We start from the raw sequence: 72089 nt of genomic DNA on the forward strand, positions 1-72089 counted from the left end.
TATATTTAAAAATATTTTAGTATAAATGAGTTGATATAATACCTACATATTGTATTGCAATCAAAGATGTAAATGCTATTATTGGCTTTTGTGGAAGTACTTCCTTAAGTTGGTCACCTTGGTCTTTTGCATAATCTCCCCATAAAGTCAACATCACAAAAGTTGAACTATAAAAAATGTTTAAAGAATATTAGTTAGTGATTTATTTTTTTTAAATGATAATATGATTTAAAACTTTTTTAAATGGTACAAAACATTGGCTATAGTGATTTCTCACTTCATAGAAACAAAAAAAATATGAGGTTAATAAGAAGGTATATTTTTATTTAGTTTCTTTGATAATATTATGATGATATTAATGTTGACTTTCCAATTGATTCCTTAGTATTAATGTACTTATTTATGTCCTTAAGCTCATTGAATTTATAATTTATCTTGGATATACTCACTTTAACTTCTGCTTCTATAATTGTTGACTTATTAATGCAAAGTTCATAACTTTTATGTACATTTTTGTACAACGGATTGATGATTTTCAATTGACCATTACTAATGAAATATGTTCTTTGAGGGAGTAGCTTGTCTATAAACTTATCTACCACTGAGTAGAATAATACTTCTAGAATTTGTGTTCCCTGCAATATAAAATAATAATTATTGGTTGAAAATATGTTATATTCAAGATAACAGAGGAGTAATGATTTTTGCATACCTCATCATCAAGTAGTATAAAATTTAGTCTTTTTCCACTTCCCCAATGGTTATTTTAAGTTTCAATGTTCCCTCGATGTAATACTAATACGTTTATAGTCCATTCAACTTCTTCTGTGTTTAAGCAATTGATGTACACAAATTTTTCTTTTTCTTGCATGTTAGATAATTACTTAAATTCTGTAAGATCGTAATAAAAGAAATTAGTATGCACTGGTTTTATGAAATAAATTAAATACAATTTAAGAAATGGTATTAATCTAAATATAACATCTATAGTAATTTTTTTTTGTAAGATGTGTCTTGGTTAAATTAATTTCATGAAACAAATTGTAATGATGAGTTTATAATTCGACCATGTTAGAAGACATGTTTTAAAATATATATCCCCACATGTAGAATGGTTTGCCCTTGAGGTTTATTTATTGTCATTGCAAAGATCAAATGAATAGGAAATTGCTTACGCTTAAGGTTGAATGGATAACCTTCATCTTCTAATGGTAAGAGTGGTATTCATTGAAGTAGAACCTTCTTCCCGACATGTTGTCTAGCAACAATTTCTGCAAGTATGACATTGTTTTCGAAACCTTTACAAATCATTCTGCTTCCATTGCATAGTCCATTAGATGGATAAATTTCACAATATGATAGGAAAATTGATCTTGAGAATGAGCCTATGTAGTGGGAGACCATTAGGTGTCAAGGAGTTTAAAAACTATATTGGATAATAATTTTCCATGTCATTGATTGCAGAACCATAACTATAATAAGTCACTAATTTTCTTGGAAAGCGTGTAATCAACTTCTCATTAAATGCATCAACAAATTCATTCTTCGTAGTTAAGATTGCACACTTTGTTATATAATCAGGTAAAGAAAAAATTTCTTCCAATGATGTAAAAAGGTTGATTAATTCATTCTGTGATTGTTCATTGTCTTCATATTTGATGAGCATTGTTTATGGGATTGCAACCATGTCTCCTTGGATTGTAGGTTCTGTTCCGTTTCCAACTCTCATATGAAAATCACTGAATGGTGAATCAGATATGACCCTCATATTGATAGTGAGTATAAATAGCTCTAGTTTTGGTTAAAGATATGATTTAACCAGGCTTGTCGGAGATCTCCTTCGGAAACAATAACTTTTCCACCAAATGGCAATTTATTGCCCATGATATCTTTAAGAGTTTTATCCAATGTTTCAATTGTTGTTCACTTTGCCATTGGTGCTTCACCCCAAATGATTAGTCATGCCTGTCATAGGAGTGGTGCAGTTTCACTTTATTTGGATATGTTACACATATTTGACTCATTTGCATTAATGGGAATTTTGAGTCTTGAATATGTAATTCGTCCACCTGTCATTATTGTTGCAACAACACATGAGTTGTAGCGGCTAAAGCAATCCAGTTCCTTGATCTGATTGTAGCAAGTAAAGCACGATATAAAAATGTTTTTTCTATCCCCCCGAGCCATCAATAAAGAATGCACCTGAAGTTTTCATATCTATACGTTATAATATTGTTCTATATGCAATTTCATGTTATAGGTTTAGACAATTTGGTGCAAGGAAATCTTCTTCAGGTGTTATTATTGTCATTTCTTCATCAATTTCCTTTGTAGAAGGACTATTCATATGATTTTGGGGATTATAAATTTTTTGTAGGTCATAATCATTGATATTTTTCCCCATATTTTCCAAAAAGTAATTTATATTGTTCAATGTACTTGTAACTTGATATTCAAGGGAGTGTTCATTGATTTTCCTAAAATCATCAGACAACGAATCATAGTAGTTGGCCCATAACTTCTTTACATCAGTTGGTTCACAAAAAACTATTATTGTAGTAAACAACCATTGCATAGCTGTCGTCATGTGGAACATTGATGCTTCTTGCAAACATTCTGATAAGTTTTGATCTGACTCCAACAACCGTCGTTTTTCAGTAGCCTCCTTAAATGTAGGGCACATGATTCCATCTTCACATAATAAGTCTTCAAAAGATGTTGGCCCTGGTAGATTGTTTAACAAGAGTCTCAAGTAATATCTGTCTCCTTTTGAAGGGTTTGTTGCAATTACACGACCAATGACTTCTCTTTTCTTTTGTGGTATCCACTTCTTTGCTTGCTTGTTCCATATGTAATTGATGTGTGGCTCATTGTGACACTAGCAAGTGCACTAACCGTTCAAGTAATAGAGTAATTAGTAGAGTATCGTTCCCACGATGACTTATGTAGCAACTATTAGTAATAAATCAGTCTACTGTTATCTGATCAGCCGAAATGTAAAACTAATGAAAATCTGAAATTCTAACTACAAAGTTATTTCTAACACATTGGACCAAACACCTTGTATGCAAGTGAGGAGACAAACTAAAGATGCATAGAAAAATAAATTCAGCAACTAGTTCTCTCTCGAGCGCATGTTCAGTCTATGCATGAGTGATGGTCCTTATATCTCTATCAAGGATCTAATCACCATGCATGCATTCAGATCTAGTAATTCTAGTACTTCATTTCAGCTGGATGATCATCAACTCAGCTGAATGAACACCAACTGAATTGTGCAAGTTATCTCTAACATTGCACTCAATTCGGCTCTTGATTGGCAGATCTGAAATCTTAGAGTCTTTCTCAAGCACTCTAGGAATTCCAAGAAGGAAGAACAATTCGGCCAGACTGAATTAAAGCTACCTGAATTCTTTCTCAAGTAATTCAGGTATTACAAGTTCATGATCTGAAATCACAGACCTGATTTTATAGAATAGCAGTTCGAACCTCACTATTTCATGATCTAAATTTACAGATCTGAGATTGGAAAATAGCAATTCAGACCTTGTAAATTCATGATCTGAAATTTCAGATATGAGATTTCAGAATAGCAGTTCAGCCAACAATCCACAATTGATATTCCAATCAAGAAACTTCAAGATTGAATCTACTTTATTCGAATGAACTTAGAAAACAAATTACAGAATTGAATTTGCATAATACATGCTTTGATTATAGCAAGAAAGGAAAATTTGATGGAGAAATTACATAAATTTTAGCTGAATTCGATTACCAATTTGTGTAGAAATCAAGTGAGGATGAAACCTTGATCTCCAATTGCTTTCTCCCCCTTCGAATTTAGCTTCTTCTTCTCTTGAAGTTGCTTGTTCCTCCTCTCTTCTCCTCTCTTGTGCCTATCTCTCTCTCTCTTTTTTTCTCTTAGAACAAGAGCTCAAGGAGAGTTTGAAATCAGATGTTGGACCCTTTTTCCCCCTCTAGAGGCCTCCTTATATAGGCTTTCAAGGAAGCTCTTGCCTCTTCTTGAAGTCTCTAGAATTGGGTGTATTACACCCCTCATGAACCTTCTAGAGTGCTCCCTCCTTCTCTTCAAGAAACTTCTAGGAGTTGCCGCCCCTAGCTCCCTTTGGGCTGCTATTTGGGCTGCAACTTAGCTTGCTTTTGAGCACATGTAGGCTGCACTTTAGGCTATTCTTTGGGTTGAAACTGGGCTGGGCCGAAATTTCCTTCTTGCTAGGCTCATTCCCTTGAGTTTTCCAAAGAGTTAGCTTGTACAAATTGGGCCGAATGAAAACTCCCTTGCTCTCAAGGCTGGGCTGGGCTGAACTTGATAAATTTTGGGCTTTATTTTCTTGCTTTTGCCTTCTTTTTCTCGAATTGGCTGCCTCTGAAATCTTTATTGCAATTAAGCTAAAACTAGGGCAAAATTTAATTAAACCGGCATAAAATTTCATGCAGAGACCTCATAAAATATAGATAAATTGTAGGTTCATCAAATACCCCCACACTTAAGCTTTTGGTTGTCCTAAAGCAAAGACATCAGCCATAAACTGAACATTCCCCCCTTCTGTTCTTACTATTTACCCGGTGAACTTTTTAAGATAGAAATGCATTGAGTAGTCGGGGAACTTTTGTAAGTGCTCAACTCTTATTCTTGTAAATTATTATTCAACATATATAAGATCCAAGGAAAGGAGAATACGAATTTCATCAAAGTCCAGCCTTCACCCCCAATCAATATATAATTCAGCTCCTTAATTGTCAAAGTTAATAATCATACACTAAGTTTCACATCTGTAACTTTATCTTCATGAGAGTTCAACTTAGTATGCCCGCTTGGACCTCAACTGTCACCATCATTACTTATTTCTAGGGGTGAGTGCATTTTATGCTCCATCTCACCCTTTTCTTTTTTTTCTGTGTGAGTGCATTTTATGCTCCATCTCACACACTTTTTTTTTTCTGTGTGAGTGCATTTTATGCTCCATCTCACACTGGTCACATGCTTGAAAAAGACTCGTGTTCTGAGTTGCTAGTTTTACTATTCAAATCAAAATAGCGGAGTCATTTTGGGTTGAATCTCATGTATCAGTAATTCAGATGTGCACTGGCTTTCTTGACCATTAGCAATGAAATCAAGTGATTTCATACACATGAAGGTAGTTAGGGCTAGTCATGCTGAAAGACATATTCAACTCCCCTTTTCTCATGCATATATCAAATTGGGTTATTCACAAAAATAAAAACTTAACAAGTACATCAGTCTCCCTCAACTCATTGTATTCCTTCTTAAAATTCACCTAATAAATAACAATGAACTTGGGCGGTTCCAGTTTACTTGGATATGTCATTGCCTGCAAATGTGTGTTGGGGTGAATGAGGTGCATGGCTTCAACCCCCAAATTCTATTTTTCAGTCTCACTCCCCCACACTTAAGATGAACATTGTCCTCAATGTTCGTAGTGTTAGGGAGTAACAATAAAACTAGCAAGAGCATCATCAAGTAATAGGAGGTGTTTAGAGGACTTCCCTGAAGATCATTCTTAAATTCTGCAATATGTTGTCAGTGGAAAACTTCTTCTACTAGAAATCACTTGCAAACTAGAAGAGGAGATCAGTATCTTTATTCAATTAAATTCTAAGAAAAACTAACTAAACATAAATGCTATGAAAAATAAAAACAGAAAGCAAGTAAGACAGTTTATGACTAAGTATCTGAATTGGGAATTCTCCCAACAGCCTCTTGTTCCCTTGGGTTTACCACGGTGTTACTAGGTAAGGTACCCGGAACCCTTTCTGAAATCATTTGTGCCAACTGCCCAACCTGAGTTTCCAAGTTCCTTATCGATGTTTCATTATTCTGAAATCTAGTTTCCGTACTAGCTATGAACTTGGTCATCAGCTCCTTCAAGTTAGATTTCGGTTCCGACTGATGGAATTTTGGTGGAAAGGCTTAGGTGCATGCTGATTCTGCCATGGCTGATACAGGTGGCCTCTCCATCCGGGGTTATGGGCATGATGGTACTGATTTCCTAGCTGTCTTGTAAAGTTGCCAACAAAGTCTACTTGTTCTGTGGACTGAAAAGACTGATTGCCAACTTGGCATTCAGTGCTATTATGGCCTCCCCTACACTTATCATACTATACATGCATAGCTGCCATCTGCATCTCATCAAATTTTTTGCTAAGTGCTCCTATTTGTGCAGAGAGAGCTGTGTATGTATCCACATTATGAAGGCCATGCTGCTTTCTAACTGGTGTCCTTTCTCAATGCCATTGGTAGTTATTGGCTGCCATCTCCTCGATGAGTGCATGGGCAACATCGGGAGTCTTATTGTTTATGGAGCCCCTAACTGCTGCATCTAAGATGGTCTTGTTTGAATCGATCAGACCATTATAAAATGTTTGCACCTGCAGCCAAATCGAAAGGCCATGGTGAGGAACCCTCCTTAGTAGCTCATTGTAATGTTCCCAGGACTCATAAAGAGATTTCCCCTCTTGCTGGAAAAATGTAGTAATATCATTCCTCATTTTTGCAGTTTTAGAGGGGGGAAAATACTTAGAGAGGAATCGACTAGCCATTTCATCCCACGTGGCTATAGATCCTGCCGGTAATGAATTCAACCAAGCCTTGGCTTTATCATTCAAAGAAAATGGGAATAACCTCAGTCGGATGGCATCATCACTTACCCTATTCTGTTTGAAGGTGTCACGGATTTCCAAGAAGTTAGCAATATGGCATTCGGATCCTCATGGGCCATACCACAGAATTGGACCGTATTTTGTATCATTTGGATTATGGTCAGTTTAATTTCGAAGTTATTGGCAGCAATAGTTGGCCTGATAATGCTAGAGGCAGTCCCGGTGATGGTGGGTTTAGCATAATCCATCATAGTTCTTTGTTCAGCCATTTCTTGTGCTTCTTGTCTGACTTGCCTAGCAGCTCTCAAACGGACACGGAGAGTCCGTTCAATCTCCGGGTCGTAAAGGATCTCCTCTAGTTCAGGTCTGCTTGTCATAAACTATAAAGGTCAAAGCAATAAAAAGGCCAATATTCACAAAAGAAAATAAATAACTAATCTTATTACAACTGAAAATGTATAGTGAATTATTGGAATACAAAAACCTAGATCCTAAAATAAATAAATGTAGCTAACTAAAAGCAGATCTGAACCAACATCTTATTCAATATACAGAATTCATTAGCAATTTACAAATTCTTAATCAGCTAGCTACTGTAATTTACAAAAAAAAAAAAAAAAAATTTCTTAGTAGATAGGTCTGAAATCAGTAACCTCTGAGAGTAGAACAACAGTTTACAAATTCCTTCTCTTCACATTGCTGAAATCAGTACATAGATCTGAACTGTTGAGACCTGAAATCTCAGTAGCTACTGAGAACAGTAATATACAGATCTGAAATCAGATCTGAAATCTTAGCAGCTACTGAGGACAGTCATATGCGGATCAGCAGTGATTGTGTTCAGGTCTAAGCTTCAAATAGAAAGGCTACTGTGTGCTACTGAAGGTCAATACATAGAGATGAAATCAGTGTAAATAGGAATGTGATATAGCAATTCAGACATCAGTTCTACACAAAATTGAGATCAGATCTGAAATCTCAGAAGCTATTGAAAACAGCAATAACTAACAGCAGCTACTGATACTTAGAACAGTTGTGACTGCTATTGAGATTAGATCTGAATTCGGTAGCCATTGAGAATAGTACAGTTGTGTTCAGATCTGATTGCAGAAGTGATAGGTAAGGTAATCAGATCTAAAGTCTCATTATTTTCATAAGAAAAAATAGACCAAAAAAAGTAGAAGCTATAGCAACTATAATGAGGTCAGAACTACAATCTGAGTTCACACCACTAACCTTATTGAGTACAAATGCTATGCATGGTTTTTACACATTCAAATCTGAAATTTATGAGGGTACAAGCATAAATCATTTACACATTCAGATCTGCAATCTTAGATTTCAGTAGCTTGAATGGCTGCCATCTACTGTGATCAAGGCTGATATGAGAATTCAGCAAGGAGAATTGGTGTATACAGATCCGAAATCAGTGGTTATGAATGGTAGCATAGTTTCAAGTCTGTATATCAGGTCTGTTCTAACTTGCTTCCCATAAGACCTGCTAAATCTCCGAATTGATGTGGGTTTCAGATCTGAAATCATGGTGAATACAGGTTTGATTTCAGATCTGAAACTCTGAATTGAAAGCACTAAGTTAGAACAAAAATGCTTCATTAAGTGTTCAGATCTGATTGCAAAAGTGATAAGCTGTGTGATCAGATCTGAACCACAAAATATGCAAGCAATTATAGCAATAAGTTCAGGTCTGAATTTTATAAATCACAGTTAATGCAATCAGAACTATACTAGCCACCTATGCATCATTCAACCATACATTGATAATTTTTTTTTTTAGATGAAATAGAACTAGAACACAGAATTAATGCAACTATACTACTGAACTATAACAAAATCTTTTGTGAATTCAGATCTGATTGCTGAATTCAAAATTGACAAATATAAGTAATCAAATCTGCACTCTTTTGATGTTTATACATTTTTTTTTGAGACAATAGAACCAGAAATTTACTACATTAACTAAATTGAAATTGATATAGAAATTCAGCAATGGGTGCAAGTGTATTCAGATATGAAATCAGTGGATCAGGTCTGAAATCATGCATAACCTGAGATCAGATCAATGTATCAGGTCTAAATCCATGCATATCCACTGATTCCAAATCAGGTCTGTTCTAGCTTGCTTCCCATATATTGCAACCAGATCTGATGTAAGGCTGGAATCAAGAGCTTTAAGCTTCTTATTATTTGTATAACTCGTATATATCAATTAGTTGCAGAGACCTGAAATCAGGTCTGCAACCTTTGCTACTGATAGCAGCTGAATTCAGATCTGAGTTAGATGAGTTCAGGTCTAAGTTCAGATGAACTCTGAATTCAGATGGCTTCAGATTTGTAATCTGAGTTCACACCACCACCCTAAAAGGGTACAGATGTTGTACATGATTTCTACACCTTGGGATCTGAAGTTTATGAGGGTATATGCAAGAATCCTTTACACCTTCAGATCTGTAATTTTTCATTTCAGCAGCTACTGATGCTAAGTTCAGTAGCTAGAACCACAGTTATCAGGGCTGATATGAGAATTCAGCAAGGTGTATTGGTGTATACAGACCTGAAATCAGGTCTGCAACCTTTGCTACTGATAGCAGCTGAATTCAGATCTGAGTTAGATGAGTTCAGGTCTGAGTTCAGATGAACTCAGAATTCAGATGGTTTCAGATCTGTAATCTGAGTTCACACCACCATCCTAAAAGGGTACAGATGTTGTACATGATTTCTACACCTTGGGATCTGAAGTTTATGAGGGTATATGCAAGAATCCTTTATACCTTCAGATCTGTAATTTTTCATTTCAGCAGCTACTAATGCTAAGTTTAGTAGCTATAACCACAGTTATTATGGCTGATATGAGAATTCAGCAAGGTGTATTGGTGTATACAGATCTGAGATCAGTATATCAGGTCTGGAATCATGCAATACCACTGATCTTAGATCTGTACTATAGTTGTTCTAGCTTGCTTTTCATCAGTCCTGATGTATCTTCGAATGGGGGTGAGTTACAGATCTGAAATCAGACCTATACACACACCATTTCAGGTCTGAATTTCAAATATGATCTCAGATCTGAAGCTCAGATTTGAAAGCAGACATACCATTTTTTTTTCTTTTTTTTTTCATTTAAGATGGAAGAAAACTAAAAGAAAAGAAAGTAAACTAACCAAAATCTTTTTATGTGAGTGCAGATCTGATTGTTGAATTCAAGAAACAATAAGTAATGCAATCAGATCTGTACTCTTTTGAGATAATGAAGCTAAAAAAAAAAAGTGATCAGATCTACATAAACTCAACTAAAACTGAAATTAAAGATGGAGCAATCAAGTATTAAGAGACGAAACCGGCTCCATCAATGAAGCCATTGCATTCAAATCTGAAATCTAAGATGCACAATTGGAAACCAGCAATGAATGCAAAGCTACAAGTCAGAATGCAAAATCTTGATGTGTGGCTCATTGTGACACTAGCAAGTGCACTAGCCGCTTAAGTAATAGAGTAATGAGTAGAGTATCGTTCCCACGATGACTTATGTAGCAACTATTAGTAATAAATCAGTCTACTGTTATCTGATCAGCCGAAATGTAAAACTAATGAAAATCTGAAATTCTAACTACAAAGTTATTTCTAACACATTGGACCAAACACCTTGTATGCAAGTGAGGAGACAAACTAAAGATGCATAGAAAAATAAATTCAACGACTAGTTCTCTCTCGAGCGCATGTTCAGTCTATGCATGAGTGATGGTCCTTATATCTCTATCAAGGATCTAATCACCATGCATGCATTCAGATCTAGCAATTCTAGGACTTCATTTCAGCTGGATGATCATCAACTCAGCTGAATGAACACCAACTGAATTGTGCAAGTTATCTCTAACATTGCACTCAATTCGGCTCTTGATTGGCAGATCTGAAATCTTAGAGTCTTTCTCAAGCACTCTAGGAATTCCAAGAAGGAAGAACAATTCGGCCAGACTGAATTAAAGCTACCTGAATTCTTTCTCAAGTAATTCAGGTATTACAAGTTCATGATCTGAAATCACAGACCTGATTTTATAGAATAGCAGTTCGAATCTCACTATTTCATGATCTGAATTTACAGATCTGAGATTGGAAAATAGCAATTCAAACCTTGTAAATTCATGATCTGAAATTTCAGATCTGAGATTTCAGAATAGCAGTTCGGCCAACAATCCACAATTGATATTCCAAACAAGAAACTTCAAGATTGAATCTACTTTATTCGAATGAACTTAGAAAACAAATTACAGAATTGAATTTGCATAATACATGCTTTGATTATAGCAAGAAAGGAAAATTTGATGGAGAAATTACATAAATCTTAGCTAAATTCGATTACCAATTTGTGTAGAAATCAAGTGAGGATGAAACCTTGATCTCCAATTGCTTTCTCCCCCTTCGAATTCAGCTTCTTCTTCTCTTGAAGTTGCTTGTTCCTCCTCTCTTCTCCTCTCTTGCGCCTATCTCTCTCTCTCTTTTTTTCTCTTAGAACAAGAGCTCAATGAGAGTTTGAAATCAGATGTTGGACCCTTTTTCCCCCTCTAGAGGCCTCGTTATATAGGCTTTCAAAGAAGCTCTTGTCTCTTCTTGAAGTCTCTAGAATTGGGTGTATTACACCCCTCATAAACCTTATAGAGTGTTCCCTCCTTCTCTTCAAGAAACTTCTAGGAGTTGCCGCCCCTAGCTCCCTTTGGGCTGCAACTTAGCTTGCTTTTGAGCACATGTAGGCTGCACTCTAGGCTATTCTTTGGGCTGAAACTAGACTGGGCCGAAATTTCCTTCTTGCTAGGCTTCTTCCCTTGAGTTTTTTAAAGAGTTAATTTGCACTGCTTGGGCCGAATGAAAACTCCCTTGCTCTCAAGGCTGGGCTAGGCTGAACTTGATAAATTTTGGGCTTTATTTTCTTGCTTTTGCCTTCTTTTTCTCGAATTGGCTGCCCCTGAAATCTTTATTACAATTAAGCTAAAACTAGGGCAAAATTTAATTAAACCGGCATAAAATTTCATGCAAAGACCTCATAAAATATAGATAAATTGTAGGTTCATCAGTAATGTTCTAGGAACTATCTATATGAGTATTTTCATGCATTTTCATCTGTAAAGTATGTCGCAAAATACTCTGTTAGCATTGTCTTGCTTGTGTTTTCTAAATTAATCAAATGATTTAAATTCTGATTTTCCCAATAACATACACATTGTTGATTTGGAAGGTGCAATTGCATGTTTATGACGATTAGGTATATTTCATTAAGTTCAAATTGAAAAATTCTCCATAATTCTTCTCGAGTTGAAACCCAGCGTGCATCCTAAAATTGTTGAATCTCATCAATTACATTGCCCCCTTCATTATGTGCTATAAAGATAGCAACTCGATCATGCCCCTTGTATATGTACTTGTATAGATACTTAACTGATTTAATTCCTAAGCATATTTCAACATTGATATGACAATTACATCTTGTCAACAAATACGGATTGTAAGGAATGACCCATTGGTTGTTTAAATGATGGTTTCGAACAAATACTCTACGTCCATCATTTCTTTTATATATGTGTTATGAGTCTTTTTCTTGCATGGTATGCTCACAAAACTTTCAGGAGTAATGATATTTGCATTCATTATCAATCGTGCATGAATTTTTCTGATTATATACTCCAAAAAGCCCATGCATCATATGTTTTCTAACCAATTCATAGAGTATTGGTTGTCTTTCTTGGTCAGGTATTTCTACAAAACAAATTTGTCATATATGGAAGTCCTCTCTTCTAAAACTCTAAGACATGCACATGTGCTGCCACTTTTCCGAAAACATGTTTCTTAAAAAGTTGGTCTTTTAGGTCCTGCAATTTTGCTCTAAATACCCTTGTTGTCGAATCTGGCCTATCTTGTGGAACTTGTCATGGGAGCATTCATCTTGAATCTTCTTCCATTTAGGGTTACATGGCATTGTGTGAAAAAATCAGGTTTTCCAAACCGCCTAACTAATTCCATTAAATCATTATATCTACACCGCATGTTTTGTGGTCCTCCAATAAATGATGTAGGTAGTACTATTCTTCTTCCAATTCTACTACCATTTGTCTCACCAGATAACACACTATCTACTATTCCTTGGTTCAATTTTGTATGAATTTTTTATTGCTTTTGACGATAGTAGTCAAGCATTGTACTTTCAAGCTTAATGTACATATCAACAACAAATCGATGCAGAAACCTCTAAGCTAACAAGATTATTGAGCGATCATTTATCTTAATTTGTAGGAGATTACTATAAAATTGTCGACATGACATAGTTGTCCCTTTATCTCCTATGATAGTATCAGTGCATAAAAATTGTACATATTGTTGTTAGGAATTTTTTTTTTGGAATTTATTGTAAATGTTCTTTCATTTCAATAGAAATAGTTTGTGACCTTCTTGATTGAAAATATCTTCGATAGATGTAAAATTCTGTATTGTGGAATTTTGTAATGGGTGTACCCCAAATCTTGTAACGGGATCTTTTTTGAGATATTTGGGTGCCATCCAACTTCTCCCCTTGGGAATAATAAAGGATATTGTAGGGGATCATAACATCCATAGTAATGCTTCACTCTATGTCTACTTCATAAACGTGCATGAACAACAATGTCTTTTTCTTCTTGACCACTTGGATTGCTTCCCTTAATCCATATTATTGCAATTTGATCTGTTGATGGTACATTATAAACCCTTTGATCTAGCTTAACATCGCTTTTGATGCAAATATGATACTCTTCTAAAGAATTAGATCTTTGAGATTTCGAAAGAACTGAGAATATGGATTAATAGAAAGAATTTTGATGAGGCTCTTCACAATTCCTCGGTTTAATTCCTTGTCACCCACTTTACTCATTCTATTTTGGACTTCATTTTCTATGTCATAAAAGTATAATTGCAAGAAGCATAGTCCATTATCTGAAGGTGTAAGTGATGGAAGATCATGGTATTTTTAACCTTAAGCTCGAAGTGTAAAAATACCTTTATTGAAAGTGGCCAATTCTTTATCAAGCTTTACACTAAATGATTTAAAGGAAAACATGTTATTGTAAGCTTTGATATTTGATCGGAATTTAACAGCATCATCATCATCTAAGGTGTATAACCTATATAATTCATCTGGCACTGGATTGGATACTAGAATAAGTTGTCCATTGTAGCAGCAAAAAGTGGAAGGCTCATATTGGAATCTTTTGGCACCACAAAACTGACATGAAAGGACTTTCTTTAATTCATGTATGGAAGATGTAGTTGAGAGATGATTAATTTCACCTACATATCATTTTTTAAACATGAACATGCTTGTTGTATGTGTAAAAGTTTTAATGGAATATAAGATCATGAGTATTAGAACCATCAACAATGCTACCTTCGTCATTTTCTTCCATTATTTCAGCAGGGAGGTGTTGTTTCACATTGTTGCTTTGTTTTTTTTTTTTTTATAAGCACTCATACCTTTTTCATTCATATTCGCATTTTCTTGCACATTTTTCTTCTGAAATGTTACTTTAGCTAAAATTGTATTCTATATGAACAACTATTAAATACCAACAAACATAAATATCATATAAATGTAGGCAATAACAGGTCTGTGATGCCCTTAGATGTTCTGGGCCGCACGCGCGCTACACTGATGTATTCAACGAGTCTATAGCCTTGGCCGACAGGCCCGGGTAATCTTTGAAAATTTCATCGTGATGGAGATAGATCATTGCAATTGTTGGGTAGGATGTACACCTTCTGTTAATACCATTGATACTTAATATAATATCTTCAACAAAATTATCCTCTTTGCATATATAAGATATGAAAGATAAATAGAAGATTATAATTCTTGCAAACAGGTGACAAAGTGCAAAAGAAGTTAAACATTTGTATAGAAAGGGTTTTAAGAACTGGAAGCTCGTTCACATGGCCTAGAAACTCATAGATAGAAGCTTATTTGGTTGACAGAGAAAGTCTTGGTCCCAACACTAACCAAGCTAGTTTGGGCCTCTAATGCTAGGCTAGCTAGGGATGAGCTCAATGTCTCTTGCAATTTGCTTAGTTTGGACCTTTCATGTTCAGATGATGATTCCCATAAGACACTTTGTCAAGTATGCAACTAATCAGTAGTCATGCAAATAAACTTGATGCAATGCTTTAGTCACTTGCATCATATTACTGGTAGGGGTTGCTGTTGGTATTTGGACTAAATAATGATAGGCAATACAGCCTTGAAAACAGCTATGTTGCTTAATGTTGAGCAATTTATGATAGCCTAGTGAGCAATTTATGGTTTGTAGTTCTAGAATTCCTAGTTAGGATAGTACTTGTTTAGCTAAGACAGGGTAATACATGAACTCCCATGATATGTGTAGCACATACTCCTATGAATTCCTTGTTTAGCTAAGGCATCAACTAGCTTAGAGGGGAGGTGTATGGGAAGGAAATTATATACAATTTGGAGTACAAAGTTTATTTTTTTATGTAAATACACACCTACATATAATTTATTATAGTTAATAAGTTTTTAATTACCTATAAAAAAAGGCCTATGTGAGACATGGGCCTATTTGGAGTTCAATTAAAATATCTTTTGATATTTTAATCATGACCTTGAAAAGTATGCAAAAAACCACAAAGAGATGTCTAGAGCTTCAAAGTCTTGCTGACCGGATCATTGTGGCAATAGCAAGTGCACTAGCCATTCAAGTAATAAAGAGGTGAATAGAATATCGTTCCCACGAGGATTTAGGAAACAACTACTAATACTAAATTGGCCAAATCTTATTTGATCAACAAAACATCATAACTTTATTCAAAAATTAAAATTCCTAAGCTACAATCTAACTAAAAAGCATTGGCTCAAATACCTTCTGTTCAAGTTAAAAGAGTAAGCAAGAAAATCCAATTTCATGATTCAACAAACAAACTACTTAACTCATTCGAATAAGCCATGATTTAGCCTTGGTTTGGTGAAACCCCAAGGTCATGAACAACCTTTTTCAAGAGCATGTTCATCCTATGCATGAATGATGATCCTTATATCTCTATCAAGTATCTAATCATTCATGCATGCATTAATTCAAACACATCAAGGGCAGCAATTCAAATCCGAATTGATCACCAACTGAATTGTGCAAGTTATCTCTAACCTTGCATGCAATTCAGTTCTTGAATAGTAGATCAGAATTCCTAGAGTCTCTCTCAAGCACTTTAGAAATTCCAAGTATTAAATCAAATTGGCCAACCTGAGAATTGAAGATCTGAATTCTTTCTCAAGCAATTCAGATCTTACAAATCTCAGATCTGAGATTTCAGATTTGAGTTTGTGAGAGATAAAATCGGCCAATCTGATCTAGAATTCACACTCTATTCAAGAAACAACAAGAAGAGATCTGATATACTCGAATGAAAAAGAAATTTGATTACTCAATATGAAATTTTACAACATTGATTACAACAAGAATGAATGAAAAAGAGGAAGAGAAAATTACATAGATAGAAGCTGAATTCGAACTCAAGAAAAAAAAAAACTAAGTAGAAATAGAACAAAGGAACTCTCTATCAAATTTTCCCCAAATTCGTACTCACCTTCTCTTCTTCCTTGCTTGGATCTCTTCAGCCCTTCTCCTTCTTGCACCTAGCTCCTTCTCTCTTCTTCTCTTCAAGGAATTCGAACCCCAAAGGAATGGAGAGCCTTGAACTTGGGCAAATGAACACTCTCCCCCTTCTAGAGGCCTCCTTATATAGGCTTTCAAGGAAGTTCTTTCCTCTTCTTGAAGCCTCTAAAATTGGGTGTATTACACTTCTCTTGAACCTTCTAGAGTGCTCCCTCCTTCTCTTCAAGAAACTTCTAGGAGTTGCCGCCCCTAGATCCCTTTGGGCTGCAACTTAGCTTGCTTTTGAGCACATGTTGGCTGCATTCTAGGCTGTTCTTTGGGCTAAAAATGGGCCTCCCCTTTGCTGGGCCAAAATTTCCTTCTTGCTAGGCTTATTTCCTTGGGTTTTTCCAAAGATTTAGCTTGCACTACTTGGACCGAATGATACTCCCTTTCTCTTATGGTTGGGTTGGGCTGAATTTGATAAAATTTTGGTTTTCTTTTCTTGCTTTTTGCCTTCTTTTCCTCGAGTTGGTTGCCCCTGAAATCTTTCTTGCAATCAATGTAAAATAGGGCGAAATTTAATTAAACCGGCATCAAACACTATGCAAAGACCTCATAAATTATAGGTAAATTGTGTTCATCACTTGCCTTAAGTTTTCCTACTTAGTCTTAGTATGTTGAAACAGTGTTCCATGGACTCTTTCATGGGTTGGAACTTTACAACACGGATGGAGGAATTTAGTGGCATCTAAATACAACACGAATAAAGGAGACTAGATTACCACTTCTTCTCTCCCCTCTTTAGGCTGCTCCATATGGAGGAAAATAATGCACATTCTTCCTAGTTTTAGTGGAGGTTTAAGTCCCAACCTAGGGAAGGGTGATAGCCTGTCCTTTTAGAAAGATCGTTGGTGTGAAAACACTCCTTTATCAGAGTTATTTCGACAGTTATTTCAGTTAGCTGATCATCAAGATGCAGTTATTGTTAATTCTTTCGAGGCTATTTGGAATTTTGTGGTATGGTGTCCTTTCAAAAGGTACTTTCAGGATTGGGAAATTGCAAACCTAGCTGATCTACTTGAGCTGATCTCCCTCCAACGGTCCAGTCCCTGGATCTACTCAAAGAAGGCAGTTGGACCTGGACATGGAGCATAGATGGTCTTTTCTCAGTCAAGTCCTTTGCCACTCACCTGCAGCAAGCAACTTGGAAGACATGCCTGCTTCCAGAATCTGGAACCCAACCTCTCCCTCAAAAAATAATGCTCCAGTGTGGGATGCATCTTTAGACAGGTGTTTAACTAAAGCCCACCTATTTAAGAGAGGGATTCAACTCTAGGATCAGAGTTGTGTGTTGTGTGGTCAAGAAGTGGAAGATAACTGCCATCTGTTTCTGCACTACCCTATCTCAACTAGAATGTGGAATCATTATCTCTCTTTGTTGGGTCTTGCTTGGGCTATGCCAGCCTCAATGAAGGAGATGTTGTGGAGCTGGGTGTTACAAGGGCTGTCAAAGCTTGCTTCTGCTGCGCGGATGTCCATTCCAGCTGTAGTTATTAGCACCATTTGGGCAGAAAGGAACAAAAGGCTTCTCCAAAACATCCACAATGACTCAAAGGATCTTATATCCATTTCTTTTGGAAAGTTGATTTCTTGGGTCTCAACTTCAAAGGGGCTTCAGGCTTCTTAGTTGGGGGCTAGTTTGAATTCTAGGAGCTTATGGCATTTGCAACCTTGTTTTGAATGGGTTGTTTCTCCTACTAAAGAGATTTTCCTTGGGGTCCCTTTGTACTACTATTTATATCTAAATAAATTTTACCTTGCCTTTTCTGAAAAAAAAAAAAAAAAAGGAAAAGAAAAGGTATGCCTTTTGGGCTCTTACCTTTGTGGCTCTGTTATGTGGTTTTTGCATGAAAGGAAGGTCAAGGGAGTGGAGAAACTTCTTCTCATGCAATCTTAGTCAATAGGATCTTCAGATTGCTCTCAAGTACTCGCTGATATTAGATCAATACCTACCTAGTGGAATGATTTCTGAGGCTTCCCAAATTTTGCATACCTTGATTGAATAGTAGACTTAAATAACCAAGAAACTAATAAATATGAAATGAATGCTATCAAGATCTAGCAATTTAAGGAGAATGAGTAAAATGTGAATTGTCCTATCTAGTCCCTTTAGAATCTTCGGCTAACCTAACCCTAGAACTCACAAGATGGGCAAGCTATAGTAGAAAGATCAATCCTTTGCTTTTGTGATGTACTTGGGTTGGACTTAATCCACTGGATGCAAGATTGTAACCCTTCAGGGGATGCATTGTTCTGATTAAAAGCTGAAAATGTATTGATTAAAAATATCAAAATCTGAAAAATAAAAGATAATTTGTTTTTTCAGTTGAAAATGAATAATGATTAATTTATTAATTAGTGATTAATATAATTGATGTTTCTGCAAGTGGGCTGATGTTAATGGTTGAAGTAAATCAATAACTCCTATAAGTATAATTAGCTATAACTTGCAACTTACATAAGTAGTCAATTTTGTTTCATGAGGCAGAGGACAAAGTAATCATGTATAATTAAGGGGTTTCTTAGTAGTTTTACATGAGGATCACTGTAAACTAGTGTTGGTCTACTACTTGTCTCTCTGAACTGCCTCCATAAGTTTTGTGCAATCACCATCAACTGTAAAATAGTGTTGTTCACACCACTTGTTTAAAGCATCAGCCCTATCATTTACAAGTACTTCTTTCCACAAGTACTTGTTTAGCTAAGGCAGGGTAGTACTTGAACTCCCGTGGTATGTGTAGCTTATACTCCTACGAACTCCTTGTTTAGCTAAGGCATAAGCTAAGTCAGGGTAGTACTTAAACTCAGAAATTCTAGTTTATAAGGGAGAAGGTGTATGGGAAGGACTATTATATAAAATTTGGAGTTCAAAGTTTATTTTTTATGTAAATACACATCTACATATAATTTATTTTAGTTATTAAAGTTTTTAGTTACCTATAAAAAAAGGCCTATGTGGGTCTTGGAAAATAAAGGCTAAACCCTTCTTTCTAATAACATGAAACTCTAAACAATTAAATCAAGAAGTTATTAATTTAAACACCCCCTACACATCTGCAATTTGCTTATCTTTCTGTCTGTTTTGATATTAACTTCAATGGTTTCTTTTCAATGCTTGGGCTATCTTTTTTGTCCATGTTGTCCAAAGCTTTCGTATAGATACAATGTTCCCTATTTTTGAGATAAAACTTTGGCTTCAATTGATGCTAGAAGGATCATAAAGTTATAATATCTTTTCATATTTTAGTCATGGCCTTGGACAGTATGCACAAAATCACAAATAGATGTCTAGAACTTCAACATCTTGCCTTATGTTTTCCAGCCTCTTAGTTTTAGTATGTTGAAACAGTGTTCCATGGACTCTTTCATGGGTTGGAACTTTATAGTGGGGGCATGTGTTAGAATTTAATAGTTTGATAATTTTTCTAAAAACAAATCTGATAAGGTGGGCTACTAAAGCTTTATCCTATCAATATTGTACAGAACATTTTTATGTTGTTATTGAACACTGATTGGTTCTTCACCAAGTTAGGACCCTTAATAAATAAATAAAGTAATGATTAATTCGTAGCAACTTAATGTCTTATTTTCCAATCCATATAATTGTCTGTTTCTGAATTTTGGAAGCTACCGCTTTTGTCATTATAGGTGGTCCTCAAACCTAGCACTTGTTAATTGAATTTCATACTTTCTTCATAAAACTTGTTAAATATAAGTAATAATTATCACATATACTCTATGATTATTGTGAAGTAACATAATATAATTGCTTCAAGCAGTTTGGTAGTCTGATGTTAAACATCTTGCATTCATGATCATAGGAAATTGGTCTTCAGCCTTCAGAAGGCTCCTTGAAGCAAGTCCAAATACAAACAAGTGCATGCAGGGCAGGGGTTTGGGGTAGCTCGTTCACATGGCCTGAAAACTCATAGATAGAAGCTTATTTGATTGGTATAGAAAGTCTTGGTTCCAACACTAATCAAGCTAGCCTGGGCCTCTAATGCTTGTTTCCCTTTCCTTTCCCTACCTTTTCTTTCAAATGAAACACAGCCTAAAGGGGGCAATCCTTGGATTTTCTTGCAAGCCTACACTTAACTGAACCCACCAATGTTTGTTTTGCCTTAATTAAAATTTGACATGGTTTATAGTTGAGTCATGCCTAAAAATTAAATTATATATGTTAACTTGGTAGATTATCAAACAGGAGGCTTGCTCTGCTATGCATGAAAAGTAGTAGTCTTTTCTTCTTACTACCTCAGTAGTTATTAAGTGATAATGAAGTAACCCCAAATTCATATAAGATCACTGAACTGATTGAGTTGTCTGAAGCTAAAGAGGTTCACATTCATCCATCTTAAATTAAAAATAAATCAGTTATATATGCAAAGCTCTAACTAATTTATCCAATAGGTATGTTTTTATTTGGAATGTTGCAAGGAGAGATTTGGTAGTTTAATAGTTGAAAGTTTTGGAAACTACAAAGTTCTATAGCAAAATTCAATTGACCTTATGAAGCTCATAGTGATACTTGTTCTATATGGTTTTGTTAACAGTAGGATGAACAATGGATGAGGATAATTCAGTTTAAGCATGGTGTGAGAAATATGGGTTGGGAGCCTAGAGCTGCTTTTCAAACTTATGGCTGTTCCATTTGGAAGTGAATATAATTGGTGTATAACATGTTTAGTAAAGGTTTGAGGGAGTTTTGATGTTGGGAATGGGGAAAAGATAAGGTCTTGGATGGATTGTTGGTGTGCTTCAAAATGGGAGCATTGTATGGAAACCTTAGTTTAGATGGAATGTTAATGATTGGGAATTAGATCCTATGACAGAATTATTGTAGCTCCTTTATGGCAGCCAGGTTAACATAGCAGACCCAAATGAGTATGGTTTTGGGAAAAGACTAACAAATACTCAATTAGCTCTGTATGCAGCTATCTGGCTAAATCCAATAATCAAGAAGTTCCTAGCAAAATAATCTGGAATAAGAGAATCCATTCCAAAGTTGCATTCTTTGTGTGTGGACTTCATTCTTAAACAAAATTCTAACTAGAGAAAATCTAAAGGCATCCAACTCCAATTAACATGAAAAAAAAACAAATCCCCTCAGAAGACTTAAATAGCCATAATAGCCTACACATCTAAGTCCAAGTCACTTCCAGTTCTCAATGTTTCTAAAAACATAAATGCATTGATAGATATACCAACATGATGCACATATGGATGAGCTGCAAAAGTAGGTAACAAGTTAATGGGGAGTCATCAGCTTATCATGTGCTTTGAAAATGAATTCCTGAATTTGTTGGAAAGGTCTGGTTTTGCAAGTTGAAAGCTCTAAAAGGCCCAAGGTTGAAAAATATGTTGTATATTCAAGTTTAACTTTCAAAGTTATGTATTGTTCTTTTTTTTTATGTATATGAATAGCTTGGGCCTCTAATGCTGGCCTAGATAAGCCTATCTACACCCTGAACTAGGTTTCCTTACCTTTCCCCTTCCTATTCTTTCAAACCAAACAAAGCCTAAAGGTGACAAATCTTGGCTTTAGATGCCTGCCTGCACCTAATGTATCCCTTGGCTGGCTGAAATTTTCACCTACTCTACTTCTCCTTGGGAGGTGTTCTTAAAGCTTATAATGCTCTTGATATTCATGCTGCAAGTTTGAGGATTTTAGTAATGAAGCCAAAATTTCTTCATTGATTGTAGTGATCTCTTCTCAGATAGTATTTGTACTGACATGTCAGTAGCACCCAAAGTAGAAGCACATAGTAGGAAGGAAGGTCCAAGGTTGAAGATGATGGTAAGGTGGTGGGTTAGGTCACAAGTGGAGGTAGGAGAGAAGATAGTAGAAGACACATGTAGAAGAATTTAAATAAGGAAGCTGAATAGTCAAAGGATGAATAAGATATTACTGGAACCAAAAATCAAAAGGTATACAATAGGCACTTTTTGACCAATAACATATTACTTGAACTATGTGCATGTAAAACATAAACTAATGAAGGTCAATAGGATGAATAGGTCATAAACACAAAAAATTGTAGAGAAATATTAATATGTCAATAAAAATTTAATTTCTTTCCTCTTAAAATAAATAAATTAAACTTGGAAAGAAGGTTAGTAAGAATATGAAGTAAATGAAGTTCTCTGGAACACAGTTTAAGGACATCAACATTCATCTCGAGAGTAGATATTCTCAATTTTGTGGAGTAGAAATAAAAACGGAAAAGTCATGAGCACTCCACCTCTTAGTAATTATCAGCAATGAAGGCAGAAGTGTTTGTCAGTGATATTCTGTGGAAATAAGAATATAATTTAATGAAGAAATGATCATTCCAAGATGATAAAACTTAAAATTGAATAATTGGGAGATGAATGCAAAATATGATTAAAGATCCATAAGAATAAGATGAAAAAGAAAACTGGAAAGATAATATATGTAAAATACAAAATGCCATTAAACATTTAAGAAGAAACAATATTAGTCTACTATACTTTCATCATCATGCTTTGATCATCATTATCTAAGTACTCTCTCACCATTTGAAAGGTCAAGGACCTTTTTGTGGTATGGTGTCCTTCATTCAAAAGGAACTTTCAGGATTAGGAAATTGCAAACATTGCTGATCTACTTGAGCTGATCTCCCTCCAACGGTCCAGCCCCTGGATCTGCTCAAAGAAGACAGTTGGAGTAGGACTTGGAGCACAAATGGTCTTTTCTCAGTCAAGTCCGTTGCTACTCACCTAGCAACAAGCAACTTGGAAGACATGCTTGCTTCCAGAATCTGGAACCCAATCTCTCCCTCAAAAATTAATGCTCCAGTAAAGGCTGTAGCTTTAAATAGGTGTTTAACTAAAGCCCACCGATTTAAGAGAGGGATTCAACTTCAGGATCAGAGCTGTGTATTTTGTGGTCAAGAAGTGGAAGATAACAGCCATCTATCTCTGCCCCTATCTCAGCTAGAATTTGGAATCATTCTCTCTTTGTTGGGTCTTGCTTGGGCTATGCCATCCTCAGTGAAGGAGATGTTGGGGAGTTAGGTGTTACAAGAGCTGTCAAAGCTTGCTTTTGCTGTGTGGATGTCCATTCCAGCTGCAGTTATCAGCACCATTTGGGCAGAAAGGAACAAAAGGCTTTTCCAAAACATCCACAATGACTCAGAGGATCTTATATCCATTTCTTTTGGAAAGCTGATTTCTTGGGTCTTGACTTCGAAGGGGCTTCATGCTTCTTAGGTGGGGGCTAGTTTGAATACTAGGAGCTTATGGCATTTGCAACCTTGTTTTGAATGGGTTGTTTCTCCTACTAAGGAGTTTTTCCTTGGAGTCCCTTTGTACTACTATTTATATCTGAATAAATTTTACCTTGCCTTTTCTCGAAAAGGAAAAGGAAAAGAAAAGGTATGCCTTTTGGACTCTTACCTCTGTGACTCTGTTATGTGGTTTTTTCATGGAAGGAAGGTCAAGGGAGTGGAGAAACTTCTTCTCATGCAATCTTAGTCAATAAGATCTTCAGATTGCTCTCAAGTACTCGCTGATATTAGATCAGTACCTACCTAGTGGAATGATTTCTGAGGCTTCCCAAATTTTGCATACCTTGATTGAATAGTAGACTTGAATAACCAAGAAACTAATAGGAATAAAATGAATGTTATCAAGATCTAGCAATTTAAGGGGAATGAGTAAGATACCTTTAGAATCTTATGCTAACCTAACCCTAGAACTCCAAAATGGGCAAGCTACAATAGAAAGATCAATCCTTTTCTTTTGTGATGTACTTGGGTTGGACTTAATCCACTGGATGCAAGATTGTAACCCTTCAGGGGATACATTGTTCTTATTAAAAGCTGAAAATGTATTGATTAAAAATATCAAAATCTGAAAAAGAAAAGATAATTTGTTTTTTCAATTGAAGCCTGTGTTAATTGCCATAAATTTTTCTATGAAATCATACATCATAGTAAACAAAAATAGTAACTTATTTCCTGTAATTTATTGAAAATGAATAATGAATAATGACTAATTTATTAATTTGTGATTAATATAATTGATGTTTCTGGAAGTGGGCAGATGTTAATAGTTGAAGTAAATCAACAACTCCTAGAAGTATAGTTAGTTATAACCTGCAACTTACATAAGTAGTCAATTTTGTTTCATGAGATAGACGACAAAGTAATCATGTATAATTAAGGTGTTTCTTAGCAGTTTTACATGAGGATCATTGTAAAATAGTGTTGGTCTACTACTTGTCTCTCTGAACTACCTCCATAAGGTTTGTGCAATCACCATCAATTATTCCATAGGGAAGTAATTCAACTCCCTTTGAGGTTTGAAGCTCATTTGCAGATAATTTGATGCTTATCAAATATCGAGTACAATTTTCACAAACTATTTTCACAAACTGTAGGAATCCCATCTCATGAAGATATGGATTTGATGCTTACCAAGTACCTTTCTCACTATGTTCATATAATGAACAATGTACTTGTATATTCATTTATGGAGACTGAACTGCTTATTACTGTTATACCTTATTTTGATTTTGATCTTAATAAATCCTTAATGAGACCTTTAATGTTGATGATCAGTTCTATTCTTCATATAGATGCATGTAATACGAAAACAAACTTCAGCAGTGCTACAAATGGAGGTTCCACATGATTGGTCAATAATTTTACTTGAAACACATGTAACTGCTTAGTAGATCAATAATAGGAATAAGACAATTCCCGGGCCCAATAACAGATCTATTATTTGGTAAATTCGGATTCAAGAACTGTTAAAATGTGGGCTTTTGATCTCCAGAAAAGAGGGAAGGCAAGCGATGAAATAGAGGTATTCTGATCAGGGTGTACTTTTGTTGAAGGAGAAGTGGATTTACATTGTGAGGGCTTTTGATTGATGAAATGGTTAAAAAAAAATGGATTTAAATTGCTGATCTGATGACAATCAAGGAAGGCTTGGTCAATAACTTAAAAGGGAGGGAGGGAAAGAGAGAAAACTAAAAGGGTCTGCCAAGTAGAAGAAATGGTTGGGCATTCAAATAAGATTATTGGAAAGAAGGAATGAAGGAGACCAGAGCATCAGTTTTCATTTTGGCTCTTCGTTGAAGTGCTAACCTTGAATATCATTTGTTTCCTCAAAATGGAAAGCTTCATAGAAAATCAAGAGGCTTACATCTTTTGTAAGAGTTAACCATCACAATTTTAGGTTGACCAATTGATATGGGTCCAAACTAGGAGTTTCTAAAGCTTTATCCTATCAATATTGTAAAGAATATTTTTATGGTATTATTGAACATTGATTGGTCCTTCACCAATTTAGGATGCATAGTAAATAAATAAAGTAATGGTTAATCTGTAGCAACTTAATGCCTTATTTTCCAATCCATATAATTGTCTATTTCTGATTTTTGGAAGCTACCGCTTTTGTCATTATAGGCGATCCTCAAACCTAGCACTTGTTAATTGAATTTCATACTTGCTCCATAAAACTTGTTAAATATAAGTAATAATTATCACATATATTCTATGATTATTGAGTTATTTTCACATTCCTTCTTAGGAGTTTCATTTAAAGACATTAGAAAGGGCTATGCAGAATTCTTCTGCTATTGCATCCTCACTTTCTAAAAACAAATCTGATAAGGTGGGCTACTAAAGTTTTTCAACTGCCAAGAGGCTTCAGCATCATCCCCCGATTGAACTACTCGGCAAGGTAAAATTTAAACGGTACAAAACCAGATCTACTGTAATCATCTTTTTAATTTATTTATCTTGATTTCTTTGTTCTCATGAATTATAGCTGTCCCTGGCATCTAAGCTGTAACAGAATACTATACCACAACAGAAATTCCCTCAGAATACTTCGATACCTACCAAGATTTTCTGTATGCTTCTAAATAACTTTCGGAAAGTAAGCAACTTCTGGATTCCATTAAGTGCATAGTCACTCTAAGTTTTTCTTGCCATATTGACATCTTTCTCTTATTTGATTTAAGGGCCTGAAAGAGAATATAGTGGGCCTTTCCCAAAAAGAACATGGGGTAAGCCAGTATGGAAGTTGATGCATGTGCTAAAAGACTTCAGAGCATATAATCTAACAGATTGTATGGTCCTTGTAGCTCATCCCAGATGGGTTTTGATTAACTTAGTTGAACTCAGTTCATACAATGGTGTCTCTCTAATAAAAGCATTTTTTGTTATGGTTTGACTTTAACATGGTAGAGAGCATCCCTTTCAAAATTGTATTCATTGTGTGTGGACTTCATTCTTACACAAAATCCTCACCAGAGAAAATCTAATGAAGATAGGAATGTATGTATCTAAATAGCACAAACAGTGTGTTTTGCAATGGATACTCAGAAACTGTGAATTGTTTACTTACACATTGTAATTTTGCATAAGGGACTACACAGAAAGCAGAATACAATCTTTTGGGTACTGATTACATTGTGTGCTCAATAACAAAAAGACTAATAAAATCAAAGAAAGCAGAGACCAAATCACTACTCATCTCATTAATCACATATTTATGGAACAAAAAGAAGAAAAAGAGAAAGAGAACAAAAATTGCAAATCCTTCCTACTAAATGTATTTATTCTTCATGGTCATCAGACAAAAAATCTAATTTTCTCCAACGGAGCAGTTTTCCTCTTCGAGATCTTCATCTTCATCGCTCACATTTGTTGGGACAACCTTATTCAGCTTCTTCTCTATTTTAGAAATTTCATTCTGCAAAATTTGATTTTCAGTTTCAAGACTTTTACACTTCCAACGTAAATATTCCAAGTCTTCAAAGTTGGCATCCTTTATTGTTATACTGAATTAATCTGCATCTTGTTCGGTCTCTTTCTTTGAACTTGCTAATTTTCCAAAATAACTTCCAAGTGTCTCCACCAATACTAAGAGTAATTACGGCTCTAAATTCCCGCTATACAAACTCAACTACAACTCTTGCAGGTAGCAAGCCCATTCTCAAACTCAATTCATTAAGGACATTTTAAAAGGAAACTGAATATTCATTCCTTCCTACCATAATTTCTACAACAAATAAATAAACAAGTAATCAAAGTTGAACTTTTTTATATGATAATAGTTACAAAGAAATTAGTGCAACCCTGAAATGGGTGAAATTAAAATCTCTATCCCTTTAATCCTGATGGAGGTAGGAGTCCAGGTCTCTGCTACAACCAGCTGGCAAGCTGGCACCTCTAACATAGGCTTAAGTTCAAAACCGCATTATCATGTTAATCTCCAAATCAGGAAGTTGTATAAAAGAAAAGGGACCTATGACATGACAATAACATGAGGAAGCCCTAAGACCATAGAAACTACATAGTAAACTCCATCTATCAGAGCATAAATAATTTTCAATCTCTCTCTAACATTTTGTGTTATGGGTTGGAATTGTTGTAAGACCACTACCTAAGCCAAGGTTGCAGTGAAGAGATATTCAACTATGTAGACCAAGTCAAGCATTCAAGAAGGCCTACATTTATGGAAAACAAGTAAACCAAATCAAGCATTCAAGAAGGCCTACGTTTATGGCAAACAAGTAAACCAAATCAAGCATTCAAGAAGGCCTATGTACCACAAAAAATATGCAACCAAAACACATAAGTTGAAAAAATATGCAACCACAAAAACGTACTCATAAGTAGAAAATCTATCCACCAAGAGCTCTCACCTCAGAAGAGACAAAGATAGCTTAGATGCGTAGACAAAGACACCTTAGATGCGTAGTAAGTACTACAAGCAGGAAAGCCATCAACTCTATCTTCTTCCAATCGTTGTTCTTGTTGTGAATTCAATCTTGTAGTCGACAAATGATTTATAGGGGCATTTGCTAGACAAGTCTTCTGGAACGGTTTCAGTTCAACAGTCAAGCACAAACACCTCTAGACTCTCTTCTTGAAGATAGTAAATTTTGGCATGCTCTGATGGAAACTTTTCCGACTGTTCTTCCATATTAAAGTACTCTTATACCTCCACAATGTACAGACAAACCTGATGGTATCAATGATAGAATGGAACAGTTCCTCTCTTGAAAAATTTTCAGTTTTGCAAGAACGTAGGAACCCTACTTCACATATTGTCAATAGTCTGGCATCCAAGCAAACTAAAATAAAATCAAAATCATCAAGGTTGAACATTGCTCTTTTTCGAAATATCGCAGCAAAATCTTCTCTTCAACGGTTGTAATAATGGAATGGCTGCAGAATCTTCCCTTCAATGCATTCTCTTTAATGATTGCTCTCTTTGAATGCTACAAAATCTTCTGCTTCGGTTACAACAAAATGATTATTTGATTTTACTGCAGCTCAAGAATGCAAGAACCTGCTCCAAAATTTTGGTTTTGCAATAACCCAGGAAAGCTCTCTGTATAAACCTGTCTCTTCTCTTCATAAAGAAGATATTGGAAAAAGACATCTTCGCCCTTTATATCATTTCCCCTCAAAGTTTAAATTAGGGGTATTCTTAGTCCAATGAAAATTCCAGAAGTCATTGTGCCCTCATTCATTCTTTTATAGATAGTATAGACGTAGCATGGTGGAAAATCAGAAAGAATTAGCGGTAGTCACAATTGCCATTGAAGATGTTCAAGACTTCCGCTAAAAAAATGCGCCAAGGAAAGCACACCAACCTTATAACCACAGTCGCTTGGAAGTTGTCCTTTAGTGAACTACCCAATGGTTCTAGATTTTAGCTACGGAATTTTGGGGACCTTTGTATTAGTACCCGATTTTTGCTCATCCCATCACCTAAACATCCAATTCACCTCAAACACCTGATCAAGCCTTTTTATTTCCTCCAAACCATCTAAAATCCCAATAAACCCAACTTTCAGCCCAAAAAACCAAAAATCCATTGTTAAACACATATAATACCAATCCAATGGCCCTAATCAACCCCCATTTACACCTCAATCCACATATCAAATGCCACCATTAAACTCAAGACCTCCCAAAATACCTACCTAGCAAATTTTAACTCACAATTCCTCTGTTTACCCTTCCATCAAACCAATATTCCATTCTGACATCTCTAGTTAGTCTGAACACTCAGAACTTAGATTCCATTGATCTTAACACATCCGAACCAATCATACCACACCATTAAACTCTAGATACACCAAAACACTTACCCATAAAGTTTTAACCCCATTTTCCCTTTCATCAAATCAAGATTTTGTTTTAGATCATCTCGTTGACCCAAATTCCTACAATCTTTACCCCCCAAGACTAATCAGACATCACCATCAAATCCTAGACACCTCCAAATATCCACCTGTAAAACTGTAGCCCAAAACATCTTTGTTTACCCCTTCATCGCACCTAGATTCCATTTTGAGACTCCAGATTGATTGGATTCTAAGTCCTTTCTATCTGGGCCTAGATGGCCCAATCTAACCTTACCAATCACCTCAGATTATCCAAAAACCCTACCTTGTGAAATTTCACCCAAAACTACTTATGTTTACCCCTCCATCTGACTAAGGTTCCATTTTGAAGCCCAAGATTGACCAAACCAGTGCTTTTCTAGATTTGTCTAATTCAGGCCTATTTGTCCCAGTCCAACCTCACTAATCAACGCAGAACGTTCAAAAACCACCCAACCAAATTTCAGTAAAAAATACCCCCATTTACCCCTTAATCAGAAAAGATTTTATTTCGACAAATTTTGTGGGTCCACACACACAAATTCACTCTTTGTGGTCAGACCTATCTCAACCCTCCATTTTTTGACCCAAAACCATCCATCATTGAAACAAACCCCCAGTCTGACCCCCCTGGACCAAGGGAACTGGTGAATCAACTCCTATAAGTTTTCCTTTCCTCCGTAACCTTATCATCCTTCTTTAATGTTTTGCTTTCTTCTTTCGTTTTCTTTCTTTATATTCTTTTTTTTTTTTTTAATGTTTTCTAAGTGGTCGTGATCTGAAAGGGATTAATCTTGTTGGTGGTGAGGCTACCGCTGAGCCAGCTCCTAACCCTCCAACACCAACTTAATCTTGTTCTAATGCCTTCTTATTGACCCAACCATTGATTTCTTCTTGTTATGATAAGGATTTAGAATTTGTGCTATTTTCCTTCTCTTGTTATTAGATATGGATTTTTGTTACTCCTATTCTTGTGATCAATTTGAATGGTTGTTTGGATTTGTCATTTGTAATGAAAGATGCTAGGTTTGGAGAAACTCGATCCATCAAGGGAAATCTGAAATAAATGAAATAAGAAATGATAAGGTGGTAACAAGGGGTAAATGCTTACAAGGAAAAGGGAAAAGTGAGTGAACTAGCAGAGGGTATTCGAATTGATGTTTCTGAGTGTGGATCAGGGGAGAGATAGAGTAAGCTACCAATTTGGAATGTTGGTTGAAAAAGAAAAATAAATACTAAACAAAATAAAATTATAATAAGCATAAGAAATAATGAGGGGGTAGAGGAGAGAAAGGTGAGTGAGTCATCAATGAACAAATAAACAAATAGGATCCCTTAAGAAAATAACACAAAAAAAACTAAATAAAATGAAATAGATAAAAATAAAAATAAAAAGAGATACGTAAAAAAAGCTAAATAATAATAACAATAAAAACTAATAACTAATAAATATAGATAATAACATAAATAGGTAGTTTTTTTCTTTTTCTTTGGTGTTGGTATATTCTTGGATTTGCTTTCTTTATTATTATTCTGCTTGAATAATTGCTTTTTTGTGATACCATGTGGGCTCCACCTATTGGACCCGGGAGAGGGGTGCCTAACCCCTTCCCTCTCCCATCTGGGTCTGACCCGAACTAGTTAGCCGGTGCCTCGGGCTACTAGAGTCACTATTAAACCAAAATGATTTTGATACCATTCTTGGAGGTCTCATCACCTCCATTTCCTACTTTGATGGATGGAAACTCCAAATCCAACCCAAGTAAGCCGTTTCCCGATGCTCACAATCTAGCGGCTCCACTAGGAAGTTCTTGGACCATAGGTGGGGCCCACATAGGGCCCATTTGACTTTATTGCTATTTTTTTATATTTGGCATGCTTATCTCTGTTAGAATAATAACTATTATCTCCTTATGCTTGTTAGATAGTTCTTTATTGCTCTATTTCTATTAATTCTCTATCTGCTTATGCACATTCTATACATCATCCTACATTAGATCTAGGATTCTATCGTCCTATAGGAGAAGGCCAAAAGCCTAAGACACGGGATCTAAGTACCTATTGACCGAGCTGATGGTTTTCAACAAGCCACCAACCTGAGAAGCCCATCTGTCTGATGGGTGAAGGTTTGAACGCTAACAACCTTGTTGGAGTCGTTTAAGTCTAAGTGTTAACCCTCCCCTCATGCATCACACTCCACGTATCAACTTAGTCATTTAGGATATCAGCCACCCAAATTAGTTTGCTTGCATACCCTTGTGGGGCCCACATTAAAATAATAACATAAAATAAAAAAATATAAAAGCAAAACGAAAAATAGATAAAATGTCAAGAGTCAAATAAAACAAAAGTAGAAATAGAATAATAGGATAAAATATATATAGATAAAAACTAAACTAAATAAATAAATAATAAAAAATAAAAAATAAAGAAAAAAAAATAAAAAAATAAAAAGAAGGGTAGGAAGGTTAGGCACAAGTACACATACAATAAAATAAAAAAATTAATTAAAAAATAATAAAAATTCAAAAGAAAAATCAAAAGAATGAAAATAAAAAATATAAAAACATTAAAAAAATAAATGAAGATAAATAATATATCAAACATATAAAATAATAAAAATTCCTAAAAAAAATTAAATCCAATAGAAAGCCAAGAAAATATAAAAAATAAATCCAAAAAATCAAAAGCGAGAAAAAATTAAAGATGAAGTTTTTATTAAAGTAGTAGTAGTAGTAGTAATAATAATAATAATAATAATAATAATAATAATAATAATAATAATAATAATAATAATAATAATAATAATAATTTAAAGAAAAAAGGGTAAAAAATAAAAATAATAATAAGATAACAAATTTCTAAAAAAAGTAAAGTGTCAACAAGAAGTTAACAAAACAAAATGAAAAGCAAAAAAGTTATAATAAAACAATTGAAATTAAAAATTACAAATATATGAAAAATGAAAATAAAAAAAAATATATAATAAAATAAGAAATTAAAAAATCAAAAAAAATAGAAATACAAGAATAAAAAGAAAAAGAAAAAGAAAAAGAAAAAGGAATAGGAATGAAGAAAAAGAAAAAGAAAAATATAATGAAATCTAAAAATGTAAATAAAACAAAAGATGAAAAGGTAAAAAGAATAATAATAGAAAAATTAAAAAAATTAAAAGTCCAAACAATAAAGTGTCAAGAAATAATACACAAAACCAAACAAAAGCATATATATATATATATAATGGGAAATAAAAAATATAATATGTGAAAATCAAAATAATAAAATGGAAATTAAAAAAATAGAAATAAACATGAAAAAGAGAAAATTAGAAAAGAAAAATAAAAATAGGAAAAGAAGAAAAAGTAATGTAAAGTAAAAAGAAAGAAAAAATAAAACATAAATTAAAAGATGAAATAACCAAAATTCCCAAAAAAATAAAAATAAATCAAAAATAAAAAATATTGATAAAAAAAGATAAAAGGTAAACAAAAAAGCCAAAAAGATATAACAATTAAAAAAATAATAATATATACAAATATATGAAAAATAAAAATAATAAATAATAAAATAAGAAAGTCATAATGAAAATTCAAACAAAACAAAAATAGAAAATATAATAAAGAGAAAAAGAAAAATTGAGAAAAATGAAGGTAAATAAGAAATAATGAATGAAAAAATAATAATTAAAAAGAGGAAAAATGAGGAAAAGGAAATCAAATCATTTAAATGGGAAAGATTAACTATATTTCTTTTGGAAAACTAATTATACCAAAAATGAAAAAATTAATGAAAATTAATTAAAAAATCAATTAGAAATAAAAAATATAAAAAAGTAAAAAAATAATAAAAACCATAAATCTAAAAGTAAAAAAAAATAGAAAATAAAAAATTAGATCAAGTTAATCAAGAATTAAAAATCCAAAAAGTAAAAAAAAAAAGAGATAAATAATAATTAAATAGTGAAAATTCATAAATAAAGAAAATCCAAAAGCAATAAAAATAGTAAAAATGATGAAAAAAAGGGACAAAAAAGAGAGAAGAGAGAGAAAATAAAAAGAAAAATACAAAAGAAAAAAAATGAGAGAGAAAAGAAAAAAGAGAGAAAAGGTAGGTATCGAAAGTAGGTTATAGAAAATAAGTAGAATATGAGATAATAGTATACAAGTGCCGACTCATGTTCTTGAAGATCCAGAATTCAGAAAACATTGTGGTTCAACCCATATTATTTACCATGTTTGAAGTCCCTTCTAAGACTGATTGCATCTCTCAAGCGAAGGTCACACTAAACACAGAGACAACAGTGCCGACTCATGTTCCTTATAGTGATTATCTCCATCTCCAAGAAAGATTGAATGAGATGTCTATTAAATTGGCCAAATTGGAAGTCAAGTAATCCCAAATTACTCAATCTGTTCCCACAAGGGAAACCCAATCATCTTTCCCTCTTGTATCCTATGTCTTTGGACCCTCCTCATTCCAAAACCTTACACTTATGCAAGGAGCAACATACTGTCACCTTCCTTTGTCTTTACTAGGAGAATCAAACAGGCTCATTAGTCGAGGACATTTCCCACACATAATTTTGAGAATTCAACCATACCTTAACCCATTGTTGCATCCTTGAGAGGAAAGAATTTGAATATGATTGTCGTGTAGTTGCCACTCCAAGATTCCTTTAAGATTGAATTAGAGTAGATGAAGAATGAGCTGAAGAGGCTGAAAGAAGCTCAAAACCTAGGAGTTACATATTTCAGAGAGTTGTGCTTATACCTTGACGCATAATTGCCTATTAAGTTTAAGATTCCAGGCCTTGAAAAATATGATGGGAAGGGATGTCCACAAACCCATCTGAAAATCTTTTTGAGGTGATATATTTTAATATGGCTTAAATGAGAAGTTACCCATTCAGATGTTTCAGAAGAGTCTTATAGGGAATGCTAGGACTTGGTTTGCAAATCTAGGGAATGAAAAGAAAAAGACTTGGAAAGGTATTGCAGAGGCATTTTTAGACTAGTTTTCTTACAACATGGAGTTAGCACCTGATCAAGCAGATCTCGAGTTTATGATATAAAACTCAAGAGAAAGTTTCTTGGATTGTATATATTGGTGGCGTGAAATGGCAGCTAAATTACGACACCCAATGCCAAAGGAAGAGATGGTGTGGTTGTTTATTATGACATTAAAAAATCCATATCATACATTGTTGATTACACAACCTTTGAAGGATTTTAGTGATGTCGTGAAGGGAGCTGTTAGAATGGAAAAGGCTCTTAAGCAAGGTTGAATCAACTTGGTGATGATCCACAGAAATTAATCATCAGTTGGGAAGTTCTCTCCAAAGTATAATGAAGGGATTAAAGTGCAAGTTATTTATGCTTTTGAATCTTGTATAACCTAAGCCCATTATCCAAAAAGTTTCAAAGTTGTAGCTTATCCCATATCTTCTCTGACTAGTTGGATTGCCCCCAAGCAAACATATTATCCCTCACCTACACAAACACAAACATATCATCTGCCCTCCATAACCCCAATCACTCAGCAGTTTCCTCAAAAATAAAGAAGAAAGCTTTCCCCTTTGCCATGTCCTCATTCTCAACTACTCCGTACTTTAGTTCAAAGCAGATTTTGGCAATTGCTTACATGAAACCCTCCACGGAAGCCTAAACCTAGAAATTATGATGAGAATGCTCATTGTGATTATCATCAAGGACCTGATCACACCACCGACCATTATTGGAAATTGAAGTTTGCAATTCAAAATTTGATTGATGGCAACATTCTTACTTACCAGGACCTTGTGCAAATGCAGCATTTTACAAAAGTCAACAAGAACCGATTGCCTGTTCTAAGGAAAAAATCGACACTTCCATCAATTTTCTGAGAGAGGGAAGGCATTTTGTGATCCTAGAATTTTTATTACTCTTGTTAGAACTCAATTGGTGGCCCGACCTCCTAAAGCCAAATCATTAGCCATTTGGACCTCTCAGCCTCAACCAAAGCATACCATTAATTCTCCACCAACTTTAAGAGGAGGTAATCATTATATGGTGAAAATTTTTATGTTGATTCAACATCAAACAACCAAAGTCACAAATTCCAATTTTGAGTTATCGTCGGTAATTGAAGACATGACATTTGCGCAATCTAAAGAATGTGTTATTGAAAGCCTACATAGGAGGACACCTCTGTGATCAATTCGGATGTTCTGTCAAGAGCTAAAAATATTTTATTTGATATTTCAGATGTCACCCTGATATTGGGGCTCCTTCATCAGTTTAAGTGTAGCTTTCGAAGTAGGGTGACAATTCTCTCTACCCTACTTCCACATTCACCAAGAGCATCTTTCCATCATTGTACATCGTCATTATCCCTTTCCTATTTTCGTGTCATTCAAGGACACACACTGAACTACGTTCAGCATGATCCCTTTTAAAGGGGTATGTAGAATAACCCATCTCACGGGTCCGACCTCTTCTATCAATAAAATACTAGTTTTTCCAATTATTTTTTTTTGCTATGTCCTTTGGCCTAAAATGCATAATCATGACTGAACAATAAATCCTATTGAGCCCTATTACCCTTAGAAGAAGTGAAGATTCCCCTTTCTAAGAAAGTTGTATAATCGAAACCTAAGATAATTGTGAATTTGCAATGAATCATAAAGATATGTCTTCATAAAAGGCTAGTTGGCAATCATTGACTTGCATATGGAAATACTCAACAAAAAGGAATATTACAATGAATAAAAAGCATTGATTCCCACCCCTACCCACTTCATTGGACATTTCAAATAGCCTTGAGCATAAATCTTAATCATTTTCTAGGAGCATCCAAATATTCTAAACTGAGGCAGTTTTGGCAATTTAAGTATGTATCCTACTAATTTCCTAGAGTCAATACAGAGCAAAAGTATCATCATGACCTAGTGCTTCACCAATTGATAAAGGAAAGGACTATAGGCCACCTCTGGCCGTCTTAATTCTCAAGTGACTTACTATCTCTCAAAATCCGCTAGTTAGGCTGGTTGAGCCATGCATAAATACCTTTTCCTTGCTGAACTAGTTAAATTCTCAGTGTAGCTTTTGTAGGTCCAAAAAAAGAAGAGAATAAATAAAAAGGCAAAAAAAAAGAAAAAAAAAAGAAAAGAAGGGCAATGAAGAAAAAACTGGAGCAACTTAATATGAAAGAATGGTCGAAGAAGATTGGAAAAATTGGAAAGCTTTAAGGAGATGGGAGTCAAGGAAAATCAAAGTAGAGAATCTAGGGAAGATGAAAAGTGGGAGATAATGATAGATAAATATTTATAGAAGGCTTAAAAAGAAAGAAATGGTGCAAAAGAAAAAACTAGGGCAGATATATGTTCCAATCATTCTAGAATTAGTTAGTTTGAGTATTTGTTTGTCGATTCTCTAACATGTGAAGTCCTTTATGATCAATAAAGTAACGTGGTTCATATTTGAAGATGTGAAGAGTATGTAAAGGAAGAATAAGAAGAAAAGAGAAGAACAAGTAAAAGGAATAAGAGAATATAAACAAAAAATGATGATGAAGAAAAAATAACAGCCCTGCACTAAGTTTTTGAGCCTTTTACCCCTTACCCTTCATTGTAAATAAGTTTTTGAGCCTTTCACCCTTCATTTTAGATCCCCTTATCCTAAACCACATTTCGTCCCACTCGCTAAGTCTTCCTCAATACTTTAGAAATTGGTAATTCAGCACAAGATAGACCTACTGGTTGGTGATAAAGGGATTTTGTTTTGAACCTTCTTCAATCAAGCATCTCTTTCATCACAAATCCTCCTATTAACCAAGTATTGGGGTAGTTTTCCATAAAACCTGGGCTTTTTCCCAAACCGAATCTATAATTGTCTCCCTCACACCTTTGATGCACATGCCTTTATAATTGTTTTGGTTTCGATTAGCTCTTTCAAAGATAGGGGAAACTATTTTATCTCTTACTAAGGTGCGATGCGGGTTCCGTTGGATATAATTGTTTTATCCTGAATCAATACTAGTGGTATCTCTTGTTTCGATCTCATAGCCTCTAAAAGTGTGTAATAAAAGAAGAAAATTTTAGTTTCCTTTCCGTTTGAACTTTTGCACTGCCTTTCTGCTTTGGAAGTTACAAGAACAAAAGAAAGAGAAGAAAAAGAAAAGAAGATGGAGAGATAAAATGAGGTCATCCTAAGGAGTTTGGCATCCAAATCGAATGCGGATGTGTCTCAAAGAAGAAGCTCAAGTCACACCACTGCAAAAGTGTTTTAAAAAGGAATTCAGTTGTTTAGTGTGCACCAGAAAAATAAAAAATAAAAAATAAAAAAGAGAAAAGTAATAAAAAGAAAAGCGCAAATTATGGTAAAAATGAATCCCAGCAAGGAGAATAATCAAATGAGAAATGATGATTAAGCTAAACTAAATCTGTTGAGATGAGTTTTGTCTAGTATTCGATGGACTACTGTGAAGAACATACTCAAATTACCTTCGAAGGACAAAAGAATTTTGTCTGGTATTCGATGGTAGTTCACTACAAATTCTGGGGTATACTGATGCCGATTTTCAGTCCAATCCAGATGATAGAAAGTCTACATCTGGGTATGTTTTCACGATAGGATCATGTATTGTTTGCTGAAAAAGCAGCAAACAGGGGTCCACGGCAGACTCCACAACTGAAGCCGAGTACATTGCCACAAGTGAAGCTGCCAAAGAAGCCATGTGGATGAAGAAGTTTGTTCACGAATTAGGAGTGGTTCCGTCCAGCACATCACCCATCCCATTGTTGTGTGACACCAATGGAGTAATCGCCCATGCCAAGGAGCCTCGGGTCCACTCAAAGTCAAAGCACATCAAGAGGAAGTACCATGTACTACGAGAGATCGTTGGTAGAGGGGACGTATTGATTCAGAAGGTAGCATCAGCGGATAATGTGGCAGACCCATTAACTAAGCCACTCACACAGAAGGTGTTTGAGAAACACGTGGAAAGTATGGGACTCCAGCTTGTACCAGATTGGACCTAAGTGCAAGTGGGAGCTGTTAGAAATTTTTGTATGCCCTTAGCTTCAATCAGTTTTGATGTACTTTTGATATTTAATGTAAATAAATAAAGTACACGTTTGATTCATGTTGTGTGGTATGTTTCTATGTAAGATCCTAAAACTGGACCCTTAATGAGACTTGTGTAAGTTTTAAATGTTCACAGCCGTTGGATAAGTCTGGGGAGATTTATCCTGCCTAGGCTGACACTGGTGTGCTGCCAACTGTTGGGGTGGCTTGTCTCAGCTGCCAGGGTGAGACCCAAGGCACACGCAATGTCAGATTACTTAAACCCTTGAACCGGACCAGATTTCCAGTATTGCCCTGGACCTTGGAGATTGATGGGCAAAACTGGAAAGTTACATCTGACCCCTACACCCGATTATGGTACTGCACTAGGTGTCGGATTGGGTTGTCTTTGATATGCCAATTACTGAGATCCTTAGCGGGGATCAAAACCTGGGTATGTTGGGACAGTCTGAGAATTCATCTGAGTGGGTGATCATAGTGACGGGAGCAGCCCCTTTGTCGAACAAAGGTAATGATCGGGGATGCACTCTCTCTGATGGAGACCAAACTGCCGGCAATTGATTTCAATCAATGGAATTTTGTTTTGCAAAATTTATATATATGATATATACTTATATTTGGTTTCAAAATGTTTGCAAATGGTTTTAATTTCTGGGATACATGTGAGTGGAGAGTGCATCATTGTTCCTTGCAGCCGAGGGAGAGGTCATCTCTTGTCGGGCAATGCTTGATCATTATGGGCTAAGAGGTTAAGTGTAAGGCCATTTAGGATAATACCTGATGGGCTAATCTTGCACTGCCCACAATCCCTGGGTTTTTATAAGATGGCTTGGCCTAGGGACCACTTAATGTAAGTGTTGGGTCCATGTGATGGGCTTAGGGGGTTCACTGGGCTTTCCAATGAATTTGGATAGGCCTTGTAACAGAGGCTGGGCCGAACACATGTGGCAGATGTGTAGATCAATGCTTGGGTCCCATGCCATACAAAGAAGCCTAACTGGACAACAGTTTGGAAGACTATTGAGCACTTAATACATATTGGGCCTAAATCCCATTTCGATATGGGCTGATTTGATCAATCACTTAAGGGGGTAGATCTGAGATTAGGTTAAGCCCAAAAGCTGATCTGATCTATAGATAAGATTAAGAGGAGTCCTAATCCAAATACAGATTTGGATAAGGGCAACTCCTAATATGATTAGGAAGTTTTTCTTAATCACTAAGAAAGAGGAGAAAAACCCTAATTTGAATTACTTGAATTCGAACCCTAAGGGTTTTGAGCAGAACACTCTGCATTCTTGAGATAAGATCTCAGATAACCCTAGAGAAGAAAATAGTAGTTCGCCACCTTCTCTAGCATTCTCCTCCAGCAGCCGCCGCCACCTTTTCTGCCAGTTCGAGTTCTTAGTTAGAGAAAATCAAGAAACGTTCTTGATTGTTCGTGTGGTGCTCACAGTCTTCCATCGAGTTCTTCAGAAGAACCTGGTTCGTGGGACGAACACTGCTGGTTCGACTCCATCATCACTGTGTCATTTTTAGTGGGAGCTGATCTTGGGATCTTCTTTGGATGTGAAAACCAACGTTGGGAGATACTACTTCTCTGGATCATGTATAATCCCTCCCTTCTCTTTTGGTTCAAATCTGGTCTGGTTTGGTTCAAGTAGGATCCTTGAATCTTGATTCTAAAATCAGGGAATGTGATTCCCAGTTGGAAGAAAGGTAGGAAATTTTTGAAATTTGCCCACCCATTCCACAACAGTTTTGGTGTCCATACGATGGATCCTACCATTCCTTTCAGACACATCACAAATTAGTTTTCCGCTACATAGCACATGGTTTTTTTTCGCCTTTGGCACATCACAAATCAATGTTTTCTACTACTAGCACATTTTTCTCCACTTTATAGCACAAATGAGTTTTTTGCTACACGGTACATGGTTTTTTTGCCTTTGGCACATCACAAATTATTGTTTTCTACTACTAGCACATTTTTCTCCACTCTATAGAATACATGTGTTTTCTATTGCATAGCACATGGATCCCCCTTTGGCACATCACAAATCAGTGTTTTCCGATACTATCACATATTTCTCTGTTTTATAGTACATGATTTTTGCTCTATAGCACATGGATTCTCCGCCTTTGACACATTACCAATTAGAGTTTTCCGCTCTATAGCATAGAAATTTCTCTGCCTTTGGCACATTACCAATTAGAATTTTCTGCTCTATAGCACACACGTTTTTTTGCCCTTTGGCACATTACCAATCAGTATCTTTTGTTCTATAGCATACAAGTTTTTTTTCCATTCGGCACATTACAAATCAGAATTTTCCACTTAATAGCACACATGTTTTCCACCTTTTGCACATCACAACCAGTATTTTTCACTCTATAGCACATGGATTTTTTGCCTTTGGCACATCGTAGATCAGAATTTTTTCACTCTATTGCACATGGGTATTTTCCACCGCGCTATCACATTACAATTTTAATCAAGGCTTTATTTGTTGTTTTCATTGCTGCATGACACATTATTGTTTTCAATTTTATGCTTTCTCACCTCACGGCAAATAGCTAACATCAATCCACGAGATCATCCATACTTGTTGGATGATTTCGTACATTTAGTTGTTTTTGGATTTGTTCTCTATGTTTTTCTTTATAGAAATTGTACCTAGGAGGGATCACTTTTCCAAGAATAAAATGGCATGTACATGATAGAATGATGCTACACAAGAACTACTCTTCTTCATCTCAATACTCCTTCCTCGTCTCACCCCCTCTTCCAAGCCTACCCTTTACAAAAATCTTCGTATGCTTTTGGTCTTTGTTGTTTCATAGTTTCCTACCTCATAACAAAGAGGGGCAATTGTTAACACCTAATTTTTATGCGGCCAATCGCTTGAACCTCCAATTGACCTCAAACACCCGATTAAGCCCTTTCGATTCCTTTAAAGCACCCAAAAACCCAAAAAACCCAACTTTTGACCCAAAAACCCAAAATCCACCGTTAAACCCATCCAATACCAATCTAATGGCCCCAATCAAACCCCATTTACACTTCAATCCTCATATCAGACACCATCATTAAAGTCAAGACCTCCCAAAATACCTATCCAGCAAATTTTAACTTAAAATTCCTTAGTTTACCCTTCCACCAAACCAAGATTCTGTTCAAATATCTATTGTTAGCTTGAACACTCGGAACCCAGACTCTCTTGATCTTAACAAATTCGAACTGATCAAACCACAACATTGAACTCTGGATACACCAAAACACCTGCCCATAAAGTCCCAACCCTAGATTCCCCCATTTGCCCTTTCATCAAACCAAGATTTTGTTTCGAATCATCTTGTTAACCCAAATTCCTACGATTTTGACCCCCCAAGACAAATCAGACGTCACCATCAGATTCTGAACACCTCAAAATACCCACCTATAAAATTTTAGCCCAAAACATCTTTGTTTACCCCTCCATTACACCAAGATTCTGTTTCAAGACTCCAAATTGACCGGATTCCAAATTCTTTCGATCTAGGCCAAGATGGCCCAATCTAACCTTACCAATCACCATAGACTATCCAAAAACCCTACCCTATGAAATTTCACCCAAAACTACCTATGTTTACCCCTCCATCGGACCAAGAGTCCATTTCAAAGCCTAAGATTGACCTGTTTAATACTTTTCTAAATTTGCCCGATCTGGGCCTAGTTGGCCCAATCCGTCCCCACCAATCAACCCAAAACGTCAAAAAACCCCACCCTATCAAACTTCAGTCAAAAATACCCTCATTTACCCTTTCGTCTGAAATGATTCAATTTCGGCCAATCTCATGGGTCCACACACACAAACCTACTTTATGTGGTTAGACCCATCTCAACCCTCCATTTTTTAACTCGCAACCACCCATCATTGAGCTATGCCCCCGTTCTAACCCCCTGAACGTTTGTAACCCGAATTTATAAAATAACAAAATTGCCTTTAAATTTTCCAAAAATTACGAAAACGTCGTTAGCTTCCCTAACCCTACTACAATGTTCACCTTCACCTTCGCTTCAAACAAAGAACCACTGCGGCAGTGAAACCCCCTCCTGGCCATTCTCTCCATCTCTCTCTCTTTTTTCCTCTTTCCCTCTTTTTCTTCTTCTTCTTCTCCTTTCTCTCTCTCTTCTTATAATTTTTCTCACTCTTACTGTCACAGCCACTGTTCATCGTCTTCTTCGATGAACAGCGGCAGCAAACCTCCCCCATACATATCTCTTTCTTCTTCTTCTTCCCTTCTCTCGGATTTCGCTGTAGCTCTCACCCCATCTCATTCACCATTGTTTTTTTTTTCTTTTCTTTCTCTTGTTATCACCGTTTATCGTCTTCGGTGAATAACAGGGGAGTTGTAATGGTGAAACTCCCATGTATTCTCATTGGTTTCACCTCAGTTCTAGCTTAAATCCTCATCCCTTTCAATGTAGTATTTCCCTCTCCATCCCCTCTTACATGCTTTCAGTCCCACTCGATCACTGATCTCGTTCGGCATCAGTTCCATAGTGCAAACAGAGTAGAGATCCTCTGGTTAACGTTGGGAGTTGCTATCATCCGGGGAAGGACTGGAAGCTCGACTAAATGTATCTTTTGCCTCCATCGACCAACCAACCTGACCCTTCAAAATGGTGATTGTTTGAGGGTAGTAGAATCGCTCCTAGCTAGAGAACTACCTGGATGTACTCGTGTGGTGAGCCGGATCAATCTGCAAAACAATGCTCAGAGGGACCGGGGTGGAAGACCCGGTGAGGTCGCTCCAATGCTTAAGTCAGTATACTGTGTGTTTACAAGCTAAGTATGAATGCTAGAGAGCTTGAAAGTGAGTTGTCGCGCATACCTTTGCCTTGAGGATCAATGCCTTTATATAGTTGAATAGTCGTGATCCTTACAAAAAGGCTCCAGGATCCCTGGGTTGCATAGATAAGATATGTTCCGTTTTCGAAGGAGAGCAATGCGCCAGTTGATAAGGTTTATCACTTTCTTCCGATTCGGACAGGGTGAGGATGAGCCCCCAGTTGATAAGGTTTATCACTTTCCTCCAATTCGGACAGGGTGAGGATGAGCCCTGTTATTAGACGTCATGATCCCAGGAGATTCGGAATCTGTTAGGGAAGCTTTTGGAGTCGATTATGTGGTGCTTCAACTCTTTGGTCCTGAATTGGCACCTCGATTCTTTGGCTCCGAATTGGAACCTCAATTCTTTGGTGCCAAACAAAATTAGGTGCCGAGGTGCCTTTATGGCGAGGTGCTCAAGGCCCCGAGCTCCCGAGCTGCTGGCAAGGCTCCCTTGCTGAGTTGTCACCCAAGTGGCTGATCGCATCCACATGTACCTCGGTCGCTAGGTCGGGCCAACTTACCCCTCATCAATTGCCCCCACTCCCCATACCAGGGGTTGTAACCCTGGTGCAGGGGGTTTACGGGCAGCGCAAGCAAGTTAGCCCGGTTTCTTCTTGGCTCATCCCCCGGATTTATGGTTAGACCGATGTAACCCATGTGGCTCAATGAAAAAACCTGGTTGCATGTCTGGGACACATGAATGTGAGTAGTCGTGCATCCCTTCGCCTTGAGGATTGATGCCTTTATATAGTTGAATAGTTGTGATCCTTACGAAAAGGCTCCAGGATCCCTGGGTTGCATAGATAAGATCTGTTCCGTTTTCGAAGGAGAGCAATGAGCCAGTTGATAAGGTTTATCACTTTCCTCCGATTCGGATAGGGTGAGAATGAGCCCTGTTATTAGACGTCGTGATCCCAGGAGATTTGGAATCCGTTGGGGAAGCTTCTGGAGTCGATTATGTGGTGCTTCGGCTCTTTGGTCCTGAACTAGCACCTCAATTCTTTGGCTCCGAACTGGAACCTCAATTCTTTGGTGCCGAACAGAATTAGGTGTCGAGGTGCCTTTATGGTGAGGTGCTCAAGGCCCCGAGCTCCCGAGCTGCTGGCAAGGCTCCCTTGCTGAGTTGTCACCCAAGTGGCTGATCGCATCCGCGTGTACCTCGGTCGCTAGGTCAGGCCAACTTACCCCTCATCAATTGCCCCCACTCCCCATACCAGGGGTTGTAACCCTGGTGCGGGGGGTTTACGAGCAGTGCAAGCAAGTTGCCCCGGTTTCTTCTTAGCTCACCTCCCGGTTTTATGGTCAGACCGATGTAACCCATGTGGCTCAATGAAAAAACCAGGTTGCATGTCAAGGACGCGTGGACACGACGCGGATTCCAAAAATCGCGCTAAACCGAAATCTCTCCTCGGAGAGAGTGCAACTGGTTTTCACGAGAGCAGTTGGATCACGTCGATCTGAACAGTCAGTTCCTGGATATGGTGGCTATAAATAGGGGGGACCCAAGTCCCCTTTCCTTTGTCCCTCTAAGTGCATTCAAGAGTTGAGGTCACGCATCCGTTCTTCAGCTCACATCTTGTGTCTGGGGTAGTTCGCTTCCTTTTTTGTCTTTCGGTGAGTTCACTTGTTTCCTTTCTTATTCATTATGTCTAGTCTTAGTTTAGATAGCCTTATTGATGGGAGCGGTCAGTCCGCTGAGGCCAAGGTGGGTACCTCGGCATGGACTGCGGAGCCTCATCCTACTGTGGTGGGCACTTTGACACTGTGGTGGGCACTTTGGCGAGAGCGAGACACTTCTGGAAAATCGGCCTCCCCCTCACACTGAGGTCATCTTCTAGACAACTTTGGTCCATCTACAATGACAGCAAACAAGCTCCTAGCCTTGGTTGATCGCTATAGACTTCCTAACGATCTCATTTATAGTATCCCCTTAGGCAATTTTCCTTGGGATCACAATCATCACAAGATTGTAGTCTTCGAGGAATAGCTCATTGCTGGTCTTCGTTTTCCACTCCACCCTTTCATAATTGAGATCGTCAAATTCTTTGGCATTGCTATAAACCAGCTCCACTCGAACTCAATTTGCAACATTGTAGGTACCATCTCCCTTTTTCATGACTATGGCCGACCTCTTGACCTCACCATTTTTTCCTCAATCCTCTCCATCAAAAAGAATTCTGCCTATGTTCTACCCGAGCATAGGCGTAGTTACTACATGTCTCCTTGCCCCGGGTACAAGTTGTTACACGAGCTCCCAAACAAAGTCCCGGCCTGGAAGAGGCGTTACTTCGTAGTTCTTAACATGGAAGGGTGGCCTTTTCCAACCCACCAGAGACCTGCCATCCATGACCCCAGTGTTAGGTTGGATAAAAAAGTGCCGGAGGAAGTCCGGTTTTGGGCGAAGCTAGGCTTGAAGTTTGAGAACTTCGTGACCGAAGAGAAGCTCGCATAGGCCGGCCTAAGTCATCCTGGTAGGTTGCTAACTATTGTGCTCTTTTTCTTATTTTGTTTTACTTTGATGATATTACATTTGACTCTATTCATTGCTTTCTTGTAGTCATCATGGCCGACTTCTCTACCGACGAGCTCTTCAAAGGCATGCAGAAAGGAAAGAAGAAGAAGAGGGCCTCTAAGAAGGCCCACATTCAAGAGGAGGTTCCCACTTCAGGCATTGGTGCCACCTCCTCCAAACCCCCAGCTGACACTGAACAACCCCTAGTAATTGACCTGGTCGAGGAGGACCAGGATAGGGCTTCCCCACTTTAATTGCCCGAGGAAACTACATCCTCCGAGGCCCAACAAGCTTAGGAGGCCATCCCATCGGGCAGCAATGTCCCAACTCGGAGCGTCTTGAGCACGAAGCTTGGTCTCCTCAAGAGCAAAGATGTAGTCTTCCTTGAAGAGGTTACTCGACGGGCCGAACTACCGGCTGCTCAGCTTGGGGGAAGAGCGGCGACACACTGCATGGTGGTATGTACCCAACCTTCAACCCTTCTATACTTAGATTTTTTCTCAGTACTTATGTCCTGTTTCTCCTCTTGTTAGGTGAACTCTTCGATCCACACCCTAGTCTACCAGTCTGAGATGAACTTGAAGCAGGCTCTCGAGGCCGAGGAATCATCTCACAAGGCTCACTCCGATCTGAACCTAGCTCGTAGCGAGAACAATAAATTATTGAGGGATGCACGAGCTCAAAAAGAATTATTGACCATTCTGATGGCAGAGAAGGAGCTGAAGAAGTGCAAGGCAGCCCTTAAGAGAGAGGTCCAGAACCTCGAGGAGCTAGTGAAGGAGAGGACTAACGTCCTGCTTTGCTCGATGAAGGAGGTGAAGATTAAGGCCATCGAGGAGTATAATTCTTCAGCGGAACAACATGAAATGCTTTTCAAGACTGGAACGGTGGGCTACCACAAAGGCTTCAAGCTCAGCAAGTGGTTGACCCGATGTGAGTTTCCTCACCTCAACCTCGGTGCCATCACAACATCAAAGATCATCGAGAAGATGGCCCTTGAGGCAGCTAAGGACCCCAACTCCGAGGAGGAGGAGAGCGACGACCTCCTCGGTGAGGAGATTGTGGAAGGGGATGAGGGAGGTGATGCCGCCGGCGCCGGCGCCAATCACATGGAGACTGATCAGCCAACCAACGCTGCTACTAGGGATGAAGAGCCTCGAATTGATTGATACCTCTTGCCTCTTTTCTTGGACTCCCCATACATAGTGTACGTCCTGGGTCTTTGAGCTCAGTTATAGTTGTTTTTTTTTTTTCTTTTTTCCATGTACTCAGAACTTTTTGTTAATGAAGCATAGTGATTCAAAGATCCTATTGTGTACAAAATTTTTCCTAAGTGTTAGTTATCCCGAAATGTCAAGCTAACGAACCGGACTCCAAGTAGAAATAACCAAAATGTTTTCTAAGTGTTGGTTATCCTAAAGTGTCAAGATAACAAGCTGGACTCCAAGTAGGAATAACCTAGTATTGATGTACACTGAGGTGGATGGACACTGTAGGGTATGTACCTAACTTGTCTATGCACAGGCTACTCACTTGCCCAAGCCGAAGAGGCGATTGGAACTTGTCGCGCCTATGCCGAGGAGGTGGTTAGGACTTATCTGCCCATGCCAAAGAAGTGACTGGGACTTGTCTACCTATGTCGAGGAGGCGATTAGGACTTATCTGCCTATGCCAAAGAGGCGACTGGGACTTGTCTGCCTATGCCGAAGTCACAATGTGGGTACCTCGATCTCTGCTAGGATCACCGCCTCTGTACCATACCTGAGGTTGAAGAGGGTCTCACCTGTCGCGGTCTTGATAGTAGTTCAGTAGGCCCAAAGGAAACTAGGCAGCTCATCCACCCACAATCCCTTTGCTCGAGCTAGGTGAGCTTTCAATCCGCAAAGTATCGCCCTGTTAGTTACTTCTGCTTGTCTGTTCACTTGAGGGTGTGCCACCGAGGTGAAGTTTTCCTCAATGTCCATCTCGGCACACCAGTTTTGGAACTTAATATCTTCAAACTGCTTCCCATTGTCCGATATCAACACTCGGGGAAGTCCGAAGCAGCATACTATGCACCTCTAGAAGAAACTCCGTATGTTACGAACTGTGATGGTTACTTAGGGCTTGGCTTTTACCCACTTCGTAAACTAATCTACTGCCACAACTAGGATCATCCTTTGCCCAGTTGCCGGCGGGAAAGGACCGAGGATGTCGATTCCCCACTGTGCAAAGGGCCACGGGCTGGTAAGGTACTTCAAATCAACAGCAGGTTAATGGTGAATATTGGCATGCCTCTAACATCTGTCACACTTCTTGACGAGCTCAAGTGTGTCTGCCTTCATTGTGGGCCAATAGTAGCCCCGCCTTAACACTTTCTGTGCAATGGCTCAGCCCCCCAGGTGTCCACCACACAAGCCTTCATGGGTGTTGCAAAATACGAGCTCAGCTTCTGAGGGTCACAAGCAATGCAGGTATGGGAGCATGAAGGATCTCTTGTACAACCGTTCGTCTACGAGGATGTACTTGGCTGATTGATGCTCTACCCTCCGAGCTGCATTGCGTTCTGTAAGTAGGGTCCCATGGAGCAGGTAATCGGCGAGCGGGTTTATCTAGCTCAGTTCTACTTGCAACACAGGAGCAACCTCTTCTGCCCCCCTTTCCCTGAGAATGCTGGGCCGAGGTAAGTCCTCTATGTACACAGTTCGCATAGTGTTGTCACTCGTGCTTGCTAGACGTCATAAGGCATCGGCCTCAGCGTTTTAGGACCTTGGAATTTGCTTGATAAAGCAAGAGATGAAGCTATGCAGGATCTCTCTGACTTTGGCCAGGTAAGCTGCCATAGTTGGGTCGCGGGCTTCATAGTTGCCAGTGACTGAGTTGACCACCAGTTGTGAATCGCTGCATACGATAAGGTGCTTTTCTCTCATTTCCTTTGCTAAGTTTAGCCCAACGATCAGTGCTTCATACTCTGCCTCGTTGTTCGATGCCTCGAATCCAAACTGGAGAGCAAACTCCAGCTTCACCTTGAAAGAATGGTAGGATCCATCGAATGGACGCCAAAAAGGTTGCGGAATGGGTGGAAGAATTTCAAAAATTTCCTACCTTTCTTCCAATTAGGAATCATATTCCCTAATTTTAGAATCATAATTCAAGGATCCTACTTGAACCAAACCAGACCAAATCTGAACCAAAAGAGAAGGGTGGGATTATACCTGATCCGGAGAAGCAGTATCTCCCAACATTGGTGTTCACGCCCAAAAAAGATCCCAAGATCAACTCCCACTGAATGAGACACAGTGATGATGGAGCCAAACCAACAGTGTTTCGCCTACAAACCAGGTTCTTCTGAAGAACTTGATGGAAAACTGAGAGCACCACACGAACAATCAAGAACCTTTCTTGATCTTCTCTAACTGAGAACTCGAATTGGAAGAAAAGGAGGTGGCGGCTACTGGAGGAGAAAGCTAGAGAAGAAGGTGGCAAACTGATATATTCTTCTCTAGGGTTATCTGAGATCCTATCTCAAGAGTGCAGAGTCATCTACTAAAACCCTTAGGGTACGAATTCAAGTAATTCGAATTAGGGTTTCCTCCTCTTTCTTGGTGATTAAGAAACCTCCTAATCATATTAAGAGTTGCCCTAATCCAAATCCGTATTTGAATTAGGACTCCACTTAATCCTATTTGCAGATTAGATAAGCTTTTGGGCTTAACCTAATCTCAGATCTGCCCCATTAAGTGACTGATCAAATCAGCCCAGATCGAAATGGGCTTTAGGCCCAATATGTATTAAGTGCTCAATAGTCTTCCAAACTACTGCCCAGTTGGGCTTCTTTGTATGGCGTGAGACCCAATCATTGATCTACACATCAGCCACATGGGTTCGGCCCAACCTCTGTTACAAGGCCTAGCCGAATTCACTAGAAAACCCAGTGAACCCCTTGAGCCCATCACAAGGACCCTACGAGCCCAACACTTACACTAAGTGGTCCCTGGGCCAAGCCATCTTATAAAATCCCAGGGACTGTGGGCAGATGCAAGATTAGCCCCCATCAGGTATTACCCTAAATGGCCTTACACTTAACCTCTCAGCCCATAATGATCAAGCACTGCCCGACAAGAAAGCACCTCTCCCTCAGCTGCAAGGAACAGTGTTGCACTCTCCACTCACATGGATCACGGGAATTAAAACCATTTGCAAACATTTTGAAAGCATATATAAGTATATATCATATATATAAATTTTCAAAACAAATTCCATCGATTGAAATCAACTACCGGCAGTTTGGTTTCCATCAGAGATAGTGCCTCCCTTATCATTACCTTTGTCCAACAAAGAGGCTGATCTCGTCACTATGATCACCCACTCAGATGAATTCTCAGACTATCCCAACATACCCAGGTTTTGACCCCAGCTAAGGATCTCACTGATTGGCATATCAAAGACAGTCCAATCCGACACCTAGTGCAGTACCATAATCGGGTCCAGGGGTCAGGTGTAACATTCTAGTTTTGCCCATCAATCTCCAAGGTCTAGGGCAATACTGGAAATCTGGTACGGTTCAAGGATTCAAGTAATCATATACTGCGTGTGCCTTGAGTCTCACCCCAACACTTGGCGGCACACCAGTATCCGCCTTGGTAGGATAAATCTCCCTAGGCTTATCCAATGGCTGTGAACATTTAAAACTAACACGAGTCTCATTAAGTGTCCAATTTAAGGGTCTTACACAGAAACATACCACACAACATGAATCAAACATGTACTTTATTTATTTACACTAAATATCAAAAGTACATCAAAACTTATTGGAGATAAGGGCATACAAAATTGTCTAACAACTCCCACATGCACTTAGGTTCAATCTGGTACAAGCTGGAGTCCCATACTTTCCACGTGTTTCTCAAACACCTTCTGTGTCAGTGGCTTGGTTAATGGGTCTGCCACATTCTCAAACACCGTTAAGTTGTGGTGTTGTAGAAGGAGCTAACTGTGATATTATCCCGTTGGCCTTCAAGTAGTCCTTGAATTCATCAGAGAGATATACTCGCCACTTCAATCAGATTGAAGGGTCTTAATTTCTCTCCCTAACTGCTTCTTGACTTTTTGTCTGAACTCCTTGAACTTTTCAAAGGATTCAAACTTCTGTCTCATTAAGTACACGTAACCATATCGTGAGTAGTCATTGGTGAGGGTGATGAAATACACGTGTTGGTTACGAGTCCTAACACTCAGGGGACCACATACATTAGTATGTATAAGGTCAAGTGTGCTTGTACAACTTTCAGGCTTACCGTTAAATGGCCGTTTTGTCATCTTGCCTCGGAGGCAAGGCTCACAAGTGGGAAGATCTTCTACAGTTAGAAAATCTAAAGGACCATCCTTTACCAATCTTGTGATTCAGTAAATACCGATATGGCCAAGTCGGTAATGCCACAGGCACGTAGGACTAACTATATCATGAGTCATTTTCTTGGGGGTTTCGACCGATGTGGTTTCAGTTAAGTTAGCTTCTAGAGAAGAATGTAGAACATAAAGACCGTTCTCCAGTTCTCCGCATGCGATGAATTTATTGTTCTGTTTAACAGTAATCACATTACTAAAATAAACAGTATATCCATCAGCACACAGTTTAGAAATAGAAATCAAATTTCTTCTTAAGTTCTGTACATAAAGACAATCTTTAAGTACAAGAATTCCTTCTCTAAAATCTAGTTCTACGGTTCCAATTGCCGCAACTGCAACACTTGCAGTCGTTCCCAAGAAAAGTGTCACTTCCTCTTCACTCAGCCTTCTGCTTACTTTGAACCCCTTCAGTGAATTACACGCATGAGTTGAAACCCCGGAGTCAACACACCAGGACACAGAAGTGACTAACAAATTAGTCTCAATGACACAAGTTTCAAAAGTACTTTCTTCGATTCCAAGTAGGCAGGACAGTTCCTCTTCCAGTGGTCGGCCTGCTTACAGAAGTGACAGGCATCGGATGCCTTGTCTTTCTTTGTTTCTTAGACTTAGTGGCCTTTTTCTAGGGTTTCCTCTTTGCCCTCCTCTTCTTGCCAGATTTGCCAGGTTCAACAAGCATGGCTATCGGCTCATCCTTTCTTATCAGTTCCTCGGTCCATCGCAACATGTTGTTGAGCTCTTGAATGCTGACATTCAGCTTGTTCATATTATAGTTCATAATGAACGGATTAAAGGACGGAGGCAAGAAGTTAAGAATGGCGTCTATCTGTGTGACCAGATTGAAAGAATGGTAGGATCCATCGTATGGACGCCAAAAAGGTTGTGGAATGGGTGGGTGAATTTAAAAAATTTTCCTACTTTTTCCAACTGGGAATCATATTCCCTAAATTTAGAATACAATATTCAAGGATCCTACTTGAACCATAATCGAACCAGATCTGAACCAAAAGACAAGGGAGGAATTATACCTGATCCAGAGAAGCAGTATCTCCCAAAGTTGGTGTTCACGCCCAAAGAGGACACCAAGATCTGCTCCTGCTGAAGATGATAGAGCAATATGTGGAACGGAACCAGCAGAGTACGTCCTACACACTGAATCCTTCGCAAGAATCCTCTGGAAACTCTGAGCACCAAATCTTTTTAGTTCTTTCTGCAAAACTGATATCAAGAACTGATTTCTTGATTTCTTTCCTTCAAAGATCCAATCTTTTCAGAGAATGGCGGCGGTTGGAGGAGAATTCTTGAGATGAAGATGGTGAATATTGCTTCTCTTCTCTCTGGAGAGTTATGAGATCCTATCTCAATTCGCTGCAAGTTTTCTTGCACCAAAAACCCTAGGTTCGAATTCTGTTGATGTTCTCTCTTTTGGGTTTCTCCACTTTTCTTCTTGATTAAGAAACCTCCTAATGAGAAGTTATCCCAATCCAAATCAATATCTGGATAGAGGATGATCTTAATCCTATCTGCAGATTAGGTTAGCTTACTCCTGACCTTATTAGGAGGTTACCAGATTCAAATCTGATTTGAATTTGGTCTCCCAGAGTGGATTAGGCTAAAGGCCCAATCCTTTTGCTAACCTTAATCCAAGATCCGCCCCATAAGTGGGTGATCATATCAGACCAGTTCGAAATGGGCTTTTGGCCCATTAAGTGTTCAGTGCTTAACTAGTTTCCAATCTGCTGCCCAGTTGGGCTTCTTTGTAAGGCATGGGACCCAAGCATGGATTTACACACTAGCCACACGGGTTCGGCCCAGCCTTCACTACAAGGCTTAGCCGAATTCACTAAGAAGCCCAATGAACCCCTGAGCCCATCACATGGACCCTATGGGCCTAACACTTACATTAAGTGGTCCCTGGGCCAAGCCATCTTATAAAAACCCAGGGAGTGTGGGCAGGTGCAAGATTAACCCATTAGGTATTATCCTAAATGGCCTTACACTTAACCTCTCAGCCCATAATGATCAAGCATTGCCTGACAAGAGAGGACCTCTCCCTCGGTTGCAAGGAACAGTGATGCACTCTCCACCCACATGGATCTCGGGAATTAAAACCATTTGCAAACGTTTTGAAACCGTACAAATATATATATATATATATATATATATATATATATATAAATTTTGCAAAACAAAATTCCAACGATTGAAATCAACTGTCGGCAATTTGGTTTCCATCAGAGAGAGTGCATTCCCGATCATTACCTTTGTCCGACAAAGGGGCTGATCCTGTCACTATGATCACCCACTCAGATGAATTCTTAGACTGCCCCAACATGCCCAGGTTTTGATCCCCGCTAAGGATCTCACTGATTGGTATATCAAAGACACTGATTGGCATATCAGGTGTAACTTTCCAGTTTTGCCCATTTGTCTCCAAGGTGCAAGGCAATACTGGAAATCTGGTCTGGTTTAAGGATTCGAGTAATCCCATACTGCATGTGCCTTAGGTCTTACCCTGGTGGCCGAGACAGGCCATCCCAACACTTGGCGGCACACCAGTATCAACCTTGGCAGGATAAATCTCCCCCAACCTTATCCAATGGCTGTGAACATTTAAAACTAACACGAGTCTCAAAAAGTGCCTAATTTTAGGGTCTTACACATAATTATACCAAACAACATGAATCAAACATGCACTTAATTTATTTACACTAAATATCAAAAGTACATCAAATCAAATTGAAGCTAAGGGCATACAAAACTGTCCAACAACTCCCACTTGCACTTAGGTCCAATCTGGTACAAGCCGGAGTCCCATTCTTTTTACGTGTTTCTCTAACACATTCTGTGTTAGTGGCTTAGTGAATGGGTCTACCACATTATCCGCTGATGCTACCTTCGGAATTAGGACGTCCCCTCTAGCAACGATCTCTCGTAGTACGTGGTACTTCCACTTGATGTTTTTTGACTTCGAGTGGGTCTGAGGCTCTTTAGCTTGGGCGATTGCTCCATTGTTGTCACACAACAACGGGATGGGTGATGTGCTGGACGGAATCACTCCCAATTCGTATATGAATTTCTTCATCCACACGGCTTCCTTGGCAGCATCACTTGTGGCAATGTACTCGGCCTCGGTTGTGGAATCTGCAGTGGACCCCTATTTGCTGCTTTTCTAGCAAACAACACATGATCCTATCGTGAAAACATACCCAGATGTAGACTTTCTATCATCTAGATCCGACTGGAAATCGACATCAGTATACCCTAGAACTTATAGTGAACTACCATCGAACACCAGACAAAACCCTTTTGTCCTTCGAAGGTATTTGAGTATGTTCTTCACAACAGTCCAATGCTCCTGCCCTAGGTTGGCCTGGAATCTGCTTACCACACTCACCACCTGAGCAATGTCCGGGCGAGTGCACAACATGGCATACATGATGCTCCCTACGGCTAAGGCATAGGGAACGTCTCTCATGCCCTCAATCTCCTCAGAAGTCCTGGGAGACATCTTCTTGGAGAGAGTGACTCCGTGCCTGAAAGGAACGTTTCCTTTCTTGGAGTTCTCCATGCTATATCTTTTGACAATTTTGTCAATGTAAGCAGCTTGGGATAATCCAATTATCCGCTTCGATCTATCTCTATAGAGTCGAAGACCCAGTATATAGGAAGCTTCTCCCAAATCTTTCATGGAAAACTGCTATGATAGCCATACCTTGACCGAAGTCGACATTCCTACATCATTCCCAATGAGTAGGATATCGTCCACATAAAACACCAAAAATGTGGTCTTATCCCCACTGGACTTCCTGTAAACACAGGGCTCATCTGGATTCTGCTCAAAGTCAAATGTTTTGACGGCATAATCAAAACGGATGTTCCAATTCTTAGAAGCCTGCTTAAGTCCATATATGGATCTATTAAGTTTACATACCATGTGTTCCTGACCAGCAGCAATGAAGCCTTGCGACTGCTGCATGTAGATAACTTCACTAAGATCTCCATTCAGGAACACGGTTTTGAAATCCATCTGCCAAATCTCGTAGTCATTGTATGCTGCTACAGCTAGCAGGCTCCTAATGGATTTAAGCATGGCCACGGGCGAAAATGTTTCCTCATAATTGATGCCTTCTTTCTGAGTATATCCTTTCACCACCAAACGAGCTTTGTAGGTCTCAATCCTGCCATCGGGTCTCCATCGAGTCCATCACAGCTCTCATGGCCTCCACCCACTTTTGAGAATCTATGTCTAACATAGCTTCCGCGTAAGTTACAGGATCCTCCTTACTAGTCAAGGCTTCCACCAGGTAACTATCCTGGTCATAACCATATCGGACTGGTGGCCTGGATACCCGAGTGGATCTTCTAGGTTGGTCACTACCTGGAACTTGTGGGACATCTCCCACTGCTCCTGAGTTCTCCTCATCAAGAACTATTTCCTGATGATGGGTGTCCAGGATGTATTCAGTTTCTAAGAATTGGGCGTTTCGACTATAGAACACTTTCTGCTCACTTGGGTCATAGAATAGATAACCCACCAAATCTTTTGGGTAGCCTATAAATAGGCAACAACTGGTTTTGGATTCCAACTTGTCCGCATTCGTTCTTTTAACGTGCGCAGGACAACCCCAAATCTTTAAGTGTCTTACACTTAGCTTCCTTCCGGTCCATAGTTCATATAGAGTTTTCGGAACCGATTTGGTTGGAACCCGATTCAGCACGTAGATAGCAGTCTCTAATGCATATCCCCAAAAGGATATGGGTAATTCTGAGCATACAAGAAGTGACCGGACCATGTCTAACAAGGTCCTATTCCTCCTCTCTGAAACATCGTTGAGTTGAGGTGTAGCAGGAGGTGCTAATTGTGACACTATCCCGTTGACATTCAAGTAGTCCCTGAATTCATCAAAGAGATACTCGCCACCTCGATCCGATCGAAGGGCCTTAATTTCTCTTCCTAACTATTTCTCGACTTCCTGTCTGAACTCTTTGAACTTTTCAAATGATTCAGACTTGTGTCTCATTAGGTACACGTAACCATATCATGAAAAATCATCTATAAAGGTGATGAAATACACGTGTTGATTCCATGTCCTAACACTCAGGGGACCACATACATCAGTATGTATTAGGTCAAGTGTGCCTACACATCTTTCAGGCTTACCGTCAAATGACCGCTTAGTCATCTTACCTTGGAGGCAAGGCTCACAAGTGAGAAGATTTTCTACGGTTAGAAAATCCAAAAGACCATCCTTTACCAGTCTTGTGATTCAGTCAACACCGATATGGCCAAGTCGGTAATGCCACAGGCACGTGGGACTTACTGTATCACGAGTCATTTTCTTGGGATTTTTGACCGACGTAGTTTCGGTTAAGTTAGTTTCCAGAGAAGGATGTAGAACATAGAGACCGTTCTCCAGTTCCCCGCATGCGATGAATTTTTTATTCCGTTTAACAGTAATCATATTACTAAAATAAACAATATATCCATCAGCACACAGTTTAGAAACAGAAATTAAATTTCTTCTCAAGTTCTGTACATAAAGACAATCTTTAAGTACAAGCATTCATTCTCTAAAGACTAATTCTACGGTTCCTATTGCCACAACTACAACACTTGCAGTCGTTCCCAAGAATAGTGTCACTTCTCCTTCACTCAATCTTCTACTAACTTTGAACCCCTGTAGTGAGTTACACGCATGAGTTGAAGCCCCGGAGTCAACACGATGTTACCTTTCTTAGATTCCAGGTTGGCAGGACAGTTCCTCTTCTAGTGGCCGGTCTACTTACAGAAGTGACAGACATCAGATGCCTTGTTCTTCTTATGTTAGGCTTGGCAGCTTTCTTTTGGGGCTTCTTTGCCTTTCTCTTTTTCTTGCCCGATTTGTTAGCTTCAGCAAGCATAACCACAGGCTCATCCTTCTTAAGTAGATCCTTGGCCCTCTGCAACATGTTGCTGAGTTTCTGTATGCTGACATTCAGCTTGTTCATGTTGTAGTTCATTGTGAACACATATAAGGAAGAGGGCAAAGAATTCAGGATGGCATCTACTTGCGTGCCAAGATCTAGCCCGGATCCAAGGGTTTCGAGTTCGTTAATGTAGCCCATCATCCGAAGACAATGGTCATGAACTTTCTGCCCTTTGGACATCTGCGTGGTCCAGAACAGTTTCAGGACCTTCTGTCGAGTAGAACGATTCTGCTCTTCATACATTGTCTTTAGACTGTCCAATATGTCCTTGGCTAGTTCGATCTGATCGAACTGCCTCTGTATTGAGTTGTCTAGTGATGCAATGACAAAGCAACGGGCTAGGGAGTTCTTATCCCCCCAATCTTGGTACTCCCTCCTACGGGTCTCAGAAGCCTTATCACCCGGATGCTCCGGGGCAGCATTTTTCACCACCTTATCTAACTTTTCAGAAATTAGGACCAGTATAAGATTTCTGTACCAGTCGGCATAGTTTGGGCCCTTATGCTTGTTATCGTCTAGAAGCTTTGTGAATTGACCGTTTGCCATTGTCTGATAAAACAGCAAAGACGTTAGTCCACAACCTTAGTTTGATTGATGTTACCTATATAGATATGGCTTTTAATTTATGTTCCATTCCCACTTGTTCATCTGTGAGATTTCCCTCCTTTCTCAGTGACGGAGACGGCGAAATGTCTCTGGAAATGTGAGAAATCACATAGGGTGCGTGAAGCCAACTGTTTCAGCTGCAAAACCCCACCACCTTTCTGTGATAGATCATATTCACTCATCGTATGAGTTTTCCTTTGGCCTCTGTCAGACAAGGTTCAGAGTCGTTTTCAGGTAAACCTTTCTATCCAATGAGTGCTCACCCATCATATTCAGGTTACTCCAAGGTATCATGTGAGAGTTCCCATTTTCAAGTAAAGCCCTCCCACATCGGTCTATGACGCCCCTATCATCTTATGAAACACTCTGACAGATCCAACAGCAAATGGATAGCCCAATTTTATGGTGTGTTTCCTCATTACTGAAGGACCCATCATTGTGCTAATGACGGAAGGCCTTTAGAGAGTCATATGGATCTCCCTATCACATGCACTCATATTTCATAGAGGGAACAAAATTATGCCCTAGTTCTAATTTAGGTCAAACCAGAGTGGCTCCCACTGACTTTCATAAAGTCAGATTTCTAATGGGCCTTAATCGGCTAGGGTTTCCACACGCGTCCCTTTTCAAGGTTGTGGGGCCCACCAAGTAAGGAGGGGTCATCCAATGACCTTAAGGTACACCATGGCAATGATGTGCATTCAGCCATGGTGTGCGCAAGAGACACTAACGTGTCATCATGGGTCAAGTCCTTATGGTCCATGGTCCCAGCACATCAAACATCCAAACATCACATGTAAAGGAAGAATTGATCCAATCAATTAACTGCTATAAAGCCCAATGAACAGCCCATTTAAAATCTATACCATTAACAATTAATGTCGACTAGGTATATGGGCTGAATCGCAGTTAACAGTTCGGCCCATACAGCTTTTCTCACAAGAGTGAGTTTTGCAGTTTTAACCTTTTAAAACTAGGCTTTACAGGTGGGCCGAATTAATCCTTGCAATTGAGCATCAGATTTGGAACTGCAAGAGGGAGAAAATTGGACTGGAAAACATTCCCCTTCAAACCCTAGATTCGGTCCAAACGGTTTTCGTCCAATGTAGTCCGAAATTGTCCGAAACTGATTTTCAATTCAAGAATTAATTCATGAAAGATATGAAATTAATAATTTTAATTTTAGACAATCACAAATCAAATATGGATTGTTCGCACCACCTACAAAACAGAGGTTAATCACTAGGGTTGCAGTTTCACAAACTGCAAATCGCAGAAAGCGATCTCTCCATCTGCAAATCTCCAGCGCCGCCTACTTCTTCAATCAAGAAAATAAAAAATTACAGAAATCCCATTTCTATTAATTAATTACATTCTTGATCAAATCCTATACATTTAGTCTAGAAAAATAAAAAAAAATTATTTACAGACCGAATTGAATGAAAAATAAATAAATAAGGGTGCGCAAACCATCTGTGCCAAATCTGCACTGCGATCTCTAGGTTCGAACAGTCCATTAAATTAAAATAAATAAAGAATAGTTCTAAATAAATTTTGGATGTAGCAGAAATTAATTTCAGATCAATCGCCCTTAACAAGAAACAATTTCTTGAAATAAAGAAAATAATCTGCGTAAATCTTGGCAGAACATCTTCTGTTCATCTGCGCATGTTCAGATCTGATTTTCTTTTGGTTCAAGATTCGAACATGTGGCTCTGATACCACTGAAAGAATGGTAGGATCAATCATATGGACACCAAAAAGGTTGCGGAATGGGTGGGCAAATTTCAAAAGTTTTCCTACCTTCTTCCAATTGGGAATCATATTCCCTAAATTTAGAATACAATATTCAAGGATCCTACTTGAACCATAATCGAACCGGATCTGAACCAAAAGACAAGGGAGGAATTATACCTGATCCAGAGAAGCAGTATCTCACAAAGTTGGTGTTCACACCCAAAGGGGACACCAAGATCCGCTCCTGCTGAAGATGACACCGCAATATGTGGAACGGAACCAATAGAGTGCGTCCTACACACTGAATCCTTCGCAAGATTCCTCTGGAAACTCTGAGCACCAAATCTTTTCAGTTCTTTCTACAAAACTGATATCAAGAACTGATTTCTTGATTTTTTTTCCTTCAAAGATCCAATCTTTTCAGAGAATGGCGGCGGCTGGAGGAGAATTCCTGAGATGAAGATGGCGAATATTTCTTCTCTTCTCTCTGGAGAGTTATGAGATCCTATCTCAATTCGCTGCAAGTTTTCTTGCACCAAAAACCCTAGGTTCGAATTCTGTTGATGTTCTCTCTTTTGGGTTTCTCCTATTTTCTTCTTGATTAAGAAACCTCCTAATGAGGAGTTATCCCAATCCAAATCAGTATCTGGATAGGGGATGATCTTAATCATATCTGCAGATTAGGTTAGCTTACTCCTGATCTTATCAGGGGTTACCAGATTCAAATCTGATTAGAATTTGGTCTCCCAGAGTGGATTAGGCTAAAGGCCCAATCCTTTTGTTAACTTTAATCCCAGATCTGCCCCATAAGTGGGTGATCATATCAGACCAGTTCGAATTGGGCTTTTGGCCCATTAAGTGTTCAGTGCTTAACTAGTTTCCAATATGCTGCCCAGTTGGGCTTCTTTGTATGGTGTGAAACCCAAGCATTGATCTACACACCAGCCACATGGGTTCGGCCCAGCCTTCATTACAAGGCCTAGCCGAATTCACTGAGAAGCCCAGTGAACCCCTGAGCCCATCACATGGACCCTATGGGCCTAACACTTACATTAAGTGGTCCCTGGGCCAAGCCATCTTATAAAAACCCAGGGACTGTGGGTAGGTGCAAGATTAGCCCATCAGGTATTATCCCAAATGGCCTTACACTTAACCTCTCAGCCCAAAATGATCAAGCACTGCCCGACAAGAGAGGACCTCTCCCTCGACTGCAAAGAACAGTGCTGCACACTCTACTCACATGGATCCCGGGAATTAAAACCATTTGCAAACATTTTGAAACTATACAAATATATATATATATATATAAATTTTGCAAAACAATATTCCAACAATTCAAATCAACTGCCGGCAGTTTGGTTTCCATCAGAGAGAGTGCATTCCCGATCAATAACTTTGTCCAACAAAGGGGCTGATCCTGTCACTATGATCACCCACTTAGATGAATTCTTAGACTGCCCCAACATGCCCATGTTTTGACCCCCGCTAAGGATCTCACTGATTGGCATATCAAAGACAACCCGATCCGACACCTAGTGAAGTATCATAATCGAGTTTAGGGGTCAGGTGTAGCTTTCCAGTTTTTCCCATCTGTCTCCAAGGTCCAGAGCAATACTGGAAATCTGGTCCGGTTCAAGGATTCGAGTAATCCCATACTGCATGTGCCTTGGGTCTTACCCTAGTGGCCAAGACAGGCCATCCCAACACTTGGCGGCACACCCATATCAGCCTTGGCAGGATAAATCTCCCCAGACTTATCCAATGGCTGTGAACATTTAAAACTAACACGAGTCTCAATAAGTGTCCAATTTTAGGGTCTTACACAGAATTATACCAAACAACATGAATCAAACATGCACTTTATTTATTTACACTAAATATCAAAAGTACATCAAATCAGATTGAAGCTAAGGGCATACAAAACTGTCCAACACAAATCCAGCCCGGACCCAAGGGCCTCCAGCTCGTTTGTGTAACCCATCATCCGGAGACAATGGTCATGAACTTGCCGCCCCTTGGTCATCTGCGCAATCATGAACTACTTTAGGACCTTTTGTCGAGTAGAATGGTTCTGCTCTTCGTACATTGTTTTCAGACTATCCAATATCTCCTTGGCGAGTTCGATCTAATCGAACTGACTGTGTATCGATTATCTAAAGAGGCTATGATAGAGCAACGGGCTAAGGAGTTTTTCTCCTCCCATTCTTGGTATTCCCTCCTGCGGGCTTCTGAAGCCCTGTCTCCCGAACAATCCGGTGCAGGATCTTTGCCACTTTATCCAATTTTTCTGAAGTCAGGACCAGCATAAGGTTTTTGTACCAGTCGGCCTAGTTTGGGCCCTTAAGCTTGTTGTCGTCAAGCAACTTAGCAAATTGTTCGTTTGCCATTTTCTCGTAAAGCAGCAAAATGTTACTCCACAACCTTAGTTTGATTCATGTTACCTACATAGATATAGCTTTTAATCTATGTTCCATTTCCATTTGTTCATCTTTGAGATTTCCCTCCTATCTCAATGACGGAGACGATGAAATGTCTCTGAAAATGTGGGAAATCACATAGGGTGCGTGGAGCCAACTATTTCAGCTGCATAACCCCACCACCTTTCTGTGATGAATCATATCCACTCATCCAATGAGTTTCCCTTTGGCCTCTGTCAGACAAGGTTCAAAGCCATTTTTAGGTAAACCTTTTTGTCTAGTGAGTGCTCACCCATCATATTTAGGTTACGCCAAGGTACTGTGAGAGAGTTCTCATTTTCTGGTGAAGTCCCTCCCACATCGGTCTACGATGCCCCTATCATCTTATGAAACACTCTGATAGATCCAATAGCAAATGGATAGCCCAATTTTATGGTGCGTTTCCTCATTACTAAATGACCCATCATCGTGCTAATGACAGAAGGCCTTTAGAGAGTCCATCATATGGATCTCCCTATCACATGCACTCATATTTGCTTGAGGGAACAAATATTACGCCCTATTTAATTTAGGTCAAACCAGAGTGGCTCCCACTGACTTTCATAAAGTCAGATTTATGGTGGCCCAATTCGGCTAGGGTTTCCACATGTGTCCCTTTTCAGTGTTGTGGGGCCCACCATGACAAGAAGGGGTCATCCAATGACCATAAGGGACACCATGGCAATGATGTGCATTCAGCCATGGTGTGCGCAAGAGCTACTAACGAATCATCATGGGCCAAGTGCTTATGGCCCACGGTCGCATCACATCAAACATCCACACATCGCATGATATGGAAGAATTAATCCAATCAATTAACTACTGTAAAGCCCATTAATCAGCCCGTTTAAGGTCCACAATATTAACCATTAATATCGTCTAGGTATATGGGCTGAATCGCAGTTAGATGTATGGCCCATATAGCTTTTAGGTAAAACTGGGCTTTTGTAGTTTTAACCCCTTAAAATTGGGTTTTAAAGGTTGGGCCAAATTGGTTCTTCCAATTAAAAATTGATTTCAGACTTGAAAGTGGGAAAACAAGACTGAATGTAGTTCCTTTCGAACCCTAGATTTGGTCCAAACAGCTTTGGTCCAATCTGGTCCAAAACGGTCCAAAAACCAATCTTTAATTCAAGAAACAATTCAAGAAAGATCTGAAATTAATATTCTGATTTTAGACAATCACAAATCAGTTATGGACTGTTCACACCACCTGCAAAACAGATGTGAGTAACCAGGGCAGCAGTTTCACAAACTGCAAAACACAGAGTGCAAAGTCATCATCTGCAAAACTCAGAAGGCGATATCACGATCTACAAATCTTCAGTGCCGCCGCCTTCTCCAATCAAGGAAATAAAAAAGCAGAAATAAGATAAGAACAGTTCTAAATTAAATTTCAGATTTAATGAAAATTAATTTCAAATCAATCGCCTACACAAGAAACAATTTCTTGAAACAAAACTGTAATCTGCGCAATACCTGGATAGAATAGCTTCTACCGAATTGCGCAGATTCAGGCCTGATCTCTTGGTTCAAGATTCGAACCTATGGCTCTGATACCAATGAAAGAATGGTAGGATCCATCGAATGGATTCCAAAAAGGTTGTAGAATGGGTGGGCCAATTTCAAAAATTTCCTACCTTTCTTCCCATTGAGAATCATATTCCCTAATTTTAGAATCAAAATTCAGGGATGCTACTTGAACCAAACCAGTCCAGATCTGAACCAAAAGAGAAGGGTGGGATTATACCTGATCCGGAGAAGCAGTATCTCCCAACGTTGGTGTTCACGCCCAAAGAAGATCCCAAGATCAGCTCCCACTGAAGATGACACAGTGATGATGGAGCCGAACCAGCAGTGTTCGTCACACGAACCAGGTTCTTCTAAAAAACTTGATGGAAAACTGAGAGCACCACACGAACAATCAAGAACCTTTCTTGATCTTCTATAATTGAGAACTCGAACTGGAAAAAAAGGAGGTGGCGGCTGCTGGAGGAGAATGCTAGAGAAGAAGGTGGTGAACTGCTATATTCTTCTCTAAGGTTATCTGAGATCCTATCTCAAGAGTGCAGAGTCATCTGCTAAAACCCTTAGGGTTCAAATTCAAGTAATTAGAATTAGGGTTTCCTCCTCTTTCTTGGTGATTAAGAAACCTCCTAATCATATTAGAAGTTGCCCTAATCCAAATCTGTATTTGAATTAGGACTCTTCTTAATCCTATCTATAGATTAGATCAGCTTTTGGGCTTAACCTAATCTCATATTCGCCCCTTTAAGTGACTGATCAAATCAGCCCAGATCGAAATGGGCTTTAGGCCCAATATGTATTAAGTGCTCAATAGTCTTCGAAACTGCTGCCCAGTTGGGCTACTTTGTATGGTGTGGGACCCAATCATTGATCTACACATCAGCCACATGGATTCGGCCCAGCCTCTGTTACAAGGCCTAGCCGAATTCACTGGAAAACCCAGTGAACCCCTTTAGCCCTTCACATGGACCCTATGGACCCAACACTTACACTAAATGGTCCCTGGGCCAAGCCATCTTATAAAAACCCAGGGACTGTGGGCAGATGCAAGATTAGCCCATCAGGTACTACCCTAAATGGCCTTACACTTAAACTCTCAGCCCATAATGATCAAACACTGCCCGACAAGAGAGGACCTCTCCCTCGGCTGCAAGGAACAGTGTTGCACTCTCCACTCACATGGATCCTGGGAATTAAAACCATTTGCAAACATTTTGAAAGCATATATAAGTATATATCATATATATAAATTTTCAAAACAAATTCCATCGATTGAAATCAACTGTCGGCAGTTTGGTTTCCATCAGAGAGAGTCCATCCCTGATCATTACCTTTGTCCGACAAAGGGGTTGATCCTGTCACTATGATCACCCACTCAGATAAATTCTTAGACTGTCCCAACATACCCAGGTTTTGACCCCCGCTAAGGATCTCACTGATAGACATATTAAAGACAGCCCAATCCGACACCTAGAGTACCATAATCGGGTCCAGGGGTCAGGTGTAACTTTCCAGTTTTGTCCATCAATCTCCAAAGTCCAGGGCAATACTGGAAATCTGGTCCAATTCAAGGATTCAAGTAATCCTACACTGCGTGTGCCTTGGGTCTCACCCTGGCGGCTGAGACAAGTCACCCCAACACTTGGCAGCACACCAGTGTCAGCATTGACAGGATAAATCTCCCCAGACTTATCCAACGGCTGTGAATGTTCTAAACTAACACGAGTCTCATTAAATGTCTAGTTTAAGGGTCTTACACAGAAACATACCACACAACATGAATCAAACATGTACTTTATTTATTTACACTAAATATCAAAAGTACATCAAAATTGACTGGAGCTAAGGGCATACAAAACTGTCAAACACACCTCGCTTAGGTCTTATAGTATCAGTCCCGCACCACTTCCTCGCTAGTTGGATGAGCCGTCAACGTGGAGCATCCAGGGCTCCTCGTCCCAGGTTGGTACTACTCTGATTGGTCCGGTCCCGCACTGGTTGATACCTCTGACGTGTGAGCGAGCTCGGTCAATTCAAGGGTCATTGCGCCGAACGTGCACTCTGCTACGAAGTTTGCCAAGACTTGGGCCTTGATTGCTGGTCGTGGCTTAAATAGGATGTCGTATTCGCTCAGATTGATAGACCACTTCGTTAATCTTCCAGATACCACAGGCTTAAGCAGAATCTGCCCCAGGGGTCTATTGGTGATAACAACGATAGTGTGGGCCTAGAAGTATGGGCATAGTTTTTGGGCTGCTATAACAGTGTGTATGCTAGTTTCTCAATCTCCAGATACTTAGTATCTGCTTCCTGCAAAATTTTACTAACATAGTAGATAGGTTATTGGACTGATCTACTTCTTTGATCAGTACTGAACTAACTACTTTGTCTCTCGCGGAGAGGTATAGTTTTAACTCGTCGCCTTATTCAGGTCGAGTTAAAACCGGTGTGGTACTTAGGTACCTTTTCAGCTCGTCAAAGGTGAGCTGGCACTCTTCGGTCCATTTGAAATTCTTGCTCTCTTTAATTGCTTTAAAGAAGGGTACGCATAGGTCCGCCAATTTAGACATGGAGCAGCTTAGGGCAGCTACCTGACCAGTCTGCCTCTAGACTTCTTCTACTTGTCGAGGTGGTATATTATCTAGGATTGCCTTTATTTTTTTCGGGTTGGCCTCGATGCCACGTCGGTTGACTATATAGCCTAGGAATTTACCCAAGGTGACTCCAAAGACACAAAGAGTTTGAAAACTAGGTCTTCATGACCATGTTATCAACATAACATTCTACTTTATTGCCAATCAATAGTTCAAAAACTTTGTTCACAACGCGTTGAAATGTTGCTCTAGCATTTTTCAGTCCAAAAGGCATGACCTTATAACAATATAGCCCGAGCTCAGTTACAAATGCAGTCTTGTCCTCATTAACATGATCCATCATAATCTGGTTGTAACCGGAATAGGCATCCAGGAAACTCATCAACTCATGCCCTGAGGTCGCGTCCACTAGGCGGTCGAGGGAGAGGTCCTCTCTTGTCGAGCAGTGTTTGATCATTATGGACTGAGAGGTTGAGTGTAAGACCATTGAGGGTTATACCTGATGGGCTAATCTTACATTTGTCCACAATCCTTGGGCCTTCATAAGATGGCTGGACCCAAGGACCACATAGTGTAAATGTTGGGCCCATTAAAAGTCCATAATGATGAAATCAGGGGTTCATTGTACTTAGCGGTGAATTCAGCCAGGCCTTGTAACAGAGGCTAGGCTCAAACCCATGTGGCTTATGTGTAGATCAATGCTAGGGTCCCACACCATACAAAGAGATTCAAGCTAGCCAACACTAAATAGGAAGTGAGCCTGAAAGCTTAATGGGCCTAAAAGCCCATTTCAAACTGGGTTAATTAGATTTTCTATTTTAAGGCTATAAATAAGAGAGCAAGGCGAACCTCCAAAAACACATTCGTTGAATACAAAGAGAAGACAACACAGTTAGACTGCTCTTGCCTTCTGCTATTTTTCTTCCTGCTCTTGCCGCCCCACCTTGTTCGATCTCCAGTTCTTGGATTCAATCAAGATTGGATCTTGATAGTGTTTCTTGCGAGAACAAACAATCTAGAAGTTGTGCTCACAGTCCTATTCGATTCTTGCTGAAGAATCACTAGTTCTTGGTGAAGAACTACTTGTAGATCCTGCCTCACCCTAAGTTGTGTCATCTTCAATGGAGGGAGGATTTAGTAAGTCTCTTTGGGCATGAACACCTACGTTGGGAGGAGCATTCATGTATGGATTCCGTATCAGGTATATCCCTCCCTTAATTTGGTTTCAGATTTGTTATGGTTTGGTAACAAGAATGAACATTGAAAATGCAGTTTTCTAAATTGGGAATAGGATTCCGGATGGGAGTAAAGAAATTTTTGAAATTTCGCCCAACCTTCCTGCAAGGTTCGGCCATATATATGATGGATCTCCCATCCCTTCAGTAGTATCAGAACCAGTTCAAGTCTTGAAGCAAGATAGAACAGATCTGAACCTGCACAAATGGGTAGAAGGCGTTCTACCCGATTTGCGCAGTTAGCGCTTTTTCTGGGAACTGGTTCCCAGATTATGGGCAGATGATCTGAAAAATAAATCTTTATTATTCTCTAATATTTATTGAATTGTTCTATGAAATTTTCTTGAATTTTTGGGCTGCACATGTGATGGAGATCAAATCTTTATGGTGCCAAGATTGGCACACCCTGCGATTTTTATTCTATTCAATTTTGGTCTGTAAATATATATTTTTTTATTTTTTAGACAAATTGTATAGAAATTTGATGTGATGTAATAATAGAATTTTTAGGTTTTTCTATTTTATTCCCATCTGGAGATCGCTGGAGCATGCAACAAAGGAGAAGAAATTTTCCCATAAACAATTTCTGCAATCTGTGATTTTGCAGATATCGATTCTGCAATCTGCGATTAACTGTTCTTTGTAGGTTTGCAAGATATCCAAGAAAATCACAATGGATCCCTCTAAGTTTATTTTCTTGATAATTTGATTATCTTGAAATAATTTATTTTCATATCATTATTCTTGAATTAAATCTTGAACTGGACACCAAAACTTGGGTCGGTTTGTACCGAATTAATTTATTTTCAGATCATTACACCAGATTTGGTCCAAACTGGTTAGACCGAATTGTTGGTTCGATGGGGTTGACTTTTCTAACCCTAATTCGATTTAGGCCAGAGAGTTGATGGCCCACTTCAATCTTTAATTCGGCCCTCCTCTGTAAAACCTAATTTTAATATGATAATGACTGAATCAGCCCTAAATTAGCTACATGGGCCGAACTACTTTTTGCAGTACAACCCATGTACCGAGATAATGTTATATGATAACATTATGGGCTCTATTGGGCTGATACTAATTTAATCTAATTAAATAAGGCTTTTACAGATATTCTAATTGATTGGAACAATTTATTTCATGCAAGTGATGTATGGATGTGTGATGTGCTACGTACATGGACCATAAGTACTTGGCCCATGATTGTTTCGATAGTGGCTCTTTCGCACAACATAGTTGAATGCACATCATTGCCATGGTGTCCATAAGCTCATTAGATGATCTCCCCATTTTAGTGGGCCCCACATCAGCTTCCTCCCCAAGAGGAACCGTGCGGAACCCTAGCCGTTTAGGGCCCATTTAAATCTGGCTTTGAGAAAGTCAATGAAAGCCACTTTGGTTTGACCTAAATAAAACTAGGGCATAATGTGTTGTTCCCTCCATTGAAATATGAGTGCATGTGATTGGGAGATTCATAGGATGAACTTTCTAAAGGCCTTCCATCATTAACATGAAGATGGGTCCTTCAGTAATGAGAAAATGCACCATAAAATTGGGCTATCTATTTGCTGTTGGATCTATTGGATTGTTTCATAAGATGATATGGGCATCATAGACTGATGTGGGAAGGGCCTATCCTAAAATGGAAGACTCTCTTACGGTACCTCGGCGTTCATGAATATGATAGGTAAGCACTCATTGGACAAAAAGATTTAACCTAAAATGACAATGAACCTTGTATGACAGAGGCCAAAGGGATTCATGTGTATGAAAACACTTGATTTCATTGTTAATGGTCAAGGAAGCTTGTGCACATCTGAATTATGGATACATGAAATTCAACCCAAATTGACTCCGCTATTTTGAGTTGAATAGTAAAACTAGCAGCTCAGAACACGAGTCTTGTTATCTACCTCAAGCATGTGACCAGTGTGAGATGGAGCATAAAATGCACTTACACTGAAAAAAAAAAAGTGTGTGAGATGGAGCATAAAATGCACTCACACAGAAAAAAGGAAAGGGTGAGATGGAGCATAAAATGCACTCACCCCTAGAAATAAGTAATGATGGTGACAGTTGACATCCAAGTGGGCATACTAAGTTGAACTCTCATTAAGATAAAGTTATAGATGTGAAACTTAGTGTAATTTGATTATTAACTTTGACAATTAAGGAGATGAATTATATATTGATTGGGAGTGAAGGCTGAACTTTGATGAAATTCATATTCTCCTTTCCCTGAATCTTATACATATTAAATGGTAATTTAAAAGAATAGGAGTTGAACACTTACAAAAGTTCCCCGACCACTCAATGAATTTCTATCTTAACTCATCAGGTAAATGGTGAGAACAAAAGGGGGGGAATGTTCAGTTTATGGCTGATGTCTTTGCTTGAGGACAAGCAAAAGCTTAAGTGTAGGGGTATTTGATAAACCTACAAGTTATCTATAATTTTTTAGGACTTTAGCATGGATTTTTATGTTGATTTTATTAATTTTTGCCTTAATTTAGCTTAATGCTAAGAGTAAGTTTCAGGGGTAATTAATCCAAGAAAAAGAAGGAAAAAGCCAAGAAAAGAATGTTCAAAAAGACCAAATTCAGCTCAGGCCGGTTGTGGAAGCAAGAGAGAGCACTTCGGCCCAAGAAGAGCAAGTGGATTCCTTGAGAAAACCCAAGAAAATAAAGCCAAGCTAAGAGTAGAACTCGGCCCAGCAAAGAAGGCCCATTCTCAGCCCAAAAGAGCAGCTCAAAGTATAGCTATCATGTGCTAAGAGAGAGCCTAAATGCAGCCCAAATAGCAGCCCTTAGGAGGTTTTCGAGAGAGCTCTAGAAAGTTCAAGAAAGGGGTGTAATACACCCCATTCTAGAGGCTTCAAGAAGGGGCAAAAGCCCCCTTGAAAAACTGTATAAGGAGGTCTCTAGGAGGGGGGAGAGCTGTTCAATTGCTTGAGAGGAAGGCTCTCCCACTCTTAGAGGTTCAGCCACCTTGAGAGAAGAGAAGAGAAGAAGGCTAGGCGCAAGGAAGAAAAAGAAGAAGGGCTGAAGGAAATTCAAGTCAAGCAAGCAAGAAGAAGAATGTGAGTTCAAAATTGGGGGTTTGTGATTCAAAGATCTTTTGTAATAACTCAATTGTAGTTTCATTTTCCTTTAATTTGAACTCAGTTTCTTTGTTATATTTTCTTTCTTCTTTCTCCTTCTTCCATTCTTTCTTGGTGTATTTCCGCTTGTAAAATTTCAGTTCAGCAATCAAATTCTTTTTTATTCATTCGAATGGTTATGAATTGTACTTGAAGTTTCTTGAATAGGGGTTAACTTGTAGATTAATTCGGCCAATTAACCTTCAAAACTCAGATCTGAATTCTCAGATCTGAGATTGCAAGATCTGAATTGCTTGAAAGAGAATTCAGATCTGCAAATTTCAGATTGGACGAATGGATTCAAAGCTTGGAATTCCTAGAGTGCTTGAGAGAGATTCTAGGAATTCAGATCTACTATTCAAGAACTGAATTGAGTGCAAAATTAGAGATAACTTGCACAATTCAGTTGGTGATCAATTCAAATTTGAATTGATGCCTTAGAATTGTTTGAAGAAATGCATGCATGGGGATTAGATTCTTGCTAGAGATAGAAGAACCATCACTCATGCATAGGATGAACTGTTAGACAGTTTTGTATGCCCTTAGCTTCAATCAAGAATGATGTACTTTATGAATTTATTGTAAATGAATAAAAGTACATATTTGATTCACGTTCCCTTGGTATGTTTTTGTGTAATACCCTTAAACTGGACACTTAATGAGACTCGTGTTAGTTTAGAATGTTCACAGCCAGTGGATCGGTCTGGGGAGACCTATCCTCACAAGGCTGACACTGTAGTGCCACCAAGTCGGTTGGGGTGGCCTGTCTCAGCTACCAGGGTGAGACCCTAGGCACATACAGTGTAGGATTAATAGAACCTTTGAACCGGACCAGATTTCCAGTATTGCCCTAGACCTTGGAGATAGATGGGCAAAACTGGAAAGTTACACCTAACCCCTAGACTCGATTATGATACTACACTAGATGTCGGATTGGGCTGTCTTTGATGTACCAATCAGTGAGATCCTTAGCAAGGGTCAAAACCTGGGTATGTTGGGACAATCCGAGAATTCATCTGAATGGGTGATCATAGTGAAAGGATCAACCCCTTTGTCGGACAAAGGTAATGATCGGGGATGCGCACTCTCTGATGGAAACCAAGACTGCCGGCAGCCGATTTCAACCGTTGAGATTTGTTTTTGCAAAGTATATTTTATATGAGATATAAAAGTATATATTATGGTTTCTAAAATGTTTGCAAAAGGTTTTAATTCCCGGGATCCATATAAGTAGAGAGTGCAACATTGTTCCTTACAGCCGAGGGAGAGGTCATCTCTTGTCGGGCAGTGTATGATCATTATGGGCTGAGAGGTTAAGTGTAAGACCATTGAGGATAATGCCTGATAGGCTAATCTTGCATCTGCCCACAGTCCCTGGGTGTTACAAGGTGGTTTGGCCAGTGACCACTTAGGGTAAGTGTTGGGCCCATAGAGCCCATTAGATGGGTTTCAGGGGGTGCACTGTCCATAACTGTATATTCGGC

The 72089-nt window shown here is 38.6% G+C and overlaps 1 long non-coding RNA gene across 4 annotated transcripts; it reads right to left on the reverse strand.

Annotated features, from left to right (window-relative positions):
* Window positions 1–2482: 2482 nt before the first annotated feature.
* On the reverse strand, window positions 2483–28939 carry LOC148790442 (uncharacterized). 4 transcript variants are annotated; one of them, XR_016078881.1, is made up of 4 exons: window positions 28030–28932; window positions 22586–22634; window positions 3776–18607; window positions 2483–2890 (listed from the first exon to the last, which is right to left on the reverse strand). It is a non-coding gene; the product is annotated as an uncharacterized LOC148790442 (long non-coding RNA). The 4 variants fall into 4 exon arrangements; XR_016078882.1 differs by having other exon boundaries at window positions 2489–2890; window positions 3776–18450; window positions 18484–22634; window positions 28030–28939; XR_016078879.1 differs by having other exon boundaries at window positions 2489–2890; window positions 3776–22634; window positions 28030–28939.
* Window positions 28940–72089: the final 43150 nt, after the last annotated feature.

The sequence above is a fragment of the Nelumbo nucifera genome, chromosome 7, assembly GCF_055504915.1.
Source record: "Nelumbo nucifera cultivar China Antique chromosome 7, China Antique-T2T, whole genome shotgun sequence".
Lineage (NCBI taxonomy): Eukaryota > Viridiplantae > Streptophyta > Magnoliopsida > Proteales > Nelumbonaceae > Nelumbo > Nelumbo nucifera.